Consider the following 65,304-nt stretch of genomic DNA (forward strand, 5'->3'; position numbering starts at 1 on the left):
CTAGTTTGCTATGATTTGGTTAAATGGGTTTCTTTGCTATTCTCTAGGTATGTTCATTGTAGAGTTGGTATCAGGTAGGAAAGGGGTCAATCTTTGGATGCAGAGCTTGGTGTCTTCCTTCTCCACCCTCCAAATGATAAAACAATCAAAGGTTAGCTCAAACCTGATCATAGCCCCTAGATGAACAATATTTAACAGAGCAGATATAATTCTAGCCTGGTATCTCCTCTCTCTGAGAGCAGAGTGGCCCCTGGTCCCAACTTCCTGTTTTCCCTCTTGGGAGGAATAAAAGTCTCCCTCGGAGAAGAGTAGCAGGGAAGGCAGCTTAAGATGTCTATTCTGCCTCCCTCAGAGCCACACAAGACAGCCCCTCATCATAGTTGGCTCCATCTGCACATGGGGCTGTCTGTCTCCTTACATGGACATTACTCTCAAGAACTGATTTATTCATTTCTAGTTGACATTTGCAAATTCAATGAGCACTTTACTATGCCAATACAAAACCAACATCTAGTGGTGGAAGAAGGTGAGTTTGAGTTATCCAGTAACTACATGTGAGAAGAAATCTTCCCCTTCTACTGACCACCTTAAAGAGTGGAGTTAGCTACCCTACTACTCTACGATTCATGATACCCTTTTGTGACTTCTTTTCCCATTTAAGGATGCACATTTAATGTTTTCCTTAGTCTGATTTCACTTGTTTCAAAACACTAGAGTCAGGGAGCATATGATGTGATTTTCTCTAGCCTCTGCACCCCTTCAAGTGGGGCTCCAGAAAGGGTACCTCAATCAGCAATCCTCTAGCTTCTCTCCCGTGAAAAATGCTTTATTATGTTGTTTAGAAAACTTATTATACTGTTTAAATCTAACTGGCCATTGTTTGAACCCAGAATGTCACCCTGACCTCTGTAACTCTCCAGGAATGCTGGAGAAAGCTACAAGGAATTTTGGGTAGAATAACCCAAAACATTCTTGTTTTGGGTCTTCACACCCAGGTCTTATTTTGGGTCTACCCAAGCTTGCGTTTTGGGTTCCCCTTTTGTTTCAGCTTCGACCACATTTTATTGAATGTTTATATTTACTCATATCCTTCTCAATCTACCATGCTATCAAGTTTCCCTCTCAGCAGAGTTGCTTAATTGTGTATATGTGATTTGTGTGTAGGTATCCTTGTCTAAGGGCAGCTAGGCAGCTCAATGTTTAGAATACTAGGCCGGGAGTCAGGAAGAGTCATCTTCCTGCATTCATATCTGACCTCAGATGCTTACTAGCTGTGTGACCCTTGGCAAGTCAATGCTGTTTGCCTCAGTTTCCTGATCTGTAAAATGAGCTGGAGAAAGAAATGTTAAACCACTCTACAGGGTGTCCCTAAAGTCTGGACACATAGGAAAAATGCACTTTTTGAAATATTTGGAATATTAACTGACCTTAGTCCCCTTGACTTCTTTTTCTGGGATATGCTAAAGGAGAAATTGTACTCAATGAAAATCACAGATGCAACACACTTGACTGAATGCATAAACACATAAAGTATGAATGTGCTAAAACTGATGACAATGTGGAGTTATTACATCGAGTTGACATGAATCTGGCAAAGCACATCAACCTTTATATCACAAATGATGGAAATCATATTGAAGATGTTATTTGTTAATATTCCAATTAAATAAAATGTTGAAATTTTCATTCATTTCATTTCTCGAGAATATGCATTTTTGCCTATGTGTCCAGACTTTAGGAACACCCTGTAGTCTTTGCTAAGAAAATCCAAAATGGGGTCATAAAGAGTCAGACACAATTGAAATGACTGAACAACAACAACACCTTTGTCTAAATCCTGTATAATGTAGACTTTCCAAAGCCTGGAGGAGAGAGAACCACACCTCCCTTACAGCTTGCTATCCTCTACCAAATGAATTGATAAATATCTTTCTAAAACTGTTTTAGATTTTGGCGCTTGTTCCACACAAGGGACTATGGGAGCTGAGCTTAGACAACCTTCTTATCACACATCATGTGCAACTAATTTCCCTACTTCAAAAGAGGAATTTGAATCCTTCCCCCCTACACCTACCTGTGTAGGAACACTGAATTTTAGAGAAAGAAAGGATATTAGAAATTATTTTGTTACAACTCTTAGGTACCACATCTCTCCTGTCAGACTGGCTAAAATGACAAAACAAGGAAATGATAAATGCTGGAGAGGATGTGGGAAAAGTGGTACATTGTTACATTGCTGGTGGAGTTGTGAACTGATCCAGTCATTCTGGAGAGCAATTTGGAACTATACCCAAAGGGCTATAAAAATGTTCATACCCTTTGACCCAGCAATACCACTTCTAGGGTTGTATCCCAAAGAGATCACACAAGTGGGAAAAGGACCCATATGTACAAAAATATTTATAGCGGCTCTTTTTGTAGTAGCTAAGAATTGGAAATCAAGGGGATGCCCATCAATTGGGGAATGGCTGAACAAGCTGTGGTATATGAAGGCAATGGAATACTATTGTGCTATAACAAATGGGGATGATACAGACTTCATAACAACCTGGAAAAACCTACATGATATAATGCTGAGTGAATGGAGCAGAGCCAGGAGAACATTATACACAACCACAGATATATGGTTTCTGTGAGGACTAACCCTGACAGACTTTGCTCTTCTCAGCAAAACAATGTGCAAAGACAACTCCAAAGAACTCACAATGGAGAGTGCTATCTACATCCAGAGAAAGAACTATGAAGTATGAATGCAGATTGAGGCACACTTTACGCTCGCCTTTTTTTTTTTCCATTTTGTTTTTTCTTTCTTTTGTTTTTGTTTTTGGGTTGTTTTTTTTAATTGGTTCTGTTTCTTCTTCCTCATGATTCATTCCATTGGTCATAATTCTTCTCCACAACTTGACTAGTGTGTAAATAAGTTCGATGCAAAGTTATACGTAGAAGATATATTGGATTCCATGCCATCTTGGGGAGGGAGGGGGGGAAGAAGGGAAGAAAATCTGGAACTCAAAATTATATAGAACCGAGTGTTGTAAACTAAAAATAAAAAAATTTAAAAAAAGAAATTATTTTGTTTAACCTCTTTCTTTATGCCTGTAGTCATACAATTATTTAGTGCAGAACTACAATAAAAATCCATATCTTTGGGCTTCAAGTTCAGTGCTTTACATGATTGGTTGATTGGTTGTTGTCCTTCATTCTCAGAGAGGACCAAAATGACATCACTATGTTGGAGTCAAGGCACAGTGTGTCTGACTGTGGCTGGTCCAACCAATGCAAGCTCAGAAGGCTCTAGCACAGGTTGGGCACAAACAGTCCATATGAACACTTGGAAAGGAGATAGCTCTAAATGTGTACATCTCACATTTCTTTTGAGCTACTGCCATGGCAAGCAGGCCAGGGTTGGGTGAAGCAGATGATTTTTAGGGAACTTTTGTAGCCCCTTCCTCATGTCAGGAGGTGAGCAGTGAAGTCCTTAAAAAAGGCTGCTTAGACACCCAAGGGGCTCCCAAATCCCACCACTGCTTCAGTGCAATGGGAAGATGACTCAAAAACCCAGGCTGCCTATGTGCAGAGTTGTGACTACAGCTCCCAGTGTAGCCACACCTATTACTTTGTCACTCGCCTCCTGACAAAAGATTTTGAGGTAGGTAAAAATGGCAAAATGGTATGGGTGATGTCTTTTGATTTGCTCATAAATTGGATAGAAGTAAGGCAGAGTTGCACAAAGTCATCAGCCTCACTCTCTCCTCCAGAGTCATCAAAGTCCAGTGGCAAGACAAAAGTCAAGATGAGTGGTGATGGCCTGGGATGCAGTGGATCACCTTGGTGTCCTTGATGTTTGATCAAGCTCTAAGTGCTCCACAGCATCTGCTTCAACCACCTTCATGTCCATTAGAACAAATTGTTCTCTTCTGCCCATTCCCCTGGAGGGCAGTCTTCACATGCTTGGGGTAGACACCCCCCATCTCAACAAAGGATTTGAGACCCCTCAGTTACCCTCAACCTAGTTTAGCCTGTCTGTGAAAACAGTTTGCTGGGGTGGGGCTGTTGGGCATGCTACTACTTCTTAGAGTCACAGGTGAGAGTTGGGTGATTGAGATGGACACCAAAGGTGAAAAGCAGACCTCACACCAAAGGTGCTAGTCTTCCCTGAACACACCCTCTAACTCTATATGCTAGACCACCTCATCTCCTCCAATTTAGTGAAGGTTAAGGATCTTTATCCTTGTTCTTCAGATTGAAGCAAATCTTCCCCTTTCTGCTACTTTCCTTCTCTTATGGAGACTGCACAGACAAAATAGAAACACTGAAGCATTTATTCTTCCCTTTGTCCTTTTCTTCTTCCTTCTTCTTTCTTTGTTCTTTACTTCCATGATCTTGACCCAACTCTTCAGTCATCCATCATTCCTCATCGGTGCTTTTAGTTACAACAGACAATAAACACTATCCACAAAGTGGAGGCAGGTCTAGGGTACTATAGGATCATGAGGTGTTTTTAGAAAGAATAATCTAAGGGCAGCTAGGTGGTTCAGTGAATAGAGCACTGGCTCTGGAGTCAGGAGGACCTGAGTTCAAATCTGACCTCAGACACTTGACATTTACTATCTGTGTGACCTTAGGCAAATCACTTAACCCAAATTGCTTTGCCTTCCTCCCCTCCAAAAGAAAAAAAAAGGATAATCTATGAGAATTCATGTAAACATATCACATACTAAATATGTTGTCAACAATGGAGTATAGAAGACAGTTTTTATCAATGAAGTAAAGTTAAAGAAAGTTGCCTGAGCTCATCCAAAAGCAAAGTTAGTTTTGCAGATTGTCATTAAAGACTCCAAAGAGGTCTGTAGCTGTTCAATTGTTTTAGTTATAAGTGATTCTTTATGAACTCATTTGGAGTTTTCTTGGCAAAGTTTGCCATTTCCTTCTCCAGCTCATTTTACAGATGAGGAAACTGAGGCAAGCAAGGTTAAGTGGCTTGCCCTGGGTCACACAGCTAATAAGTGTCTGAAGCCAGATTTGAACTCAAGAAGATCAGCCTCATTGACTCCAGGCCTGGCACACTATCCACTGTACCATCTAGCTTCCCTGAAAGAAGTCTATTGTCAAATACTATTCTTGTTGCCACCCGCAGAAATATCAGGTTGCTCCCAGAATAGGCAAAAGGACTGAATATGATGTAAATGGAGTCTGCTTCTAGGGGAGAAGTGCTCATACTTAGAGATCTTTTCCCAAAGTAGTTTCTGATGTTTGGTGTGGCTTAGACATAGAACATGAAGTTGATTTCAATATGTATTCATGTGGTGGTGGTAGCAAGTTTCCTAGTTCTAAAGACTTTTTTTTTTAAGTTGGAAGAGGGAGTTATTAGATCTGTGGCTTCATAAGTGTAGGTAACTCCCAATATAGAAAATCTTTCCACTGATGCAGATCTACAACCATATTCTCTCTCCACTTCTCTAATCAGTTGTCAGATCTTACCAATTCTACCTTCACAGTATCGTTTGCTTCTGATTCCTCCTCTCGACTCACAGATCATCACTTCTTAATTAGATTGTTACAACACCCTTCTACTATTTACGATTATGGGTATTCATCTGAAACTATTCTCTTCAAAGTTACTAATGAGCTGGAAAGTGGAGGGGGGGGGGGGGGAGTGAGGAGTGGGGAGAGGCAACTAAGTTGCCCCTTTCTTAATGTATTAATGTATAGATATAATTTGTAGCAACTAACTACAAATTTAATTTGAATTTAGAGCATTCGGGGGAACTATTAATATGTCATGCTAGTTAACGTATTTACATTACATGCTAGTTAAAATGTATTTACAAAAGGAAGAGTTGGCAAAATGTAATATGGAAGACTAAGAGATGGGGGCAGGGCACATACCTGAAATTGTGATAACCTGAGTATTTGTTTTATGTGATTTTTAAATTCATTTTTGAAATATGCAACTAAAGATCACCTCTTGGTTGGTAAGTAAACATTTGTAGCTTGTATATGTGGCAAAATCATAGAACCAGTGGACATTTTATGGATGAGGAAGGTGAGGCTCAGAAGTTAAAGAATTTCCCCAAGGTCGCACAGGTAGTGAGTGGTAGAGTCAGGATCAAATTTAGTGATGTGAACTGTTTTAAAATAAATGTATTTTGAAACAATTATCTTAATTAGAAATTCTTATATTGTCATCCAGTACTATTTCGAATCTGCCATTTTGGACAAGGAAGCATAAATACTTAGAAATTGAATGAATATTTAAATTAGGATTTAAACCAAGGATTTCTAGTGGGATAGTATGTATATTATTATGCTTATTATATTGTCAACTTCAATGTTATACTTTCTATTTTTCCTCTATTAGGACTAATGCAAAAGATATCATTATGAGTTCAGTTTAACATCTTGACTTTTGTAGGCAATAACTTAGAAGTCTCTAATGTGGAAAAAAAAAGAGAGAGACTGAAACATGATAAATGAATTATTTCTGCTATTAAGGATTTTAAAGAATCTTATTTCTTCATTATTCTTCCCTCAGAAGATGCCAAAATATGTAGTACATGCAATATACATGCTTTTTTCTCTCTCTGACTTTACATCAAATATTCGTGTTTGGTATTTGCCACACTTTAAAAAATCATATTTCCATTTCCTTCCTTTTTCCTCCTAAGTTAGTATCCCATCTTTGGCTTACCAGTATCCAGTATCCCTTATAATTAGCATGTTCTTTTGAATTTTCCTTCAAAATAGCTCATGAACATCCCTTCTACATTCATACTGCCATAACCTTAGTCAAGGCCCTAGTCACATAAGGCACGGATTCATTTGAATAAAATATTAAACACTTTTCTATACGTAGGACAATATGCTAGTTACAAAGGGAGATATAAAACTCCAAGAGATCTTAGATATTGCCTTCATGCCTGACATTTAAAATTTAGAATAAGTATGCAACATAATTTTTAAGAACTATAATGTTAGACATGAGAGATATAGATTGTGCTAAACAAAATTAATGCAGCAGCTTTATAGTTATCTCCATGGTTATATATGCTTTCCTGTTTCTTCTCAATTTTTAGTTGCTTTTGAATTTATTGAGTTTTAGATATTTAGAAACATTTTCTATACATAATTATATATACATCATGTATATATAATTATATATTATGTATATATAAAATATGTGATATATTATATAATACAATATATACCATATGATAATATATTTTATATATTATTATACATTTTTACATATTTTACACATATAATATATAATGTATATAATTATGTATTGTATATAGAATATAATATATTCTATATAATATAATATATATGATATGTGATATATTTTATATAATAACTATACATATATAATTTTCCCAGTTGCAATGATTTGTGGGGAGGGTGTCACTATGCAGAGGAGAGAGAAAGGGACTCTTAATTTGAAGCAGGCAAAATAAGTCATCACACATCTTTTTGCTTTGACTCAAATATTATCTTGCCAGGTAAGTAAAAATGGTCAACTACCTCAAAAAGTAAGTAAACAATTATATTAAGCACTAATTAGATAATAGATGGCTTAGGACATCTTTCTGACCACTAATGTTGGTCATATAATTGTTTGGCAGTGCCAGGCATGAAAGCAAAATCTCTATCTCCCCCAGTACCTGTATAATGACTGAGGCAAAAGATGTTATGAGTTTAGCTTAATCTCTGACTCTTATTGGTAATAACTAGGAAAGAACTCTCTGTTAAAAAATAACAACTTAGACTGAGATATAATTGAGTATATATTAATGTATACATCACAAGTCTCTCTAATAACTCATGTACAATTTAAGCTAGCAAGTTATTAAGCCATTTCTCTCACTTCCATTAAATCCTTTCTGGGACTCCTATCTTTTACAGATTTATTTTGCGCTTTTTGATTTGAATCTCCAAAACATACATGATTTCCATGATTTGAGTCCTTTCTTCACTGCCTGGTACAGATTACATTCTAAGTCTTAAGATGAGCATCATGAATTGCTTTCCATATTGAGCTGGATATCTGCCCCCTAGGTCACATATCTGAAGCCTTTCTGGCTTGGTAGGGCCAACCATCACTTGTGTGCCATTGGCATAGCCCTCCAGAATCAAGGGTCCCCTTGAAACCAAATTGAAACATCTAGGTTAATAGAACTTGAGTGTAGACTTTCCTAGAGCATGAGGGAAAATCCATGGGAATAATACACTAATAATTAAAAATAATAGACACTTTAAAGTTTCCAGAGTGCTTTACCATAGATAGGCAAGGCTCATAACAATCCTATCAGTTAGGCCTTAGAGAAAGGATTATTCCTGTTTTGCAAATGCAATGCAGTTCAGAAAAGTTAAATGATTTGCTCGAGGTCGCATATTCAGTCTGATGGTCAAAACCAGTTGTAAAGGATGCCAGACGGGGAATTGATCTGAGGGGTAGAGAGAGTTTCTTTTTCTCTCCTCCCCTTCCCTACTTATAAACTTGGAAAGGGAGCAATGCCCTTTTGACCCTGGAAAGGTAGCAATGCCCTTTTGACCTTGGAAAGGTAGCTCTGTGCCAGGAAAATCATTGGCTGATGACAGTGTCTGTATCAGAAGCTGAAGCTCACATTAAGGACCAACTAGACACACTGCTAAGGGGCAGCTCAGAGCATAGAGTGCTGGGCCTGGAGTTAGGAAGATCTGAGTTCAAATTCAGCTTCACACACTTGGTAGCTGTGTGACCCTAGGCAAGTGACTTAACCTCTGTTTGCTTTAATCCACTGAAGAAGGAAATGGAAAAGCACTCCACTATCTTTGCCAAGAAAACCCCTTGGATAGTATTGGTGTCCTATTGTACACAGGGTCACAAAGAATCAGCATGACTGAATGACTCAACAACAACAGACACTCTGAGGAAAGTCACACTTCAGGAAACATCACCCCTTAGGGGGGTGAAGAAGTTAGTTAACCTTTGTTTTGGAAGAGGATCCAAATGACATCAGTATGTTAGAGCTAAGATACAATGTGTCTGACTATAGCTGATCAGACTAATGCAAGCTCAGGATGCTCTACCACAGGCTGGGCACTTACAATCCATACGGACATTTTGGGTGGGTTCTCCAAATTTGCACATCTTGCATTACTTTTGAGCTACTTCAAATCTTCTTTGCTCACAGAGCACAGCACCTTCTCTGAAGTGGGCACACCATGCTGAGCGGTCCTGTGCCAGTGTCTCGCATGTCACACAATCAATACCAAAGTTCTTAAGAAAGACTTTGAGAGTGGCCTTGTATCACTTTTTCTGACCACTGTGCGAGTGCCTGCCCTGTGTGAGTCCTCCAGAAAACTGTCTTTCTGGCAAGTGTATGTTTTGCATTTGAACAATATTACCAGCCCATCAGGGTTGTGCTTTCTGAAGCGGAGTTTGAATGCTTAGCAGTTTAGTTCAAGTAAGGACCTCAGCGTCTGGTACCTTATCCTGTCAGGTGGTCTTCAGAATCTTCCTAAGACAATTCAAATGGAAGCAATTCAGTTTCCTAGCATGGCACTGGTAGACTGTCCAGGTTTCACAGGCATACAACAATGAGGTCAGTACAATGGCCCTCTAAGAGGGCTAAACGTGAGCGAAACTTCATGAAGACTCTATGAAGAGTTAACAAGATCCAGGTTACCATTTTGTGTGTGTGTGGTTTTTTTTGAGGCACATTTAGGGTTAAGTGACTTAGCCACAGTCACACAGCTAGTAAGTATCTGAGGCAGGATTAGAACTCAGGTCTTCCTGGTGCTCTATCCACTTTGCCACATAGCTGCCCCTTGGGTTATCTCTTTACAGGGACATGGGGGAGGCAGCTCAAACAAGTTCATGAAAAGCAATTGTTAAATTTTCAATGTGAGCTGGAAATTCGCAAACCCTAAAAATCAAGGCTTGAATTATCAAGTCATGAAGAAAATGTCAATAATGAAGATTAAACTTAAAAGTATGTTATTCATATATATATATGTATATATATATATATGTGTGTGTGTGTGTACACATACGTATATGTATACATACATGTATATGTATATAAATGAATATGTATGAATATATATATATACACATATACACACACTTCCCCCAGATAGCCAGTTATTAAACACTTAGTAACACACCTCTACCCCATTGCCATCGCACTTTAAGGTTTCCAAAACACTTTACCAATATTATTTCAATTTATCCTCATAATAATTCTGGAAGAAAAGTTTTATTATTATCATCTCTATTTTGTAGATGTGGAAACTGAGGCAGATAGAGGTTAAGTGATTTGCCCAGGGTCACACAGTTCCTAAGATTTATGGCAGGGTTTGGAATCAGGTCTTCTCAATTCTGGGCCCAGCGCTCTATTCACTTTGCCACATTGCATATGTGCCTTACTACTTTTGAGTTTGAACCCATCTCCTGCAGAGACCTTGCCTGTGCAAAGGTAGAGTGTTCTCCCAGGTCGTCAGAGGAGGAATTGTTTTTGCAACTGTTCTTGCTATACCTACTTAATAAATACCCTTTATAAAAACTAATTAATTCTGCTGATAATCAACAGGAAGCACAGGAAAAACTCATGAATGCCAGTACTAGAAAAACTCAGAATCTCAGGGTTACTCCTGTCAGTGGCAGAAGTCAGACGTCCTGAGGACCTGACCTGCGAATACAAGTGAGAGTCAGGCAAGTAGCCCCTGAGATTAAATTGGATCATGGGGTGGTGGGGTGGGGCGGGGGGATGGTGCTGAATTTGATATCAGTTCCAAATTTGCTACTAAATCCACCATACCAGGCTGCTCGGTAAAAACCAATCCAGGACCTTTCAGTTTATAGAATGTGCAGAAAGGATTTTGGAAACAATTGTCATTAAAGCGTTTATTAGCATATCTAAATCAATTTTACAAACTAGGTAAAATGAGATTGCTATAATATATGTGCCCTGCACATACTTTCATTTTCTGTTGGTCTGTTCGTTTTAATCTGGTGATGCCGATCATTTTCCTTCCTCTTCTTCCTCCTCATTTAATGCTGGGAAACAAATGCAAGTGACATAGTTTAATTTTAAATAGGTTCAAATTCTTAAATTACTTAGCAAGATTTTAGTGGTCATAACCATGAAATAGCATATATTGTTTTAAAGGAGAGAAGAGGAATATGTGTGTATATATACACACACACATGCACATACATTAATTATGTTCTCTAGTCATCTAGTAAGGACAGTTTGAATTTCAAGTCAATTCAAGAAATATTGCACTGCCAAGCACTAGGTACTGGTGATATAAAAACAAAAATGAACAATTCCTACCCATTAAATTAAGGAATTCAGATTTGCCAAAAGGAAAAGTTCAAGGCAGTTAAAATCATCTATGTTTCCAAAATGTGCATCCCTGTGGTAGCAGCAATAATTGCAAAGATACCTACCATGTAAACTAAGCTGATTTTTTTTTTCCCTAAGAGGCAGGGAAATTGTCCCTGAGAATTCCTCGTTGGTCCAAGGGACTGGGACACAAGCCATTGATATAGCCCTCCAATTGCCTGGGGTAGGGCCAAATCAAGATGGTGGAGTGGGAGCATTTTTTGCCTTAGCTCCTCCACAACTTCCTCCACTATGACCTAGAAAACATGCCAACCCAAATTCTGATAGGGAAAGCCAAGAAAAGGTCACAGTGAGTCATTTTTCCTACCCAAGGCAGCTTAAAAAGACAGAAGATCTACAGACATTGGGGTAAGGACTGGTTAGGAGCGCAACCCAGGTCTGTCACCTATTCCACAGTTCCAGGGCAGAAAAGATCAGTTGCAGTCTTGGTCACAAAGAACTGTGTAAGAAACAGGGAATAAGTTCAAAGAGCTTAGCTATGTGGCTCTGAGCCCAAGGGGTGGGGAGTGGGGTCAGTTTTAACTTTTCATCCTACACAGAAGCCTACAGTAGAATAAGCCAGGGTAGGAAACCAAACCAAGAGAGAGCCTGCAGTTCAGTCACTATAAACCTGCAGAACTTCCCAGCAGGCTAACTGTGACTGAGTCCAGCAGCAGTTTATTGAAATTCAATCACACACAAGCCAACAGATCCAAACTGGTTCAAGAACTTGAAGATCACAGATCAAGAAGGAAGTGAACAGACTTCTTCCCAGGTCACACCACTTTGGAAATACCAAGAACTTACAGACTCCCAGACTGAGCTGTGAAAGCAGCAGAAAGATATAAAATACAGACACTCAGAACATAAAAAAACTAATTAGAGTATCAAGGAAAATTTATCTTATAGATCTATGGATAGGGGAAGAGTTCATGACCAAACAAGGGATAGAGAGGATCATAGAAGGCAAAATAGATAATTTGGATTATCTAAAATCAAAAATTTGTGCACAAATAAAATCAATGAAGCTAAATTTAGAAAAGAAGCAGGTAGAGAGAGGCTTCTGGGAAGATGGCAGAATAAGACAGGAAACACCAGGTTCTCCAAAATTCTCCCACAAACACAATAAAAATATTGCCACAAAAAGAATTTTTGAGTTACAGAAACAATTAAAAGTCAAAGTAAAACATTTGTCCTCCTAAAACACCTGGGAAGGACCTTAAGGCCCACCCTCCAGGGACAGAAGTTTGGCCTGATTGAAGTGCAAAAATCTCCAAGCAAGACTGATGAATCAACAAACAATGAGCCCAGGGGCAGAGGGCAGGCAACAGCCTCCTCAGCCAGCAAAATCTTTTACTGCAGGGAGAGTGTCAGGGTCAGACAGCTGAGGAGGGGAAGATTGAAGGATCCTCTCCAGTCACTTTACAGCAGGCCCAGATACACTGACCAGATGCAGTCTGGGCTGTGGCTGTGTACAAGGAGTGAGCAGACATTTATTGAGTGCAGTAGCAGAATCACTGGGACCCTGCTGGCTGTGGGCACTTGCAGAAGGGCCAAGTCCCTGGTTTTGTTTTCCATTCCAAGGTAGAGGGATAAGCTGAAATTTGCAGCCTTAAGAAGGACCACAGCGAACAATGTGCAGTGACTGTGTGGCTGAGGGCCTAGCCATGGCTCGAGGGTGGATATGTGCACCCGAGGTTGGGCTCGCAGACAGAGCTTAGAAAACAACAGAACATAAAATCAGGCTTCAGCCTGAGGCATCAACCCCCACCTTGGGACTAGAACCAGACTAGAATAAGCTACTGATAATTATAATCATAACAACAACAAGCAAAGGAGAAAGGAGCCCACCATAGATCACTGCTATAGGGAAAGAGAAGATCTGGGTCCATACTTAGAAGACAGTGAAACTTAAAAAAAAAAAATCCTACTTCAAAGAAAAATATCAAACAGTCACAAGCCCAAAAAGAGTTCTTAAAAGAGCTTTAAAAAGACTTTAAAAATCAAATAAGGAGGTTGAGGAGTAATTAGGAAAAAATAAGAGCAATTCAAGAAAATCAAGAAAATTGTGAAAAGAAAGTCAACCAATTAGAGAGATCCAAAAATTTAAAGAAGAAAATAACTCCTTAAAAAACTAGAATTGTATAAGGACAAGCTAATGATGCTATAAGACACCAAGAAATAATAAAACAAAACCAAAAGAATGAAATAATAGAAGAGAATATGAAACATCTCATTAGAAAAACAAGTGATCTGGAGAACACATCAAGGAGAAACAATATAAGAGTTGTTGTATTACCTGAAAGATATGTTTTTTCAATGGGTTTCTTTTCTTTTTGGGGGGGTGAGGGAGGAAGGCAGGGCAATTGGGGTTAAGTGACTTGCCCAAGGTCACACAGCTAGTAAGTGTATCAAGTGTCTGAAGTCAAATTTGAATTCAGGTCCTTCTGACATTGGGGCAGATGTTCTACTCACTGTGCCACCTAGCTGCCCCTGATTTCTTTTTCAAAGTCAAGATTCAGGGGCGGAGCCAAGGTGGAGGCTGGAGAACAAGGACTCGCTTAAGCTCTCCCCCAAATCCCTCCAAACACCTGTATAAAATGGCTCCAAACAAATTCTAGAGCTACAGAACCCACAAAATGACAGAGGGAAGCAGGTCTCCAGCCCAGAACAGCCTGTATGGTCACTGGGAAGGGTCATTCGCACTGGGGAGTGGAGTGCAGTGGAGCCCAGCATGGTCAAACCAAGACAGATCAGGGTGGAGGAGATCTGGTGAACAAGACTTAGGACCAGGAATCACTGAACTATAACAGTTACGAGACTTCTCAACCCACAAATGCCAAAGACCACCAAGCAGGTCAGTGGGAAAACTTCTGGATCTGGGTGAAAGAAGCATGATCCGGCCCGAGCTCCAGGGGCGCTGGGGCAGCAGCAACAGGAAGCTCCGGTGGCTGCTTCCAGAGTCCCTGGCCCACCTGGTGGGAGGAATCAAGCAGCAGATCAGAGCGGGAGTGCAGGGAGCGGTTTGTGGGCACAAAGGCAGGGTTCTCTTGCTTTGCCCTGCTTGGATCTGGGTCGCTGTCCTGGTTGGTGGTTCTTGGGGGAGGAGGAGCACTGGTATGGCAGAGCTTGTGGTGGCTTAGAAGTAGCTCTGAAAACTGCAGTGCAAAGCCCCTGAAGCTTGGGACAAAGCATTCTCCACTCTGGAGGCAGTCTAGCAGCTTCTACATTAAGGGATCGAAGAGCTTGGAATATGATATTCCGGAGGTCAAAGGAGCTAGGACTAAAACCAAGAATCACCTACCCAGAAAAACTGAGTATAACACTCCAGGGCAAAATATGGATTTTCAATAAATAAAGGATTTTCAAGCTTTCTCAATGAAAAGACCAGAGCTGAATAGAAAATATGACTTTCAAACACAAGAATCAAGACAAGCATGAAAAGGTAAACAAGGAAGAGAAATCATAAGAGACTTACTAAAGTTGAACTGTTTTGTTTATATTCCTACAAGGAAAGATGATATTTGTAACTCATGAAACCTTTCTCAGTATTAGGGTACTTGAAGGGAATACACATATGTATAGACAAAGGGCACAGGGTGAGTTGAATATAAAGGGATGATATCTAAAAAATAAAATAAAATTAAGAGGGGAGAGAGGGAGAAAGGGAGAGCTAGAATGGAGTAAACTATCACACAAAGAAGTAGCAAGAAAAAGCAGTTCTGTTGGAAGGGAAGAGGGGGCAGGTGAGGGGGAACGAATGAATCTTGCTCTCATCAGATATGACTTGAGGAGTGAATAACACATACACTCAATTGGGTATCTTACCCCACAGGAAAGTAGGGGGAAGGAGATAAAAGAGGGGGGATGATAGAAGGGAGGGCAGACTTGGGGAGGAGATAGTCAAAAGCAAACACTTCTGAAAAGGGACAGGGTCAAGGGAGAAAATTGAATAAAGGGGGACATGAGAGGATGGACGGAAATATAGTTAGTCTTTCACAACATGACTATTGTGGAAGTGTTTTGCATATTGATACATGTGTGGCCTATGTTGAATTGCTTGCCTTCTTAGGGAGGGTGGGTAGGGAAGGAAGAGGAGAGAGAATTTGGAACTCAGAGTTCTAAAAGCAGATGCTCAAGAAAAAAGTTGTTTATTGCATGCAACTGGGAAATAGGATATAGAAGCAATGGGGCATAGAGATACACCTTGCCCTATAAGAAAGTAAGGGTAAGGGGAATGGGCAGGGAGGTGGGTGACAGAAGGGAGGGCTGACTAGGGAACAAGGCAATCAGAATACATGCCATCTTGGAGTGGGGGGAGGGTAGAAATAGGGAGAAAATTTGTAACTCAAAATCTTGTGGAAATCAATGTTGAAAACTAAAAATTTTAAATAAATTATTTTTAAAAGAAAAAGAAAAAGCTTTTGACGAAATGCAGCACCCATTACTATTAAAAACACTAGAGAACATAAGAATAAATCAAACTTTCCTTAAAATGATAAGTAATATCTTTCTAAAACCATCAGCAAGAATTACCTGTAATGAGGATAAGTTAAATCAGGGGTATAGCAAGGATACCCATTATCACCACTATTATTCAATATTATACTAAAAATGTTAGCAAAAGCTGTGAGGAAGAGCTGGAGAAAAGAGACCCTTGGGGTTGGGGTTATGCTAACTCAAGTGGCTATAATGATTCCTGAGGCCAAGAGGAAAGAGAAGATCATAGCATGCACTATGAACTGGGAAATATCTTCAGTGCTCCTTAAGTATGAGCTAAGATAAGAGAACATGACACCTTTTCTTCCCTTCTCTCCCACCCACCTCCCCACCCCCTAGAAGCAAAATACATTGCTCGATATCTGCTAACTTCAAAGTCCTCACTTTTCTTTCAAACCTGACAGTGTTAGAAAGACAGAAAGGGACTTTACTTCTAAGACTTAAAATGTGATAAAAACTTTTGGCCAAGAAAAAGCCAAATAGTTCATTGTATTTTACTTAATGCTCAGGTATGTAGATGAGAGTAAGGGAATTCTTCTTTCTCAGATGGGAAATTTGGTTTGGTTGAACTGAAGCTGATATCTGGAGCCAGTATCCTGAGCAAAATGGAGGGTCTGGGACTAAAGTAAAGAAGGTAGGGCACCAGAAACAGCCCCTAGGGGGAAATAAAAATTCCCACCCACAGGGCAGCTAGGTGGCACACTAGAGAGAGCACCAGCCCTGGAGTCAGGAAGACCTGAGTTCAGATTTGGCTTAGGCACTTGACACTTGCTAGCCGTGTGAACCTGGGCAAGTCACTTACCTCCAACCGCCTCATCAAAAACAAACAAATCCCCACCCACTTTAGTAACAGTGACTCAGGGTTGTCCTATACCTATTCAAAACTTCAGCTCTGAAGAGGTAGGAAAGAAAAGTAAAAGCTACAAGCCCTCACCAAGCTGGAGTGCTACAATTGTACATGCCTAACTTGCTTTGCTAGGACATGATAGGACCTCTGCAATACCACCAATGCTTAATATCACTCAAAAGCTCCAGCTAGTGGTCAGAGGTGTATCCCTCGGTATAATGTAGGGTCATTGAGCACAAGGACTATTTCTCATGTTGTCTTTTTATTCCTAGGGCATAGCTGAGTGCCTAGCACATAGCAGAGTTTAATTAGTACTTGTTGATTGATAGATTAGTGGAATGTTTGATGCCACTGCTCCCTATTATTAATATAGATAATTGAGACTTGTAGATCAACTAGTTAACTATAATAATAGATTTTGTTACTTACAATTGATAAGTACACATTTTCTTTAAAAGGTCAATTATTTTACATTATGTTGACAAAAAAAAATTCTGCATGGTTGTGAATGATATATGTTCAAATTATCTCTCAATATACCTTTTCCACTAATAAAAAGCAAGATAGGGGAATGGGGCAACCAGAATATACTCCATCTTGGAGTGGGCGGGAGGGTAGAAATGGGGAGAAAATTTGTAATTCAAACTCTTGTGAAAATCAATGCTGAAAACTAAATATATTAAATAAATTAAAAAAAAAAGAAAATTGAAAAAAAAAGCAAGATAAAAAGCCAAAAGAAAAAAAAACCAAGATAAAAAGGTGGCCATTCATTTAAGAGTCTCACTTTTTTTTCTCCAATTTTGTCCAGTTGAAAAAAAAATTGAATTTCTTTTCATAAAGATCAATTGTGATCTAAAAAATGCATTGTACTATCTGTCAAGGATAGTATGCTTACTTTAAGTTCATAATATTAAGGTATCTGTAGTGATAATTACTAGCATTTAATAACTAGTGATAACTAATTTTGCTCTTTCTTTCTAGGGTCTATAGCAGGGGTGAGGAACTTGTGGCCTTGAGACCACATGTGGCATTCTAAGTCCTTGGGTACAGCCTTTTGACTAAGGCAGAGTTTTACAGAACAAATCCTTTTATTAAGGGAATTTGGTCTGTGAAGTTTGGATTCAGTCAAAGGGCCACACTCAAGGACCCTAAAGACTCGAGGACTAGGGAAATTGGTCTATAGTTTTCTTTCTCTGGCTTTGCTCTTTCTGGTTTGGGTATCATATTTGTGTCATGAAAGGAATTTGGTCCTATTGGGCCTCAGGTTCCCTATCCCTGTTCCAGATTCTTCAGTGTGGCCTTATGTAAAATTTGGATTCATTCAAAAGGCTGCACTTAAGGATCTAGAAGGCCATGTGTGGCCTCAAAGTCATAGGTACCCCACCCCTGGTCTATAGGAATTATCTCCTCCCCCGATTCATATTGTAATTTCTTATTTCAACTCTACCTTCCTCTCTGCTTTCAGCTTTTGTTTCTTCAATTTCTTCACCCTGTTTCATTAGTGTTTCAATGTCTTCTATTTCTGAATAATCAGTAAGAGGTTGAATATCCTCAGTCACTTCACCGACTGAAATATAATGACAGAAAAAATAAGAGATATAAAACCCGATCATGCTCCTCTTTATAGCAGACTAGAGGATTTTAATGTATTCCTGAGACATTTGAAAACTGTTTCTCCAACTTGAATAATCCAAGCACGCTACTTACTTTCTGAGGGAGCTTGTGGCTCTTCTGACTCTGGTGGCACATCAGGCTGAGGTGATTCTTCAACAGGACTTGGTTTCCAGAGTTCTAATGGGGTAATTTTTTGAGCTTTCCACTTTGGAATAATAGTTGAAGCTTCTTCTTCCTCTTCCTCTTCTACTCTTTCCTATTTTAAATGAAAATATATGAATTATTTTATCTACAAAAGTATAAGATTTGGGGAAAAGATAATAATTCTCTCTCCTCCCCAAGGCCTACAAAAGTAATACCAACAAGGCCTTATTGAAAAACAGGAAAATAAAATAAAAATAAATATTGTCTTAGAAAGGAAACAAAAATGGTTAACTTTTAGGTGATTTATCTCATAGGATTTTATGACATTACTGAGGTATGAGACCACAGAGTTTAGATAATTCTAAGGAAAAGAGTGGAGGAAAGGGAAGGAAGATTATAAGAGAAACTTTTTTTATAAATTTATTTTTATTTTTAGTTTACAACGTTCAGCTCCACAAGTTTTTGGGTTCCAAATTTTCTCTCCCTCCCTCTCCTTCCTCCTCCCCCCAAGACAGCATGTAATTCAATGTGGGTTCTATATATACCTTTGAACTTATCTGCATAATAGTCTAGTTGTAAATAAGAATTATAACCAATGGAATGAATCATGAGAAAGGAGAAATGAAGCCAAAAAAGAAGGAAAAAAAAAAGAGAGCAAAAAGTTTGCCTCAATCTGCATTCAGACTCCATAATTCTTTCTCTGGATGTGCATAGCTTTTACCGTCATGAGTCTTTTAGAGCTGTCTTTGACCCTTGCATTGATGAGAGGAGTCAAGTCTATCAAAGTTAGTCCTTACAGATACCGTGTTCTATAATTGTGTATAATGATCTTCTGGTTCTGCTCCCCTCACTCAGCATCAGTTCATATAAGTCATTCCAGGTTATAATGAAGTCCTCCTGCTCCTTATTTCTTATAGCACAATAGTATTCCATTACATTCATATACCACAATTCGTTTAGCCATTCCTCAATTGATGGGCATCCCCTTGATTTCAAATTCTTTGCCACCACAAATATTTTTGTGCATATGGGTTTCTTTCCCACTTGTGTGATCTCTTTGGGTTATAGCCCTAGAAGTGGCATTGCTGGGTCAAAGGGTATGCACATTTTTATAGCCCTTTGGGCATAGTTCCAAATTGCTCTCCAGAATGGCTGGATCACTTCACAACTCCACCAACAATGAAACAATGTCCCAATTTTCCCACATCCTCTCTAGCATTTATCATTTTCTTCTTTTGTCATGTTAGCCAATCTGACAGGAGAGATGTGTACCTAAGAGTTGTTTTGATTTGCATTTCTCTAATCAATAGTGATCTGGAGCATTTTTTCATATGCCTATAGATATCTTTAATTTCTTCCTCTGAAAACTGCCTGTTCATATCCTTTAACCATTTCTCATTTGGGGAATGACTTGTATTCCTATAAATTTGGCTCAGTTCCCTGTATATTTTAGAGAAGAAGGCCATTATCAGAGACACTGGTTATAAAAATTTTCTCCCAATTTTCTGCTTCCCTCCTAATCTTTGTTGCATTGGCTTTGTTTATATAAAAACTTTTCAATTTAACATAATCAAAATTATCCATTTTGCATTTTGTAATGCTCTCTATTTCTTGTTGGGTCATGAATTCTTCCCTTTCCCATAAATCTGACAGGTAAACTATTCCTTGCTCTCCCAAATTGCTTATAGTATCAGCCTTTATTCCTAAATCGTGAACCCATTTTGACTTTATTTTGGTATATGGTGTAAGATATTGGTCTATGTCCAGTTTCTGCCATACCATTTTCCAATTCTCCCAGCAGTTTTTGTGAAATAGTGAATTCTTAGCCCAGAATCTGGATTCTTTGGGTTTATCAAAGAGTAGATTGCTATAGTCATTGACTACTGCGTCTTGTGTAACCATCCTATTCCACTGATCCACCACTCTGTTTCTTAGACAGTACCAAGTAGTTTTGATGACTTCTGCTTTATAATACAGTTTAATATCTGGTATGGTTAGCATTTCTTTTCATTAATTCCTATAAGGGAAACTTTTAAAAATTATTACTTTTTATAAATGCTTGTATTTTTAATTCTAGAAAATTCTACTTAACCATGGCAGAAAAATATTTATGAAAGTGAAGTTGTATATGCTACAGCAAAAGCTCATTATTTTTTCATTTCTTTGTTTTCACAATTCTTTAAGGTTATACCTCAACTCATCAGATCAGCAAAGACAAGAAAGGAAAGTAGAAATTGTTGGAGGGGATGTGCTAATGCACATTTGGTGGAGCTATGAAATAGTGCATTCATTCTGAAAGCAATCTGGAATGATACTCAAAAAATCATATATTGGGCATCTCCTTTGATTTAGCTATATTTGCCAACTTCATACCTCCCAAAAATCAAAGATGGAAGGAAAGGACCCAGATGCACAAAAATATTCATAGAAGCACTTTTTTTAAATAATCAGGACCTGAAAAATAAGGAGATAGCTGTTAATTGGAGAACTATTAAATAAATTATGTTAAGATAAATGTAGAGGAATGTTACAGTAAGAAATGTCAAAAGGGATGGAACCCAGGGAAACCGAAAGACTAGTATAAACTGATTCAGAGTGAAACGAATAGAACTAGGAGAACATAACTACATACTACATCACTACAATGGTATAAAGAAAAATAGCTTCGAAAGATTTAAGAACCATGATCAATGCTAACTACAACTCCAGAGGACAAAACATGTTACCTACCTCCTAACAAAAATGGTAATGGACACGATATGTTAAACGAGAGATAACTTTTTTGAACATGGTTAATGTAAGGATTTATATTACTTGGTGGGAATTATTTGACAGTAGGGAAGGTTTTTTTTTTTAATTCAGAAAAGGATCTTGCTTATTCATATCTTTTGACCATTTTTTAATTCTAGAATAATAACAACAAATCTTTAGCATTAATATAGTACTTTAAAGTTTCCAAAGAACTTCATGAATATTAACTTTATCTTCACAATAATCATAGGTAGGTGTTATTATTATCTGCACTTAACAGATAAGGAAACTGTGGCAGACAAAGGCTAAATGACTTGCCCAGGGTCACAAAGCTAATATGCATCTGGGGTTGGATTTCAACTTAGGTTTTCCTGACTCCAGAATGGCTTTTATAAATTTGAATGAATCCATTCCTTATGTTTCTTGGAAATGAGACCTTTATTAGAGAAATTTCCTGCAAAGATTGTTTCCCAGTTAACTGTTTTCCTTTTCATTTTAGTTGAATTGGTTTTATTTGGGGGAAACATATTAATTTTATGTAATTAATATTATCCATTTTATGTCCTGTGATTTTCTCTATGCCTTTTTTGTCATGAAATCTTCCAAGTCCTAGAGAGGAAAAGTCATTTTTTTTTCCTTTGCTCACCTAATTTTTTTTTTTACGAAGTCTTGATTACATATGTACTTATAGTTTAACTTGGCATACAGAAGTAGCTGTGTATAGTAGCTGACCTAATTTCTGTCAGACCAGTTTTCCCAGTAATTTTTGTCAAATGAATACCTACTGCAGTAGCTGAGGTATTTGGGATTATCAAACACTATGATACTATGTTAGTTTGCTTCTATATGTTTTATGCCTTATCTGTTTCTCATATTAGTTTCACTATTTTTTAAACAGGGATCACATCATTTTGATGATTACCACTTTGTAGTACTATTTGAGGCCTGGTACTGCTCAGTTCCCTTCCTACAATTTTTTTGTCATTATTTTCCTTGAGATACTTTATCTTTTGTTTCTAAAAATGACTTTTATTACTTTTCATAATTTCAAAGTAATCCTTTGGTAGTTTGATATGACATAAGCAAATTAATTTAGGTAATATTATAATGATTATTATATTCACTTTGCCCATAAGCAGTTAATAATTCTTCAATTATTTAGGTCTGTCTTTATTTGTGTGAAGAGTATACTGTAGTTGTATTTACAATGTTCCTGTGTATTAGCTGGTATTTTATACATTCTGAAATTATTTTAAATGGAACTGCTCTTTGTATTTCTTCATGCTGGGTTTTGTGGACAATATACAGAAATGCTAATGATTTAAAGATTTGTTTTGTATGCTGACATTGTTTCAGTCAATTTTAGTTGACTCTCTAGGGTTCTCTAAGTAAACTATCATCTGAAAAAAGCAATAACTGTTTTCTCTTTAGTTGTTTAATCAAATAGTCATGCCTGACTCTTCATGACCCTGTCTGGGGTTTTCTTGGCAAAGATACTGGAGTGGTTTGCCATTTCCTTCTCCAGCTCATTTTACAGACAAGAAAAACTGACGCAAACAGGGTTAAGTGTCTTGCCCAGGATCACACAGCTAGTAAATGTCTGAGGCCAGATTTGAACTCAGGTTCTCCTGACTCCACGGCTGGCACTCTATACACTGAGTCATCTTGCTGCCTATTTTCTTTCTGCCTATATTTATTCCTTCAATTTCTCTTCTACCTTATTGTTATTTGCAGCATTTCTAGCTACATATATCAACAGCAGTAGTGTGATAGAACTAATATTTCCCCACGATAAAAGTCCAAGCTCTTCCCCCTTTGCTGTATCGACAGATATTCACTTTCCCTAAAAGATGACAAAGTTGCTGCAGGGATCTGATTGGCCAGGCTTCCCTGATAAAGTTTCCTAGTTACCTAAGAGCATAAAAGACTAATTATACCTTAGCCCTCTTACATTTGGTGGGTGCCCAGGGTCATGGAAGTCACTATGCCTTACTCTCCAAGACATATTTCTATAAAGAGGTAAGAGAGGCCAAGTATACCAAATTGCTCCTGTATTTTTGTTTTATATCCATATTGTGTAATGACAAAGTAAATTTCCATTTCAATTACTGCTCATTTTGTCAAAATCTAGCCAAAACTATGAGCAATTACTGGCATTAGATCTGCCTCTAAAAATGTGTCAGTAATAGACATCTTTGCTTATCCCTCATCTTACTGCAAGGACTTCTAACTTATCTCCACTGTAAATACCACTTTCCCTTGTTGTATTGTACAAGGAGGTATTGACTAAATAATCAATTTAGTGGCACTAGTTAAAAGAAAAAATTTAAAAGGCAGAAAAAATTATCAATATAGTCCCAAGATATGGTAGATATGAATTACATAGACATGAACTATATTAAATATAGTATGTATGTAACACATACGCCAGGCAAATTTAATTCTGAAAAACATAATCTTAGCTGGCTAATTTTAATTATTGGATGCATCAGTCTGGCTAGTCCTTACTAGTATAAAAACAAAAGAATGTTTTGATATATCATCACTCAAACTCTCGAAATGATTAGTAGCAATTTGCAGAGCAATAGTGTTGTAATAGACAATGTCGCAAAATTCATTTGAATCTTCAAAGACTTAACACCCAAATGTTTCCTGATAAATATTAACTGTTCAATTTTGGCATGCAAGACAGATTAGACTTTAACAATAAGCAATAGGCATGACACATTTTAATTTGCTAACATCATCAATATTTTAACTTTCTGTTTCTCAACACAAATAAAACTAAAAAGTAGACTATTTCCCAAAGATGTCTTCAGTTTTTTAATCATACCGCTTCTGACTTTATAGCAGCAATGTAACTAGACATTCCATGTTACCTACAAATGTATTAATTAATTACATCCTACTATGTAACTTACCATATCTGCAAGTTTATATTCACCATGCTGTTCACATCCAATATCAAAAATATACCTTCCAGGACCCATTGGCTATGCAAAAAAGAAACCTCAAATTATGATGGTTCAGTTTACAATACAATAGATCATGCTTTACAACATTTTTTTTTGCCCAGACCTGTGATTTCTTTAGTGTAGAAACTCCCTACGTCAATATAGACCAATATTTTGTCCGTAACTTACAGTGTTAGAGAGTTGCCAGGGGCAGCAACAGATTAAGTGACTTAGCCATGTTTGTGCAGTCAGTTTGTGCAAGAGGAGCCCTGGATATCCTAATTACATTATATCACACTGTCTCTCCTAGAGCATACCATAGCACAACTTTACCAGTCTGGGACAATTAGGGGAGGGACAATCTAAATTATCAGTTACTTTAAGAATTAATGATTGTTGCAAAGCAGAGCTCCTTATTAAGTGAATGGATAAAACTAATTTACATTCATTTTAAGAGGATTTCAACACATAGCTTTATCGAGTAAGTAAGATGTTTCCTAAGTAATCTTGACACCATTGATTTTCTTAGCAAATTCTTTCTGTAACTAACTGATTGTAAAGTTCAGGTTTATCCCCTGATCAAATGACCATGATTTCCAGACCAAGAGGTTCAGAATTAATAAGGCTTTCTGCGTTTTATATTAAAGTTTAAAATCTAAAGGAAAAGGAAAAAATTGTACAAAATGCCAAATGCCAAGTGTATTTTCAGACACTTGAAGGACAATACTACAATAAATGATACAATATAAGTATCCTTTATTAAACATTATACAGACAATAATAGCATCTGTCTCCCAAGGCCTTTGTGAGTATATAATGAAATATTTATTAAATGCTTTGCAAATCTTAAAGTTTTATATAAATGCTGACTTTCATTGTCATCATTATATTATAACTGCTCAATAGACGTAATCTTTCCATACTTATTTTGTAAGTCAGGAAAGAAATTTGACTTAAATTATCTGTAAAGAATTTTATCTGAATTTTCATGAGATCCAAATCAGACAGATCACCCCAAGAGCATGTAAACATGAAACTAGAGAGAGAAAAATAGACAAAAAGGCATAAAAGATTTGTCAATATGTCATCAACATTTTCTTTATCAATAACAACAGAGACATATATAACTTTTAAACTCTAACATCACAGCTCAATGCAATCAAATGAGATAATGTGTAGAAAGCGCACTGAACACCTTAAAGCACCATATAAATATTTGCTATTATTAATATTATATGAAACAGCATCAATGGCACTCACAAAAACAAAAATAAAACTAGTAGCTAAACCAGACCAAGTACACGGGGGAAGTCTGTGTTTAAGGTGACTAAATGCTAAGGCAGTTGAGGGGGAAAGACAGGAAAATAGCAAATGAGAGTTAAGGGGATCACAGATGATTTTGAGATTTATAAAAATATGATAAAAAAAGAAATCAGTTATTGATTCATACCATTCTCACCTCTAAAAATATTGATAAGAATGGTCTGCTCATGTAGGTGTGTATGTACATATGCTTTTGTATTATATACACAGACACAGACATACATATACTTCATGATAGATAACATAAGAAGAAAACAGGCAGGCTTTCACAATGAAATTCTATTGTGTATTTTTAGATTATATTTTTAGGGTCTTACAAATCATGATAAGATACATAGAACATAAGATCAAGTTGTATTCATTGCCTGTTGAGTATTAAAAAGTATTTGATTCAGTGTTTGTTTGAAACAAAATGCTCACTTAAAAACTCTCCGACAGGATGCTTCCCAATTAAATGTCAGGATCATAGATTCAATGACAAAAGTGACTTTGTTTAGTATCATGTGGGGCACAAAACAGGAAGAAGGTCCTTGTGATGGAGGAGAGACCCCAATGAAAGAGGGATAAATAATGAGGCACTCTAGATAATCTGTTAATGGATAACTTTGACTTGATTAAATTGAGACCCAGAAAATTATAATACTTTCTAACTGGAAGTTGACAACTATACAACCTACCCAGAAGAAATGGACTGGATGCCAAATGACCAGATTATGCTACACAAGTGGATGGATCTATCCATTAAGTTGATCTATTTGTACATCATGTATATCTTAGACAGAAGGTAGCCAGGACCAAAATTTAATAGAAGGAAAAGAGTAATCTCAATTTCAATGACTCCACACTTCTCTATAAACAAAATTCCAATTTTTTTACACCAATGTTCTAGATGCTATTTCACGGAATAATACAGCCTTTAACTAATCAAAACTACAATGCCCAAAGTACAATGGAAAGATGTTTTAATTGCTCACAGTTGAACTGGGCCAGTATAATAAAAATTATCCTACCAAAATTGATATACCCATTTTCCCTTTGCATTTTGGAATAGTGTATCATAATATTTTCTTTAATTTCATAAACAAAGAGAAATTCTGGGCTCTTCCAATTGATTTCCCTGACAACTGAAGTTCTGTGTCTTGGCTTTCTGAAATCTTTATTGAATGACATTGAAATTCTAACATTTAACTAATACAATCCTTGTAGATGCAAATTTGAGTTTTCCTCTTTTAGTGAACTACAGATTCTATTGATTTTTACTTCTCCCCTGTTTCTAATATTTTGGAGTAATCTTCTATTATTTCCTGCAGTGTGATATTTAGGATATTCATTGTATTTTTCCAGGTGATCTATGATCCTTAAGTTACTTCTATACATTCTACCTTTAAAGTGAGTTTTTCTGGCTAGTTAAGGAGATCACATTTTTCCCTAATATCTTTTGATTCTGTTCAAACTTTCTTCCATTCCTGGATTTTTGAATTTCAAATCTGCTATTCTCTTTTGAAGAGATTCTCTTTAGTGTGTTTCAAATATTCTACTTTCTTGTTTACTTACTGGTTTCCTTTTTTTGACAGCTTTGTTTTCTGCATTTATTTCGTCATTATTTCTTCTTTGAAATCTTTTTTTTCCTATCTTGAACCAATATGGGGTTTCTTGTTATTGTTCCATTATTTCAGGGTGTTCCACAAAGTATTATGTTCTTGCCTTTTTCTCCATTGAAGGTTTCCATTAAAGGTTTTCATCTTTCATATTGATTGCATCATAAACTCTTCCTGATTGCTTCCTTATTTTTCCCTTTTTGGGAATTTCATTAGTGGTTTAGCTGCATGTGGCTAGGTTTATTATCTACCCTTCCTCTGGTTTATTTATGCCTCTTCCATTTCATGCACCACTGATTCTTGCCCTTTTGTTTGTTCCAGATCCAGTACCATTCATTTTCTCCTGTCCATAGTATAGAGGGTAGACTTCTTCAGTGACCTCATTAAGAAGTAGGTACAGGTTCTAAATGCATCCATGCTACAGGGAAACATCAAGTGAGGAGAGGTGATCACATCTCGGTGGGATACCTTCCCTTCTTCTACTGTTCAGTCTTTTCTCCAACCTAGTTGGTTTCTTTCTCCATCTCAAAGCTGGGCAAGTTCACTGTACTTCCTCCATTAAGGAGTAGGCATGAAAGGATCAGGCTAGGTCACTGTCAAGAGGGAACAAGATGGAAGACACCCTCAGCCAAAGCTAAAAGGAAGAATCAGATGCACTGGGTGCAAGAAGGGGAGTGAGATCACCATCAAGTCCTCTGCTGCAATTTCAGAAGACTTTGTATGGAGGTGTTTCCTGTAATTTCTTTTTATTTGACTATTTTATTTGATGAATTTCTTATTGTTTTGAGGTGGAAGTGGTGGTGGTGGGGGTGATTATTTTGATGTTGTCACTCAGTCTGTCACACAATCGGAAATATCCCTGAGAGATGCTGACTTTCAAAGAATGTAAGGGAGGTCAGAAAGTTTACTTATAATTACATGATATATGTGTAAGAGTCTTTTATGAAGAACAAACATTTGACTTCCCAATTGTTGAGAAATAAATATTTATTTAAAAAGGAATTAAAAAGCTTCACTAATATTTTTGGAGAGGTACAATGAAATAAGAAAAGGGATGTGAGAAAAAATGTTATTGGGATACTCATAGAAAGTCTTACTCCATCCACATCTTGCTCCTCTGTTGACAATAAAGGTAGAAGTGGCAAGATAATGATTCACAGAGTGAGACAGAAAATCTTAATGTTCTCATATCTCATACCAAACTGTAATTTCACAGGGTGCCTCCATATTTTAAAAAATATTTACAATTTTTAGTATTTTCATTTTATAATTTTTACATATTGAAAGATACTTAATGGAAGTATTTTAATGCACTTTTAAAATTACTTACAATTTTATTTATGAACTTGCCCTGGTATCTATGGTTGAGGTGAACAAATTCTCCTGATCCTTCCTGTTGTCCATTTATCCAAGTACCAATATACTTAGAGCCAGTCTCAGCATAGAGATATGTGCCTTGCCCCTGCCTGTTTAAGATTGAAAAGATTTTAATTTTGTATAGGTTAAAATTTAAAGAATTTTTAAAAAATTAATTGGGAAATAAAGTTTTACAGATTATAAAGAAAAAAGCCAAGAAGAAGCCAAGTTCCAAGGTGTAGAGAAAAAGAGCAAAGTATTAGGAATCAAATGATTTGGGAGTAATTTCCTGGCTCTATTATTTATTGCGTGGCCTTGGGCGAATCACTTTAGATTTAAAGCTCAAAGGGACCTTGTTGATCGCCTGGTCCAACCTCTTCATTTTGCATCTATGTTATATATGAGCAGTAGGCTGTGGGCCTCAATTTCCTAATCTACACAGTAAGTGGGTTAGACTAGATCAAAGATGTCAAACTCTGGCCACATAAGACCAGAAGAACTCCAGTGTGGGGTAGGAATCAGATTCAAATGTAATTGGGAAATGTTTAACAAAAAAATCAATAAAAATATAACTCAGCAGAGATAATGGTAATTGGTTGTTTTCAAGGTCAGTATGGGACCTGCAGGGATCCATTTCTGTTTGAGTTTTATACCACTGAACCACGTAATATCTAAAAGTCCCTTGTAATTCTAAATAAAAACAAAACTATGGAATAGCTGGTAACCTTTTGTTGGAGGCTTAGAAATGTCCTTGAATCTCAGAGTTGGAAAGAACTCTAAGATGCCATCTAAACCAAGAGCTGGTCAAGAAAATCTTCTACGAAATATCCACTACACCCCAAAGTGGCCTGGTTCCCTTTAGACAGCTCTAATTATTAGGAAGCCTTTCTTTGTATCAAGATTTGGATCTGCCTTTGAAATATCCACTTCCTAGTCAGAGTTGTGCCTTCTGGGACCAAGAGGACAAGCCTAATCTCTCTTGCAAATATTTTACAAATATTTGAAGACAATTACTAACAGTTCAGAGTCCTATGCTCTGCAGCATGAATATCCCTCATTTCTGTCAATGTTCCTCATAGAGCATGATTTCAAGGCACTGTGGCCACACTGCTTTGATCATTTCTCCAGCTTATTGACATCCTTCCTAAAATGAGGGAACCCAGAATTAATGCTTATTAATCCAGAATTAATCCAAATGTGGTCTCACCAAGGAAGAATACAACAAGACTATCTCTTCCCTAACGTTAGCTAGGTACTGTGACTCTCTTAAAATAGCCTCACACTGAATTAGCTTGTTTGTCACACTCAATACTATCTAATGTCTATTCTAGCTTTAAATCCAAGTAAAACTATAAATAGCTTGATGGCCTTCCTGGTGTAATGACAATTTCGATTTGAAGATCTTTCCCACTCATTAATAGGTCATGTGACCTGCTTATGTCAGAGGAAGCCTAAGTCACATGTGGTGGGAGGAGCTTGCTGAAAGGAAAAGGAAAGTATGTCACAGGAAATGCTGAGAGAGCCATTAGAGCTGAGGCAAAGAGCAGACGTGTGGTATGCTGTGAGCATACTTGTGGGAAGGCCCCAGCAGGAGGGCAGATGGTTTTGGGATGGCATGGCTCCATGCTGTGATATTGTGTATTGAATTCTTTGCTGCTGCGATGGATTGGGCTTATTGGTTATGGGAGCTGGTTCTCTGGTGTCTGAATAAATGTTTTACTTCTTCTACCTTCTATGTGGAGAGTTTCTTATATTTTGCGATATGGAACCACATAGGTATTTTGACAATTATCATCTACATTGTGATTATTGCCTTGCTGACACAAATAAATATTGATAAACTTAGTAAAACCCTTACTGAACTTGTAGTTCATTAAAATTGTCAGATGTTTTTCAGATGAATTATTTATCTAGTCATGTTTCCCTCATCTTGTACTTGTGAAGTTAGTTTTTGAAACAAACTGTAAGATGTGATTCAACTCTATTTTTAAATTTCATCTTATGAGAAATAGCATTGTAATGGATAACATCCTAGACCTTGTGTCTGGAAGACATGGGATTAAATTCTGTCACATTTACTAGTTGGATGAAAATAGAAAAGTCTCTTAACCTCTCAGCGTCAGAAAATTTAAAAAAAAATGATCAATTATAGACACGTTGTAGTCTGTATCAGTAAATAAAATTCTACACTAAAGAAATTATAGGTCCTTGACATAGGTTTCATTTTATCAAACTGGGTCCAACATTCTAGCCTTTCAAGTTTATCTTAGATTTTTCTGCATTAGTTGGTTAACTTTTACTCCTAGTTTTATGGTACCTGAAAATTTAACATGATGCTATTTATTCCTCTATTTAAGTCATTGATAAAAATATTAAACAAATTATGCCCCCTAGTTTCCTTCAAATCCCAACTAAAATTTCATCTTCTACAGGAAGTCTTTCCTGATCCCTCTTAATTTTAGCACTATTTTTCAACTGATTATCTCCAATTTATTCTGCATTATCTTCATTGGACATAGTTGTTTGCATGCTCTGTCCATCATTAGTCTGTGAGTTCCTTCAGAGCAGGGACAGTCTTTTTCATTTCTTCATATTCCTAGGACATAGCACAGTTCTTGGCACAAAGTAAGTGCTTAATAAATAACAAGGACAAGGACAGATTCCTAGAGTATTGTAATAGAGCCATTCATCCAACTTGACATTAACTTTTGTTTTATTGTTTCTTGATGTCTCATGGAATCATTAGCTTCCACTTGACCAGTTCCAATTTATAAGGAGTTATTTTCTTCAGTGAGGTTTTGTAGCTCTTTTACCAAGCTATTAATTCTCTTTTCGTAATTTTCTTTATTGCTCTCATTTCTTTTCCCAAGTTCCCCCTATCATTCTGATTTGATCTTTAAAATAATTTTTTGCTCTTTTTAAAAACCTCTTCCTTTAGCTTTTCTAGGGATTTTTGTTGGGCTTGTGTTCAATCTGCATTTTTCTTGAGGCTTTGCTTGTAGATGTTTTCAAGTCATTGTTTGTGTCTTGAGCTTGCTGTCACTATAGAAGATTTTTATGGTCAGATTCTTTTTTTGTTGTTTTCTCTTTTGTCCAGCCTATTTCTTGACTTTATGTTAGAGTTGAGCTCTGCTCACCTGTGAGATGGATAGTTGGCCTGAGTTTCTGCAGGGGAGCCTATAGGTTTTCAGTGGCTCCAAGGTGGTGTGATGCATGGAGAGATCTGGTCACTGCCCTCCTGCTCTGCACTTTGGTCCTTAACCAGGTAGGGATCCTGCTCCCTCGTGAATGTGGCCATTCCTCTCTGCCCCAGAATTGCTACCCATGACTGGGTAAGAGGCTACATATCTACCATATGGTGCAAGGTCTTATGCCCAGGGCTAGCACAGGAGTCTCCTGGAATCTCTTTCTGACCAGCTTTTCAGTCACCTTACCATTCCTGTGCATTGGGCATGCCCAGTATTCCTGTGGTTGATGCTACAGCTTCCACCTTCAAGGCCCTCAGCTAGTGCCACTTCTATACCCACTCTAGTATCTGCAGACCTCTCTATATCAGCTGCCCTGGGCCAGAACAGTGATTTATTCTAACTTTTTGTTGGTTTTTTTGCTCAGAATTTGATTTGACATTTTCTGTGCTCATCTCATAGGAGAGTTTCTGGAAGAAGTGTGGCAGTTATGACCCTTCAATCTATCATCTTGACTCTACCCTCAATTTGACATTAACTTTTAAAAATTAATCTTTGATTATAGTCATCCAAGTCATTCCAAATCCAGTAAATAAATTAATTTCTAGCCTAAATCCACAAGAACAATACAGGAGGCTTTGTCAAATATTTTGCTAAAATACAGATAATCTACAACATATCTACAAAAATTCCAGATATACCAGTCTAGATTACAATTTTTTTTGATCCAGAAAGAGTAGAATTGGAAAGACTCCTGCCAATCCTAAGTAAAAATCTCTACTCTTTCTGCTTTTGTTTTAGTATGCCTTTTTCAAGGAGTCATTGATTTCTGTTTGGACCATTCTAACTTCTGAGGAAGCTGTGACTTTGGCAAGGTTTTGCACCTCCTATACCAAGCCATTTATTATCTTTCTATTCTTTCCTCTAAAGCTTTCATTACATTTTAAATTCCTTTCCCTAGAGCATTCATGTAATTTGTAATGTTATTTTTAAACTCTTGCATTGTTTCTTCCAGGGATTTCGCTAAAGCTTGTGGCAAAGCACTCTTTTTATTTGAGACTTTGCTTATAGATGTTGTGAATTTTTTCCTGAATTTTTATTTCATACGTTCCTGGATGACCTTTTTATGGTCAGTGCCTTCTTCTGTTTACTAATTTTTCTAGCCTTACTTCCTTAATGAGGACTTTGTGTCAGGGCAACTGTGAATTCCTCTGGAAGGAATACTGGGGCTTTGTTTGGTCCCAATCTATGCTATCTGGGGTCTTGCAACTGCTTCCTCTGGGTGTGGAGTGCAGTGTTCTTCAGGGACCTCAGTTAGTGCAAGCCAGCAAAATAAAGACATTCAGTTCCTTAAGTGATCTTATCTGGGGCATGGTCTGATTGCTGTCCTCCTGGTATGAGCTGTGCCAGACAAGGATCAGATAGTTGAAGGCTCTAGGTATCCCTGATCCAAACTCTAATTACAATGCTACTAAGCACACAACTTTAAGATCTATGCTCTACATGCTGGAAGGCTTCTCTGTCCATTGCTTGTAGGCTAGGCTTCTATGACTGAAGCGTTTTGCTACTGTTTTTAAATTTCTGGTTCAATATCTCTCTCTCTCTCTCTCTCTCTCTCTCTCTCTCTCTCTCTCTCTCTCTCTTTCTCTCTCTTCCTCCCTCCTTCCCTCCCAGGAACAAGCCCAGGAAGTCCAATTGTTTGATTCATCTGTACCCTGTAAGAAGCATGGCCAACTAAGCAACCTATCACAAAAGGAGGAATCTTCTAGGACTCATCTCGAAAAGGTTTGAACTCCACGATATAGATTCTGTGAGTTGATCATTGGATACATCCCACATTCCACTTTTGCAACAAAAACACCTTCTTCTTTCTATTAAGATCATTGTGCAACTGGTCTTGCATTTTTTGTGCAACAGAGAGCCACCAAAACTAAATTTCTCTGGATGTTTCCCTATTGTATATCTCTAAAATTCCATGTGTCTATATATCATCAATTTCCCAAGGCCCCCATGGCCCTGTTAGCAATCACAGAGACTTATCAAGAATTTGAGAACACTTTCCATTTTCTGGTGATTTACAGATTCTTCACATCTCTCTCAAAGTATTGATAGCTTATCATCAGATGCTGTCAGTATCCTTGTCTCTGTGGTACTGCTTACATTAGGAGTCTTCTGTGTGGCTCTAGGTGCTTTGATAGACATTAATACTTTAGGCGTACATATGCATATTATAAATATCAACCACCATACTTGTAATGGATTCAAGAATACAACTCACAGCTAAAACCTTCCATGTGTTGTCTCCCCAATTAAAATGTTAGTTCCTTCAGATCAGAGACTATCTGTATCCCCAGGACCTAGCACAATGCTTTGCATGTATTAAGTATTTAATAAATGCTTCAGTCATTTGGGTATCAGTACTGGCAAACAAAATCTCAACAGAACTGTTCAGACATGAAAAAGAAACACACCAGAAAATACACTGTTCAATACCAGTCTAAACAAAAGAGAAAAATTTCTAATTTTTTATAGTGGATCCCTACAAAAGTATGTTATTCAAATAGGAGAGCTACAGATAGAAAATCTCTCCAGGGGACCTGCAAATGTGAAGGACATCTAAATATATTTCAGATGAAACACACAGTAAAAATCCTCTTCTATCACTCCCTCAACTTGGTTTGGCATGATGTGGGTCCAGAGAGAGATGGCTGCTACTTTGGGTTCCAGGACTAAACTTGTGGATGGCTACTCCAAGTATAATAGCTTCTGAGCTCTCACAATGATCTTCCCATTTGCAATCAGAAAGTACACAATTAACTTTTACCAAGGGGATTTACTAAGACAGCATATTAAGAAAATTTGATGTAAAAAAAAAAACACATTCCCACATAAGTCTGAAGTATACTCTCCCACAAATGTACACAGTATCATGGGAAGAGTAAGTTCAGACTTAGTGTAAAATGGTAGGCAGGAACACACATAAGATTCATATATGACAAAGAGTAATTCTAACTCTTGTTATTTCATGAACCTGAAGTCCTTGGTTTCTAGAGTCTTCATGCAGTCACATTTCAGTGCAGTGTTTCTGCCTGGTAGGTCGCTCCATGTGTTGCTCACAGGACGTGGCATCTGTGATGGACAGGTCTATCTGCTGGGCTTGCTCCTCATGGACCACTGTAACTTTCAATACCTCCAGCTTCAGGATCAGCAGCAACCCTTGCTGATCCTTGGCTCCCTCTGCTGCTTGCCATCTCCCAGGAAGAACTTGAGAAAATAGAGGTTCAGTCTTTCCTTTTACAACTCTGTGGTTCAAGCTGGGTCCCCTTAGTGAAAAACTTCACCCTAACTTATGACCACAATTTTATAAATCTTCAGCTATAACCAAAAAATTAATGGTCATTTACCCAATAATAACCAAATGGCTCTAGTGTTTCTCCAATCAGCCTATGCAAATGAGTGGCTTATGAAAAGATGGTGAGGCAATCTATGAAATTTCGTTATCTCTGCTGGCCTTTTCCTATACCAGTGCACTACTGAAAATCTCAGATTCATTAAAAGATGTAGACTCGCACCCTTACATCTCATTGTTTCTGTCCTTACCCCTTATGGCCTTTATCTGAGGTCTGAAAGAGGTATACTCTCATGGAGGCAATTTCCACAACACTGTTTCTTGAGGAATAAGAGCACATGCCCATATCAATGGGTGATGCTACAAAAAAAAGGAGCCTAAAGACCAACAAAGAGAAGGTGCCCACCCCAGGGCCATTTTCTCTGCCCACAGTGATGTGGGTACACACGAAGGATGTGAGAATTTAAAAGTAGAGGACCTGATCCTGCTAACAAAGGAACTTCAAAGTCAGTAAAGAGAGCTATCTATACAGACTAAACCAATTCTTGGGTATGTTTAAGAAATCATTCTTTACCCTTTCACTTGTGCCTCTCAGAGAGTTACAACTAGAGGGTGAGATTTTTCTCTCTTTTCTCCCTCCCCATGATGGCAATGAATGAATGAATTACAAGGCATTTTTAAAGCTCTGTGCTAAGGGCTGGGGATGGAAATGCAAAAGCAAAAAAACAGTGCCTGACCTCAGAGAACTTACATTCTAAGAGGATACAGTACATAAAGGAAAGCGATGGCCCTGAAGAGATATTTTCGTTTTGAAGAGTACAGGACTAGTGAGCAGAGCCTTAGGAGAGTAGAATGCTACATGTTTTTCCAGATAAATAAAAGAATTGATTTAATAATAGATTCAGAATTAGGAGTGGCACAAAGGGCACAACTGAAAAGTGAAGACATACACAGAATAAAAGCAAAAACAAAACTTTACAACATAGAAAATCATAAACAAGGAAACCACATTTTGCTGAAAGGAGCCATAAACCAAACCAATATTAATAGTAAACTCATACTGCTCCAAATGCTTTAGGATCTAAATTTAGGATCAAATCAAAATAGTTACCAATGAGAGAGGCACCAACATCTGGGTTGTAGAAGCCAGGGGCTCCAGCAGCTACCCAGAGTCTCATCTGGTCAAATCACAGTGAGTGAGAGCCCCAAAACAAAACACCAACCTCAGAGCTCTTATACCCTGTTCAGGGACCTGAGGGCTCAGAGCCTACTTAGCAAAAAGGTGTGGGGCCTGGGGCCTGGGGCTTTCTTGTTTCTTAAGCAGGTCAAAGACTCTTGATTCAATCAAAGAAACAAAAGACAACAAAAAGTCCACTTTGCTTGCCATTACATTTGAAAGGCAAGACTCATCAAAGGTATTTGATTATCTTAGCATTCTAAAAGAGAAAACAAAAAATTCCCACCTTAATTACCATAACATGAGCACAGCAATATTACAAATAAATAGCATAATTTACAGCCCCTAACACAATAAAAACAGCAATCAGTTTAGAGTACAAATAAAAGATATAGACCCAAATGGAGACTTAAGAACAAAATCCTAAATAACAACTTGCCAAAGAACTAATCACTGAAACAATTTGTAATTTTCTGAAAGAAAATTATAAAGATGAAGCAACATGCTAAAATGTCTGGGATGCAGTTAAAGCAGTCCTCGAGGGAAAAAGTATATCACCAAAACATAAAAATGACAAAATGAAAAGAGAGAGGATTAACTGAACTACATACTTCTTAAATTTAGAAAAGCAGCAAACCCAAAATAAGCAGAGGAGATATTCAAAATTAGAGGGAAAAGAAAATAGAAAAACTGAAAACTAAAAATACTATAGAAATGACAAACAAAGCTAAAAGCTGGATCTTTGAAAAGACTAACAAAAATGATAAATATTTAGCCAGTCTCATTAAAAAGAAGGAAGAAAATCAAATCAACAAAATAGCAAAGGACCAAGTGAAATCACAACAAAGGCAGAACTGTGAGAATCTACGATGCAGTTATATGCTTTTCAAAAAAACTGAGTAAAAAAGAAATATAAGAATACTTTCAAAAATATGAAATATCCAAACTAACTGAATACCAAATAGAAATCTTAAATATTCCAATTTCAGAAAATGAAATAGAACTATCTGTACAGAAACTACCAAAGGGGAAAGGTTCAGGAGAGAAATTTGCTGGTCCTGATGGATTCACTAGAATTCTATCAAAATTTTAAAGAAAAATTAGGACCAATACTATCCAAATTATGCTCAAAAATTGAGGGGGTGAAAGGGTTCTAATAGACTCTTTTTGTGACACAAAAATAGTCCTGATACCTAAACTAGGGAAGCATAAAGCAGAGAAGGAAAACTAGAGACTGATATCATTAATGAATACTGATTCAAAAAATTTTAATAGATTCTTGTCAGACTACAATAATTCATCCATGAAATCATTCATTATGACAAAGTATGCAAGGGTGTTTCAACATTAGGAAAATAATCAATATAATTAATCACACTACAAACAAAAACATCTACATCCATGTATTATCTCAATAGATGTACAAAAAGCCTTTGAAAAAGTTTGTATACATACACATACACACACATATGTGTGTGTATACATATACATACATGCATGCATGCACATATATACATATACATACATATACACACATATATACATACACACACACATATACATATATATATATACACATCTGGGAAAAAATTTCTCAAATGAGTTCTTGCAACAAATAGAGGACACTTGAAATTTTTCCAATGCATGTGTGTGTATGCATATGTGTGTGTGTGTGTATACACACATATATACATATATATGTATATGTGTGTGTGTGTGTGTGTATGAGCTAAAACCCTTTAAAGTAAAGGCATAGAGAGACTTTTCTAATATCATAAAAGGTATCATATAAAACCAAAATCAAGCATTCTATGTAATGGAAATGCATTAACTTTCCCAATAAATATAGGAGTAAAGTAATGATGTCCCATCTCTCTAACATTATTTGAGAGAGTTCTAGAAATGCTAATAATAGCAATAAGACAAGAGAAAAAAATTAAAAATCAAAAGATAGGTACAGAAGAGACAAAACTATCCCTATTTGCTGATGACATGGTGTTTTACTTGGAAAATCCTGGAGAATCAGCAAAAATACTAATAAAGGCAATTAACAGCTTCAAAAAACATTGTAGGCTACAAAATAAGCCCATAAAAATAAAGAGCATTTTAATGTAATAACAAAATCCAAGAGGCAATACTACAAAGGGAAAATCCATTGAAAATTACTAGAAAATGCATAAAATATTTGGGACTAAGTCTACCAAAGCATACAAAATACTTGCATAGATTCAATTATCAAGTATTTCTTGAAGAAATATGGAACATCTTAAATAGGCCAAGGAATATTTGGTGCTCATGGCTAGGCCATGCCAATATTATGAAATCATTAACATTAAAAGTTGATTTGCAGTTTTAATGCTATGCCAATCAAACAATCTGAGGGATATTTTGTAGAACTTGATAATTAACAACAAAATTCATTTGGAGAAACGAAAGATCTAAACTATCAAGGAATAATGAAAAATATATAGAGATGAAGGGAAAATAGCAATTTCAGACCTCAAACTATATCATAAAGTAGCAGTCATAAAAATTATTTGATTTTGATTAAAAGTAGATCAGTGGAACAGACTGTACAAGGAAGAATAAAAAATAATGGACTATCCTATGTATTGCCAGGATCTATTGGAAAAATTTCAAATGCCCTCTACTTGTTGCAGGGACTCACTGGAGAAATTTTTGCCCAGATGTCAATATTTTGCAAGGATCCACTGGCGAAAATTATGGGCTGTCTATTAGATAAAGAATTTTCATATAGGATGGTGTGATTCTCATTTAAGGATAAAAGGCCACCCTCAGTTACTTCTTAGTTCCCAATTCCTGTTGGAAGAGACCTGAGTGTTCTGGGAGCTCATCTGAGACCAGATGTACCTTCTGAGAGGGCAAGGTCATTTTTTTCCCTTTTTTGTTCTCTTTTACTTTTCTAATTTTCTTTAGGTTGGAATACAGTCTGTTTCCTGGAGTTGGGAGTTTCCTCAGCAGGAGCTCAGAAGACAGCAGACCCTGGAGCCTCATCTCAAGGTATGAGATCCAGTTTTTCCCAAAAGTCCATAGCAGTACCCTAGGAATTTGTCCTAGCAGCTGGAGGAATTTATGAACATAAGCAATCAGTAAAATGGCAGGCATCAGATCAGCAACTGGCTGCATCCAATACAGAAGTGTCTGACAGTAGCGGGGCCATCTCCAGTTGTCTTGATCTGTATCTTGCCACTGGACCCAGTTGACTCCTGAGGAGAGAGTGAGGCTTGTAACTTTGCACAGTCCTGTGCAATTCACTTAAACCCAATTCACTTGCAAGTCAAGACATCAGCTTCCTGATGTTATTGGTCCTTTTTAAGAACAAATGACAAACAATAATCTGTGGGTAGTAGTAGCTGCTCTACTGAGGACCCTACTGGCCAGGTCCAGTTGGGCAATGCAGCTCCCTCCTTCCCTCCTTCCCTTCCTTCCTTCCTACCTTCCTCCTCTCCCTCCCTCCTCTCCCTTTTCTCTTTCCTCTCCCTCCTCTCCCTGTAGTTCACCTGGGCTGTATGTGGTAGCCAAGCTTCCTAGTTTTCCTACTTGTTTTGTTACCCAGGTTCTAAGTTCAGTTTTTCCTACATTGCTGAATGTGTATAAGCGATGTGAGCACTCCCCAAATTCTGGCACCTGAAGCAAAGCACTGATCACACTGACCTAATTATATGTCCATTTAATCCAGACCTAGCATTCTATTCCTACACCATGCTGCACCTATATTCTTCTTTCCTCATACATCTCCTCATTTTCCATCCAGCTGCATTCATTTTGGATTTGATCTCTCTAACTGCATTCATTTTAGATTTCTTTTATTTCTCTACCATGCCCCCATGCCAGGTCCCGACCCTTCTACCTCTCCATTTCAGTTTTCTTTTGTGTATAATCCTTTTTCGCTAGACTGTAGGCTCCTTAAGCGCAGGGCCTTTCTTTTTCACATTTATATCCCAGCACTTAGCATAGTGCCTGGTACATTAGTAGGTGCTTAATAAATATTTATTAACTAACTGACTGAGTCTTCTGTGCCCAATGGATAATGAGAGTAGTATGTACATGCTACCTTCTCCAGTTGTATGATGAAAACTTCTCCCACATAAACCTGTGGAAAGATGCCTTAATAAGTTACCATGAACCTGGTTTTCTGATAGAGTTACCACAGATTTATACTGAAGTGAATATTTTCCACAATGCTTTATTTTTAATTCAAGTACAATTTGAAATTAGTTTTGTAAATTTTATTATTCTAAATTTTCTTTCTTAATAAGAGTAATCAATCTAAAGATGTATCAGGATCTTTTGTTTGTCTAAATAAAAATATAAGCCTAAAGAAACAGTGAAAAACAAACCTTTGGTGAGCAAACCATTCTCCAGTATATGTATCATTATTTACATAGTAATAAACTCCATGGCCATGTCTTTGGTCATCTGCCCAGTCTCCTAAAATTAAAAATTCAAAAACAATGCCAGCATAAGCAATCCAATTTAAACTGTCTTTGAATGCTTATAAATTACTATGGTATTTACACACACATACACACACACACACACGCACGCACACACACATACACACATGGAGGAAGTACCCTCAGAAAGTGAAATAAGGGTACTTTTAAAAAGTTTTATTGATGCTTTTTATTTTTACACCATGGTCTATTCTTAATAAAACTCCATCCAAAAAACCCTCTTTTGTAACAGAAATTCGACTCTGGCAAAAAAAAAAAAACAACAACCAAAAAAATACCTTGAAGGAAAGACCTGACCAATGCACAGATAGTGACCTTGACTCCTAAATCTAAGCCTCTTGCCTTTAAGAAAAAAAAAATGTATAGGGAGAAGATGTAAGAAATTAGAGATAGAAGAGTTTTACAAGGAAGAATGAAGAGATATGAGTGCAAACACAAGGAGAAGGACAGCTTCCAAGAGATATATAAGCCATAATTTAAAAGACCTGGACTGACTCTGCACTGTAGCATGATGGCACCAGGAATTCTCAACTCCTGGGCAACAAGAGCCAACCAAGGGATAGGGCAGATATAGTGACCTCAGTCACATAGTGAATTCTCTTTTCCAAATAACTGGGTGTGTAGGCTTGCTTGTGTCTTGTATGCCTTTTAATAGATTTTTGTTTGATATTTTGTTTCTACATCACCTAGATTTACTCCTATATCCCATCTTCTCCCCCCTTGCAGAAAGCAATCCTTTATGGAAGGAAGGTAAGAAGGAAGGAAGGGAGGAAGGAACAGAGAAAGGAAGGAAGGAAAGGAGGGAGGGAGGGAGGAAGGAAAGAAGGAAACTTTTTTTAAATTAATTTATTTATTTTTAGTTTACCACACACTGTTCTACATAATTTTGAGTTCCAGATTTTCTCCCCTCCCTCCCCTCTCCCTTCCCAAAACGGCATGGAATCTTATATAACTACCATGTATAACTTTGCATTGAATTAATTTATACACTAGTCAAGTTGTGGAGAAGAATTATGACCAATGGAATGAATCATGAGAAAGAAGAAACAGAACCAAAAAAAAAAAAAACAACCCAAAAACAAAAGAGAAGCAAAAAAGGCGAGCATGTAGTGCGCCTCAATCTGTATTCAAACTTCACAGTTCTTTCTCTGGATGAAGAGAGCATTCTCCATCGCGAGTCCCCTGGAGCTGTCCTTGCACCTTGTGTTGCTGAGAAGAGCGAAGTATGTCAGGGTTGGTCCTCACAGAATCTATATATCTGTGGCTGTGCACAGCGTTCTCCTGGCTCTGCTCCGCTCACTCAGCATTATGTCGTGTAGGTTTTTCCAGGTTGTTACGAAGTCTGCATCATCCCCATTTCTTATGGCACAATAGTATTCCATCACCTTCATATACCACAGCTTGTTCAACCATTCCCCAATTGATGGGCATCCCTTTGATTTCCAATTCTTGGCTACCACAAAAAGAGCCGCTATAAATATCCTCGTACATATGGGTCCTTTTCCCGCTTGTGTGATTTCTTTGGGATACAACCCTAGAAGTGGTGTTGCTGGGTCAAAGGATATGAACATTTTTATAGCCCTTTGGGCATAGTTCCAAATTGCTCTCCAAAATGGCTGGATCAGCTCACAACTCCACCAGCAATGTAACAATGTTCCAATTTTACCACATCCTTTCCAGCATTTATCATTTTCCTGTTTTGTTATTTTAGCCAATCTGACAGGAGAGATGTGGTATCTAAGAGTTGTTTTGATTTGCATTTCTCTAATCAGTAGTGATCCAGAGCATTTTTTCATATGCCTATAGATAGCTTTAATTTCTTCCTCCGTAAACTGCCTGTTCATATCCTTTGACCATTTCTCAGTTGGGGAATGGCTTATATTCCTATATATTTGGCTCAGTTCCCTGTATATTTTAGAAATGAGGCCTTTATCAGAGATACTAGTTGCAAAGATTTTCTCCCAATTTTCTGCTTCCCTCCTAATTTTTTGTTGCATTGGCTTTTTTTGTACAAAAACATTTCAATTTGACATAATCAAAATTATCCATTTTGCATTTTATAATGCTCTCTATCTCTTGTTGGGTCATGAATTCTTTACTTTTCCATAAATGTGATAAGTAAACTATTCCTTGCTTTCCCAAATTACTTATAGTATCAGCTTTTACTCCTAAATCATGAACCCATTTTGACTTTATTTTGGTATATGGTGTGAGATATTGGTCTATGCCCAGTTTTTGCCCTAGGAAGGAAACTTTTAAAGGAAAAAAGAGGAACAGGAGAAAATAGTCCACAATAACCAATAACTATATTAGAAAATCTGGCATTACATGCAATGTTCCGCACCTGTGGGAACACACCTACCCTTGCAAAGAGGTGGAGGGCAAGGGGATAGGAGGAGATACTTTCTTATATCTCTTCTTTGGGGCCAGGATAGTAATTTAAAATTGTGCAACAGTTATTTTTTGCTTCTTCATGTTTATTTTTTTTTCCATTTACCTTGTTGTAGTAACTGTGTGCATTTCTTTCCTGGCTCTGCTTACTTCACTTTGCATCAGTTCATGCACATTTTTCTGTGCTCCTCTGTATTAACCATATTCTTTATTTTTTATAGCAGAGTACTATTTCATTACATTTATACAATACAATTTATTTAATCATTCATTAATCAATAGGATTCTATCTTTTTTCAAATTCTTCACTACCACTATTACTACATGTATTACTATAAACACTTTGGCATATATGGAGTTTTCCTTCTTGTCAATAATCCCCATACCTATTAGTGGAATCTCTAGGTCACAGAGTATGGACACTTCAGTGGCTTTATTTACATACTCTAATTCCTAATTGTTTTCTAGAATAGTTGTACTGATTTATAGCTCTAGCACCAATGCATTAGTATGCTTGTCTTTCCCCAACTCCTCCATCATTGACTAGTCCCATCTCCTCAGTGTGAGATAAAACTTCAAGGTTGCTTTAATTTACATTTCTCTTATTAGTAATTTGGGGCAGCTTTTCATATGGTGGTTAAGAGTTTTCAGTTCTTCTTTTGATAACTGTTCATTTCCTTGGACCACCTATCTATTCAGGAATGGCTTTTGATACATGTTTCTGTTATATAATGTTAAGTAGTGAGTGGATTTTATTTAATAACAACAAATAGAGAGAGGCTAAGAAAGAGTGCAGCTTTTATCCTATCCTTGTTTGGTTTGGACTGAACTTGGAGGAAAATTTAGAACAATTCAGCAAAGGGGACAGACCAATATGAGACAGTAAAAGCCTGACAATGAATTCAGAATTCAGATACCTCTGTAAATGCAACTTTAAACTGGCACACACAAAAAAGTAAGCTTTGAAAGGGGTAAAGTGCAAGAATTTGTCTTTTCACTTTCCATGAACTTGGTGGTGGCCATTTGTAGGGGGGCGGGGGCATGAAGCCAAGATGGCAGCTAGAAAGCAGGGACTTGCCTAAAGTTCTCCCCATGTCCCTCCAAACACCTATAAAAATGGCTCTGAACAAATTCTAAAACTGCAGAACCCACAAAACAGCAGAGGGAAGCAGGGCTCCAGCCCAGGACAGCCTGGATGGTCTCTGGGTGAGGTCTATAGCACGGAACTGGGACCAGAGTGGAGCAGAGCCTAGAGTGGGCTGCGCCCAGACAAGCCAGAACAGGAGCCGGGTAGAACAGGCCGTAGCGCCCTGAATCAGTGAGCTATGGCAGATACCAGACTTCTAACCCACAAACACCTAAGACAACAGAGCAGGTTAGTGGGAAAAAACTGCTGGGACAGAATGAAAGGAGTTCACAGTTCGGCCACAGCCCTGGTAGCAGCAGAGGAGGTGCAGCTCTGAGGCTGCTTCCAGAACTACAGCTACAGTTGCTTCCAGCCCCAGGCCCACTTGGTGGGAGGAATTAAGTGGCAGATCAGAGCAGGAGTGCAGAGCCTGCTTGGATCTCAGTCATGGTCCAGGTTGGCAGTTCTTAGGGGAGGAGGAGTGCTACTGTGGCAGGGCTTGCTGTGTAGAAATAACTCTGAAAACAGCAGCACAGCCCCTCAAGCTTGGTACAAAGTACTCTTTGCTCTACAAGCAGTCATACCCCAACAAAAAGCTCAAGGGTCAAGTAAGTTGGCTGGGAACATGAACAGGCAGCGAAAACAGGCTCAGATTCAGATCTAGACTTTGGATTCTTTCTTTGGTGACAAAGAAGACCAAAACATAGAGCCAGAAGAAGTCAACAAAGTCAAAGAGCCTACATCAAAAGCCTCCAAGAAAAACATGAACTGGTCTCAGGCCATGGAAGAGCTCAAAAAGAATTTGGAAAAGCAAGTTAGAGAAGCAGAGGAAAAATTGGGAAGAGAAATAAGAATGATGTGAGAAAACCATGAAAAACAAGTCAATGACTTGCTAAAGGAGACCCAAAAAAATACTGAAGAAAATAACATCTTAAAAAATAGACTAACTCAAATGGTAAAAGAGCTCCAAAAAGTCAATGAGGAGAAGAATGCCTTGAAAGGCAGAATTAGCCAAATGGAAAAGGAGGTCCAAAAGACCACTGAAGAAAATACTACCTTGAAAATTAGATTGGAGCAAGTAGAAGCTAGTGACTTGATGAGAAATCAAGATATTATAAAACAGAACTAAAGGAATGAAAAAGTGGAAGACAATGTAAAATATCTCATTGGAAAAACCACTGACCTGGAAAATAGATCCAGGAGAGATAATTTAAAAATTCTTGGACTACCTGAAAGCCGTGATCAAAAAAAGAGCCTAGATATCATCTTTCAAGAAATTATCAAGGAGAACTGCCCTGATATTCTAGACCCAGAGGGTAAAATGGAAATTGAAAGAATCCACAGATCGCATCCTGAAAAAGATCCCAAAAAGAAAACTCCTAGGAATATTGTCACCAAATTCCAGAGCTCCCAGATAAAGGAGAAAATACTACAAGCAGCCAGAAAGAAACAATTTGAGTATTGTGGAAACACAATCAGAATAATCCAAGATCTAGCAGCTTCTACACTAAGGGATGGAAGGGCTTGGAATATGATATTCTGGAGGTCAGTGGAGCTAGGATTAAAGCCAAGAATCACCTACCCAGCAAAACTGAGCATCATGCTCCAAGGCAAAATAAGGATTTTCAATAAAATAGAGGACTTTCCAGCTTCCTCAGTGAAAAGACGAGAGCTGAATAGAAAATTTGACTTTCAAACACAAGAATCAAGAGAAGCATGAAAAGGTAAACAAGAAAGAGAAATCCTAAGGGACTTACTAAAGTTGAACTGTTTTGTTTACATTCCGACCTGGAAAGATGATGTGTATAGTTCATGAGACCTTTCTCAGTATTAGGGCAGTTGAATGGAATGTACATATATATATATATATATATATATATATATAGACAGAGGGCACAGGGTGAGTTGAATATGAAGGGATGATATCTAAAAAAATAAAATAAATTTAAGGGATGAGAGAGGAATATATTGAGAGAGGGAGAAAGGGAGAGATAGAATGAGGTAAATTATCTCACATAAAAGTGGCAAGAAAAAGTAGTTCTGTTGGAAGGGAAGAGGGGGCAGGTGAGGGGGAATGAGTGGATCTTGCTCTCATCGGATTTGACTTGAGGAACGAATAACATACACACTCAATTGGGTGTCTTACTCCACAGGAAAGTAAAGGGAAGGGGATAAAAAAGGGGGGATGATAGAAGGGAAGGCAGATGGGGGAGGAGGTAACCAAAAGCAAACACTTTTGAAAAGGGACAGGGTCAAGGAAGAAAATTGAATAATGGGGGACAGGATAGGATGGAAGGAAATATAGTTAGCCTTTCACAACATGAATATTGTGGAAGTGTTTTACATAGTGATACATGTGTGACCTATGTTGACCTTCCTAGGGAAGGTGGGTGGGAAGGGAAGAGAGGAGAGAATTTAGAACTCAAAGTTTTAAAAGCAGATGCTCAAAAAAAAAAGTTGTTTTTGCATGCAACTGGGAAACAAGATATATAGGGAATGGGGCATAGAAATCTATCCTGCCCTACAAGAACGTAAGGGGAAAGGGGAGGGGGGTAGGGGGAGTGGGGTGACAGAAGGGAGGGCTGACTGGGGAAAGAGGCAATCAGAATATATGCCATCTTGGATTGGGGGGAGGGCAGAAATGGGGATAAAATGTGTAACTCAAAATCTTGTGGAAATCAATGTTGAAAACTAAAATATTAAATAAAAATGATAAAATTCAAAAAACATAAATGCTTGTAACTTGAAAAATAAAAATAATATGCAAAAAGAAAGAAATGAGGGTGGTATAAAAATGAAAGATACCAATAAAAAATTTAAAGGGAAAAACATGTACTTATATAAGTATATATTATTCACACAAATGCACAAAGTGAATACAAGGCAGAGGTGGGAGGCATTAGCATGTTAGGGGTGGGGGTGGGGAGGGAGTCCCAAGAAAGGTCTTGTGTATGAGGCAGAGCTTGAGCTGAATTTCGAAGACAAGCCTTGGATTCCAGAACATGGAGATGAACAGGGCATACCTCCGAGGTATAGAAGGGGCACAGAGAGGGTAGGATGGAACAGTCTTTGTAAGAAACAGCCAGAAGACCACTTTGAAGGGGAGTGTCACATAATGAGGCTTGTGAACAGCTTTAAATACAAAATATGAGGCTTTGTATTTGATCCTGGGAGGAATGGAAAACCTGCAGCTTCTTGAGCAAGGGACAGACATGGTCACACCTATGCTTTGGAAACATTACCCTGGGGGACTGTGTTTAATTGAGAAGGATGCATTGAAAAGGAGGAAGACTTGAATAAAGGAGACCAATCAAGGGGGTACTGTAATAGTTTAGGCAAGTGAACAAAAGGGGATGGATAAGAAATTAGGAAGCAGGATCCACAAGATACAGTGATATGTGTGAGGAAGGAGATTGAGTTGTAAAGTTATTAGTTGTTGGGGCAGCTAGGTGGCCCAGCAAGTAGAGCTTCGGCCCTGGAGTCAGGAGGACCTGAGTTCAAATACAGCTTCAGACACTTGACACACTTACTAGCTGTGTGACCTTGGGCAAGTCACTTAACCCCAATTGCCTTGCCTTTCCCCCCTCAAAAAAAATTTTTTTGATTGTTAACATCAAGAAATGTTGAGAATTTCTCTAAGGCTGCAAACCTGCAGGACTGGGGGGAAAATGCCACCCTCAATAAAACAAGAGAATTAGGAAGAGGGGCAGGGTCGAGGGTCAAGAGAGTGAGCTATATTTTGGACATGTTGAGTTTAAAAATAGCATAGCTTTTTCCTTTCATGATTCTTGACATTCCCTCACCAACTAGTTCTTCGTGGGTCAAAATTACATTTAGAAAGTAATTTCCCTCATACTTTCTCTACCTTCTAAAATAAAGATGAAATTATCAGGAAGATAAAGAATTTACCAGATGCTTTTCTTACGGGAGAAAGAGAACTCCAGCATCAACAGCCTGTAGGATTCTCACACAGACTCTCTTTAAATCTATATCCTGCCTCAGTATCAGCTTTTGACACATTAGAAGCTCATCTTTCACTTCCTCCACACTGGCTTAGGATCAGCCTAAAATTCTTCCTACATTATGTCAATCACCTGATCAAAATCCTTCATTGGTTCCTCACTACCTACTAGATGAAGTCCCAAATTCCTTAGCTTGGCATTCAAGGGCCCAATCTAGCCCTATCTTTCTACCCTTTTCTCTGATTATTTCATAACATAATCACTCTGCTACAGCCAGACTGCTCTCCAAATATAATTTTAATATCTCCAACTAACCCTTTGCTCATGTCATTTCCCTCACTTGGTACTTGGTCCTTCTCTTTACCATTCTGAACACACAAACCCAAAATGAATTTTTAAAGCAATTATTATTTTTTGGTATTTATTAAATGTTATTTTATCTTGCCAGCTCTCCTTTTACATTTAAAGGTCCTGTCTCACTGGCTAGATCACGAAGTCCTTGAAGGAAGGAATTAAATTTTTATCCACTATCTCCCACAGTGGATATTGTTCATACTAACTATTCAATAAATTACTTTTGACTGACTGAACTGAAGAATTTGGAACTTCCCATGTATTTCAATGGTCACAGATAATCTCAGTCACCAGAAGAAAAACTGAACTGATTGTCTTATGTCAAAACAGTAATATATAAAAATACCATTTTACCTTCATATTTTGATCCATCTGGATAGATAAACAAGCCTTGACCATGTTTTTTATTTTGTTGGTATTCTCCAATGTATCGAGCACCACTCTTAAATCTGTAGGTCCCCTGAAATATATTGTTCTTGTCATTTCTAAGTCTAATTCAAAGAACACTTAAAAAAGTTAGATAACACATTCATTCCTACCTGACCATGTCTTTTACCAAATTCATAATGTCCATCATATATATCCCCATTAGGCAATATTGCTTTTCCTTTTCCATGTCGTTCACCTGCCTCATTGCGGTCTCCTTCATATTCCTTAAGAAAAGAGATAAGCAAAGTGAATTGATTTATGAAATGGATGAATTAGTAAAGAGTAAGCTATTAAAAAAGTATTTTAAAAATAGTGACTGTATAAAATATTAATAAGACTGGTAGAAGGAGCTTATGATGTATAATATCAGGGAGCTTCAGAAGCTTCTCTTATTCCCCAAACTATCTTTTTCATGTGCTAACTGATCTGAAATTTCTTTTAATTAATACAGGCTTTTTTATTCCACAATCAAAAATAAAGACTAAAGTGCACCCAGAGGTAACAATGCATTGCACTCACACTTAAGTATAGGTAACTCATATCAGATCCTTTCCTGAGAATAAGTGCACATGTGAATGAAGCGTAGTAATATAAGATTTTTGTTATATATATCATTTACTAAATGCATTTAACTGGTTTTCTTTTTTAATGTTTATTTTTTTCTCAATTACATGTAAACAAAAACATTTTAACATTTGTTTTTTAAAATTTTGAGTTCCAAATTCTCTCTCTCCCTTCCCTTCCCCCTCTTTCAGAAAGCAAACAATTAAATATAGATTATACATGTGCAATCATGCAAAACATTTCCACATTTAACTGGTTTTCTAAAAGCATTTAACTCGGTAGAACAAAAGACAGACTTGAAGATTTTACTCAGACAAGGGATCTCTCACACATATAAAACTTATATGACTCCATGCATAAAATGTATAGAAATTATAAATACACAACCACAGAGATAACTTTACTCAATCACCTACTTAGTTTCAGTGTTAAATAAGATACAAAACAAAAAGATCTATGGTTATCTAAGGTGTTGACCAATGTCATGGAAAATGAGAGGTGTAAGAGAGAAAAATACTTTGAATGTGGAGTCACAGAACTTGGATTTCACTCCCAGATCTGCTACTTATTCTATGACAAAAAAAAAAGATAAAATCACTCACTTTAAAAGATAAAATTGCACCAATCAAAGTAATACCTGGAGCACCATAAAACATGTTCTATGAAATCCACTGGAATGTGAAAGGGAATAGGCCGCCATCAACATATAGGAACAATGAGGAACCCCAAAGAACAGCGTTAAAAAAGTTAATATAACATAATGCATTATGTGCTGAACTTGGTGTCAGGAAGATCTAAGTTCAAGTCCCTCCTTTGACACCTACTAGTTGTTAAGTTGCATGCGGTGTTTGAGGACACCTCTGGTGTGAGTTTGGCTTGCTCATCCACCTTTAGTGTCTCACCTAAAAGAAGCTGTAGCAGGTGCTGCAGCCACACCCCAGTAAGCCATCTTGACAGACAGGTTAAGCCAGGTTGAGGGTAACTGACCCTGAAACCCTTCATTCAGTTAGGGTAGTACCTACCCCAAGCATGTGAATGAGTAGATGAGAACAACTTGTTCCAAAGGCCATGAAGGTGGCTGAAGCAGGTGCTATGGAGTGCTTAAAGCTTGGTCAGACATTGAAGACACCAATCATAAGGGGGTGGAGCCAAGATGGTGGCTTGAAAACAGGGACTCATTTGAGCTCTCCCAAATCCCTCCATACACCTGTAAAAATGACTCTAAACAAATTCTAGAGCTACAGAACCCACGAAATGACAGAGTGAAATAAGTCTTCAGCCTAAGACCCTGGGAAGGGTCTATCACACCGTGGTGGGAGCAGAGTGCAGCCCAGTTTGGGCCACACAGGAAGAGACCAGGCCAGAGTAGATGGAGTGGAGCAGGCCTCAAGGCCCCGAATCACTGAGCTCTGGCAGTTTCCAGACTTCTCAACCCACAAACACCAAAGACAACTGTTGGACCTGGGTGAGAGAAGTACGCAGTCCGGCCCCAGCCCTGAGGCAGTGGAGGTGGCTGCAGCTGCAGCTGTGGTGGGCACTTCCAGAGCTCCAGGCCCACAGACGGTGAGGGGAATCAGGTGGCTGATCAGAGTGGGAATGCAGGGATCTCTTTGCTGGCACTAAGGCAGCTTTTTCTTGCTTTGCCCTGCTTGGATCTGGGTCACAGTCCTAGCTGGCAGTTCTTGGAGGAGGAGGAGCACTGGTGTGATAGAGCTTGCAGTGACTGTGGAGAGGGAGTCCTCCTGGTAGTTACATGGCAGAAAGGAGTGCTTGCATTCACAGACCAGAGCACAGGCCAGGAGAGGAACATCATACAACCTCAGAATAGAAGTAGCTCTGAAAACAGAAGCATAAAACCCCTGAAACTTGAGACAAAGCACTCTTCACTCTGGAAGCAGTCGTACCCTGACAAAGAACTCAAAAGTCAATTAATGGGCTGGGAAAATGAGCAAGCAGTGTGAAAGGACTAGACTATAGAATCTTTCTTTGGTGACAAAGAAGATCAAAATATACAGCCAGAAGAAGTCAACAAAGTCAAAGAGCCTACGTCAAAAGCCTCCAAGAAAAACTTGAACTGCTCTCAAGCCATGGAAGAGCTCAAAAAGCATTGGGAAAATCAAGTAAGAGAAGTAGAGCAAAAACTGGGAAGAGAAATGAGAGTAATATAAGAAAATGATGAAAAAAGAATCAACAGCTTGCTAAAGCAGACCCAAAAAATTACTGAAGAAAATAACACCTTAAAAAATAGACTAACCCAAATGTTAAAAGAGCTCCAAAAAGCCAATGAGGAGAATGCCTTAAAAGGCAGAATTAGCCAAATGGAAAAGGAGGTCCAAAAGACCACTGAAGAAAATACCACCTTAAAAATTAGATTGGAGCAAGTGGAAGCTAGTGACTCTATGAGAAATCAAGATATTATAAAAAAGAACCAAAGGGATGAAAAAATGGAAGACAATGTGAAATATCTCATTGGAAAAACCACAGACCTGCAACATAGATCCAGAAGAAACAACTTAAAAATTATTAGACTACCTGAAAGCCATGATCAAAAAAAGAGCATAGACATCATCTTTCAAGAAATTATCAAGGAAAACTGCCCTGATATTCTAGAATCAGAGGGTAAAATAGAAATTGAAAGATTCCACCAATCTCCTCTTGAAAAAGGTCCCAAAAAGAAAACTCCTAGGAATATTGCAGCCAAATGTCAGAGTTCCCAGGTCAAGGAGAAAATATTGCAAGCAGCCAGAAAGAAACAATTTGAGTATTGTGGAAATACAATCAGGATAACACAAGATCTAGCAGCTTCTACATTAAGGGATTGAAGGGCTTGGAATATTCTGGAGGTCAGTGGAGCTAGGATTAAAACCAAGAATCACCTACCAGCAAAACTGAGTATAATACTTCAGGGCAAAATATGGATTTTCAATGAATTACAGGACTTTCAAGCATTCTTGATGAAAAAAACAAAGTTAAATAGAAAATTTGACTTTCAAATACAAGAATCAAGAGAAGCATGAAAAGGTCAACAGTAAAGAGAAATCATAAGGGACTTACTAAATTGAACTGTTTTGTTTACATTCCGACATGGAAAGATGATATTTGTAACTCATGAGACCTTTCTCAGCACTAGGATAGTTGAAGGGAATATACATATATATAGACAGAGGGCACAGGGTGAGTTGAATATGAAAGTATGATATCTAAAAAAATAAAATTAAGGGGTGAGAGAGGAAGATATTGGGAGAAGGAGAAAGGGAGAGATAGAATGAGGTAAATTATCTCACATAGAAGTGGCAAGAAAAAACTGTTATAATGGAAGGGAAGAGAGGGTAGGTGAAAGAGAATGAGTGAATCTTGCTCTTATCGGATTTGGCTTAGGGAGGAAATAACAGACACAATTGGGTATCTTACCCTATAGGAAAGTAGGAGGAAAGGGGGATGGGGAAAGGGGAATGATAGAAAGGGGGCAGACTTGGGGAGGAGATAGTCAAAAGCAAACACTTTTGAAAAGGGACAGGGTCAAAGGAGAAAATTGAATAAAGGGAGAAAGGATAGGATGGAGGGAAATATAGTCTTTCACAACATGACTATTTGGAAGTGTTTTGCATAACAATACATGTATAACCTATATTGAATTTATTGAATTGCTTGCCTTCTCAAGGAGCGGAGGTGTTGAGGGGAAAAGGGAGAGAATTTGAAACTCAAAGTTCTAAAAACAAATGTTAAAAAAAATTGTTTTACATGCAACTGGGAAATCAGATATACAGGCAATGGGGTATAGAAATCTATCTTGCCCTACAAGAAAATAAGAGGAAAAGGGATGGGGGTGGGGCAGGTGGAGTGGGTTGATAAAAGGGAGGGCAGACTGGAGAAAGGGGCAATCAGAAAACATGACATCTTGGGGTGGGTGGGGTAGAGATGGAGAGAAAATTTGTAACTCAAAATCTTGTGGAAATGAATGTTGAAAACTAAAAATAAATTTAAAAAGAAAGAATAGAAGACACCAATCATCCACAGCATCCCGGGCCAACACCCACTGTCTTGACTTTTGTCCTGCTGCTGGACTGTGATGACTCTGGAAGAAAGAGTGAGGTTGATGACTTTGTGCAACTCTGCCTTACTTAAATCCAATTCACACACAAGTCAAGACATCACCCCATAACGTGACTGGTCTGCTTCAAAAATGAAGGGCAAACAACAACAACCTAGTTGTTAAGTATTTGAGTCTCTGAGAATCTGAAATTTTTTTCATGTCTCAATAAAAATGAACATTTATATAAAAAGCATCAGAACCAAATCCTTAAGTTGTAATTGTGCCCTCTCCCAATGGTCTGTCTTGTCCAAAAGTCTTCCAAACTATTAGATAGAAGTATAGGTCATCTTCTACCTTCCTTCTAGGGTTAGATCAAAAACAGATAGAAATATTGTCTCCCAGCTGAAAAGTCCCTGGAACTTCCAACCGTGGCCTCTAGATTACAAAAATAAAACAAAAAAAACTGGTAAAGGACCACCTCTTCTTTACAACAATCTGAACTTACTTTCAACTTAAAAATTCTGATGCTTTAGAAAATATAAATAAAAATTAAGGACATATGAGGAGAGAAACATGGAAGCCTGGGTTTATAAGGATACACATTTTTTTAGTAAATGCACACTTTGCTTATACTTGAAGAACGAAAAGCTCCTAGATACTTGAACCTGTCAACAGCTAGTTTAGCACCTTTTGAATGTTATGAACATCTCTATCTAAAGATTATTCTATATCCATGGCTTAGTATCCATGATCCCACCATTCTCTGGAGGTGAGTCCTATCTCTATTCACCCTGCTACCAATCCAGGGAGTTGTGATGTTAGAGGCAGTTTCCAAATTGATGAGATCCCACATACATTTAAGGAGGGAACACCAACTGGGAGAGCTCCCAGGGCGCAGCTAACAACTTGGATTCTCTTTGAAGATGATCATCCGTAGAGACAAAGTGCCACTGGTCCCACCACCCATTAAGCATGAGAATTTCTATAATGTACTTTTAAAGGAGAAGCATGGAAAACAATGCTTAGTTTTTCTCCCCTCCAATCCAACCTACATATAGCTGAAAGATCACTAAAATACATCAATGTAGATGTTTCTTCCCATGATACAGAGCACAGCGTATTCATTCCTGCCCCTTTTTTGTGACCCATGTATGTGTCTTGCCATACAGGTGCCAAATGAGATTTGCCCAACGTGCTGAGGCCCTTCACAACCTTCTCTTGATGTTGAAAGCACTTCAATGGAGCACAAAAGTTGTCCATCCTTCAGTGTCACCAAGAGACTGAGCCATCTTTTTCTACCAGTAATGATTCCATTCTTTACTCTAGTTCTTCAGAATTCCTTGTGATGTGATGTAATTTACCACACCCACCATGCATATCTCTATTGCCCTTTGAATGATTTTCTTTGGAGATAAAAGAATGGCTGTACAGCCAGTGGAATATGGGTATTTTTTTTGGCAGGGCAAATTGGGGTTAAGTGACTTGCCCAAGGTCACACAGCTAGTATATATGTCAAGCGTCTGAGGCTGCATTTGAACTCAGGTCCTTCTGACTCCAGGGCCAGTGATCTACTCACTGCGCCACCTAGCTGCCCTAAATATGGGTATTTTTTAAATGGACTCTTCTTTCAAGGTTAAGTCAGGAGTCATTAAAAGTGCTTTGTTAGGCAAAGTAGCAGGAAGAATTACAGTGAGCCCCAAGCCTCCCCCCTCACACCCCCACTCCCGCAACTAACAAAACTCCTCCAAATAGATCTAGAATATGCACCAGACTGAATCTTGTTGGAGAAATCTAAGAAAAAGTCAGAATGAATATTATTTTTTATCCCAAGTCAAAATAGGAAGACAGAGGAGTTTGTGTACACTGGAAATAGGGTCTGACTAGGACCTCAAAGCATTCCAATAGGAAAGGCTGAATACTGGGAATGGGTACCATCTGGCTACTTTGTCACTCACTACTCAGTTCTGGATCACAGATTCGGGACAGACTGAGGAAAGAATCTTACCCAGGGTGGTTTTCAGAGGTAAGGAGCTGTAAGCAGGTCCTAGCCTGTGTACCAAGAGAGGAGAAGGTTCAGAAGCAAATGCCAGCAATGTGGCTTAGATCCCTGGAGTCAAGGAGGGTCTCAGTTTCAACTTCTAGCCCAATCTGAAGACTGCAGAGAGATAATCAGGGAAGGAAATCCCAGACCACAAGTTCCATCATGCTGAACCAACTGATTGACAGGGGCTGAGTCTAACAGAAGTCTACTGACCCAAACCCAGGTCAAGGACTTGCAAATACCAGACCAGGAAGGAAGCCATCAGACCTGCCCTGGATCAGACCATTTTGGGAACACTGAGAGTATGCAGGTCATCCAAGTGAGCTGGCCCTGAGATCCTGGAGTAACACAATACTCAGTACCACAATAAAGCAGTTACAAGCCAGACCTTCCCTCCAGAAATGTTCAGAACTTAGTCCTAATACCCAACAACAAAGTTGCGGGGGGGGGGGGGGGGGGAATCCTATGATAAAGAGCTATTATAGCGACAGGGACACCCAAGACATAAACCTGGGGAAATAGAATAATTCTCAAAATTCTTCAAACAAAGCCTCCAAGAACAACACAAATTTGACTAGAATTCCTGGAAGAAATGAAGCAAGAGTCTAAAGAGAATCAGTTTAAAAATTTTTTATAAATGAAATGAGAGTGCTAGAGGGGAGCAATGAAAATGAGAGATGTGAAAGAAAAAATTGGAAAGGGAATTAACAGCATGGCACAAGAGATACAAAACGTTGACCAAGCAACAAATTCCCTGAAAATTAGAATGGGCCAAATAAAAGCCAATGACTCAAGGAGACAACAAAAAAATTAAAGCAAAGTCAAAAGACTTAAAAAAAAGAAAAAAGCAAAAACAGCTGGCTTGGAAAACAAATCAAGGAGAAAAAAATTTAAGAATCATTGTACTACGTGAATGCTATTACCTAGATATCATATTTCAAGAAATCTTAAAAGAAGCTGCCCGGATTTCTTAAAACCAAAGAACAAAGTAGAAATTGAAAGAATCCACCAGTTACCTCCTGAGAGAAACCCCAAAAAGAAAACCCTCAGGAACATTTCAGACAAAATCCACAGTTGAAATCACACATGATTTAGCAGTCACCACTATGAAGGAATGGAGAGTTGGAAATACAACATTCCAGAAGGTAAAGCATATATTGGCTTAGCAACAAGAATAACTTACCAAACAAAACTGAATATAATTCTTCAGGGAAAAAAAAATGGATTTTTAATTAAATAGATGACTTCCAAAGTATTTCTGATGAAAAGATCAGAGCTTTGGAGAAACCTTAAAGTTTGAACACAGATGAGAAATACATAAAGGTAAACACAGATGGACAATGGTAAAGGACAAAACAAGGATAAATTGCTTACATTCTAATATGTGGAGATGATATCTGTGTCTCTTATGTACTCTATCATCATCAGGGGTCAGAGAGAGAGTCTAAGTAGATAGAAGGCTTGGGAGTGGTTTGGTTAGTTTGAGTTAAAATCTCACCTTCTATGAGAAACCTTCTGTAGAGTTCCTTAATGCTAGTGCCTTCCCTCTGTAGATCATCTCCAATTTATCCTGTATATATTTTGTTTGTTTGTAGTTATTTGCTTGTTGTCTCCCTCATGGGACTGTGAGGGCAGGTAATCTTTGGCCTTTCTTTTTATTCCCAAATGTTTAGCACTATGCCAGGAACATAGTAGGCACCTAAAAATGCTTGTTGACCAACTATATTAAATCCTCCTACATGGTCCCTGCCTTGCAGTAAAGGACAGTAAAGACATGCACAAATAACTCTAGTACAAAATAACAGTTTATATTTACATAGTGCTTTAATTTTTGAGGTAAATGGTAAGAAAATCATTCCCATTTTACAAATGAGGAAAATGAGTCTGGGATTAACCTTGTCTTCTATGTCCATGTCCAATATTCTTTCAACTTTATAATCCTTCACAACAGGAAGATTACATTGGACCTGGGTCTTGAAGGATAGATAAGCTTAAGTTATAGGCATGTTCTAAAGAACATTCTAAATTGAGGGAATGTTGTGAACAAAGGCATGGAGGTAATGGGAAATATTCTTGGAGCAGAGTAATCGAATTTGTTCAAGCATAAAGTTGGAGAAGGGGAGTAGCTTGCAACAGTGATCTTAACTTGAGATTCAGGAAATGTGGGTGCAAGTTCCAGCTCTAACAAGTCTTGGCTTTGGGAATTCAAGTCATCAACCATTTATTAAGCACCTAAATGTGCCAGGCAGTATGAACCATCTTTGCATCCCTGGTATAAATGCAACTTGATCATAGTAAATGATTTTTTGGAGAAATAGCTGTAGTCTTTTTGCCAAGACTTTATTTAAAGTTCTTAAATGACTATTGACAATATTACTGTAAAATTCTTTCTTTCCTTTATCCCTTTGTGCTTTAGGTATTGGTTAGATACATGTCATTTTTGCTGGAGGGGATGTGGGAAAATTGAGACACTAATGTACTGTTGGTGGAGTTGTGAATTGATCCAATCATTATGGAGAGCAATTTGGAACTATGCCCAAAGGGCTATAAAACCATGCATAGCCTTTGACCTAGCAATGCCACTACTAGGTCTGCTTTATAAAGACATTTTTTAAAAAACTAGAAAGGAAAAGGACCTACGTGTACAAAAATATATACAGTTGCTCTTTTAGTGGTGGCAAAGCATTGGAAATTGAGAGGATGCCCATCAGTTGGGGAATGGCTGAACAAGTTGTATGTAATTGTGATGGAATATTATTGTGCTATAAGAAATGACAAGCAAGATGCTCTCAGAAAAACCTGGAAAGACTAACATAAAGTGATACAAAATGAAATAAGCAGAACTAGGAGAATGTTGTATACAGTGACAGCAATGTTGTATGATGAACAACTGGGAATAACTTAGCTATTCTCGGCAAGATCCAAGACAATTCTGAAGGCTTAATGATGAAAAATGATATCCATCTCCAGAGAAAGAAGTGATGGAATCTGAATGCAGGTTGAAGCATGCTTTTCCTTTAAAGAGTTTCTTTATTTTTCTTGGGATATTTTTTGTCTGTGTTTTCTCTCACAACATGACTTACATGGAAATACGTTTTGCATGACTGCATATGTATAACCTGTATCAAATTTCTTGCCTTCTCAATGGGGGGGGAGGGGCGGGGGGAGGAGAGTAGGAAGGGGGAGAATTTGGAATTCAAAATTTGGGGAGAAAAGAATGTTAAAATTGTTTTACATGTAATTTAGGGGAAAAGAAAATGCTAATTTAAGTGTATTTTATAAGTTTTAAAGCATTAAGCAAATAGAAAGTATTACTAGAAACACATGACGAAAAACTGAATTCAATTTAAAAGTTTTGCCTAAAATAGGTATTGCTTAGGAAGAAAAGGGCAGAGGGATTGGGAGACAGTAGGGAGAGGCTAAGAAAAAGAAATCAAAAGTCAAAGGGGGCTCCATAGGTTGAATATCATACATCCCGCCACCCTCTATCACTAATGATTAAAGGAAGCTTCCAAAGGGTGGGTCTTATACACCCTCACAGAGAGGACAGAGAAGTAAAAGGGCAAGCTCAAAATACTCTCCCAAGTGGCGGATAAAAAATCAAGCCTCCATCCTCCAAGCTTAGGGGGAAAATTCAGTACTATTTCCTTTGCCACACCGAAAATTGAACCCAATGGAGTTGAGATCGTTGAGGAAAGGGAGACAAAAAGATACATAGCGAGATCCTTTGGGCACGCTCGCACAAGAGTGCGGCCAAGAGCTGATGTTGCAGAAAAGGGGCGGGGGGGGGGGGGAGCGAAGCGGGGCGCGGTGTAAGAAAGGCAGGGGGCAAACTGGGGCTGAACGCCTAACAGTGTTATTAACGCTGCTACAAAAGCCCAGGGAGTGTCCAAAAGAAAGAGGCGGCGGTATCATCCAAAGCTGAACTAGCACAAATACCCCCACCTTCCTTCCCCTCCCCAGCATCTTCCCTCACCCTGAAGCCATAATCCTCATCCTCACCCCGAGATAATTCTCCCTCTCCTCCTCTATCTCCTCAGAGCCCAGATCCGACATGACTCCACCACCACCACCACAGTCCTGCTTCGTGCAGGTTTAGTCCCTGCCGACCGACACTTTTCTGTTAACAGTCACCTCGCCGTGAGGATGAGGAGGCTCGCGCCTTCACCCCTGTACTGGTCACCACCATCCCAACCTCTGGATCTTCTTTCCTGTGGAAGGGAAGAGAGTGTTTGTAGTGTGAGGGAAGAAGAGGCGTGGCCAAAACCGAGGGACTGAAAGAGAACAATGGATACAAAAAGAGGAAAAAGAAAGGGGGAATGGTTGGCTGGGAGAAGGAGGAGGCAGTGATGGAAACACAGCGGTTGCCACAGCAGCGGAGACAGGTCTTGTTTTCCTGACTGCCCCAAAGGAAGCTAAATGGGAGGGAAGTAGAGAGAGCAGAGAAAGAATCAAAAGCCTATGCAGACTCAGAAATAGAACAGATTCTTGGAGACGAATATCTAGGCTCTCCTTGACCACCTCCCCCAAAACCCTTGTAAACTCTCTCCTTAGAGCAACAGATTTGGGGCAGCTCTAGTTATTAGAAAATTGTTCTTACATGGAGCCTAAATCTGCCTCTGTAACTTCCATCCAGGATTACAGGTTCTGCTCTCCAGAGTCAAGCAAAACATATCTAACCCATCTTCCACATAAGACCACCCTTCAGAATACTTAAAGACAGTTATCATGGAGCCTCTAAATATTCTATTATCTGGACTAAATAGTCCCAGTCCCTAAATCCCCAGCGCAGCTCATATAACATAGTCTCCAATTCTATCACCTGGGTGCTCTACCTTTTGTATGTTCCATTTGTCAATGTCCATCCTAACACTTGGAACCTAGAAAAAAGACAACAATCTACATGTGGTCTGACCTGGGCAGAATACAGAATAATCACTTTTCTGGTTCTGAACACTATTTTTTTCATGTAAACAGTATTTTACTTTAATTATTAATAATTAAATTATTGTTATTAATTGTAAAGACAATTTTCAACATTCACTTTTTATAAGATTTTAAGTTCCAAATTTTTTGCCCTCCCTCCCCTGCTGCCTCTCCAAGACAGCAAGCAATCTGATATAGGTTATACATGTGCAGTCACACAAAATATATTTTCACATTAGTTATGCTGTGAAAGAAGAAACGGAACAAAAGAGGGGAAAAACCACGGGCAAAAAAAAAAGTAAAAACAGTATGTGGTCGATCTTGTCGACCTGAAAGTTTGATTAAAGGAGGCAAACAAGCTAGGTGATCTGTAAATTCACATAGTTTATTCCCTTGAAGCTAGCAGAGTTAGCTTACTTGTACATACAAGGAACCAGAACATAAGTTCTGACTGTCTGAACAAAAGAATGAGAAGGTTTAAATACATTTTAGTCCCAACTCGGCATGCCTGTGTTACTCAATTTTATGATCCCCATGTATGTTTAACCATGATACAAGAAAAGGATTTTCCTTAATTGAATAGGTTGTAAATACAATAAGATGAGAGTTGACAAAATGTCAATTGAAATTACAACCCAGGTTCTCTATGTTTAATTTACCATTAACATGCCATAACATAGTATATGCCCATAAAATATTAAGATAAGAAAAAGTCACATTATTCAAGATAGTTTCTCAGGTTAAGGGTCTCATCCTTAATGGTCACAGACAGAGGAAAGCATGCTCTTAAGTCAGCCCAATCTGGCCTTGTTGACACAGGAAGAAGTATTCTCTGAGTAAACTCAGAGAACAAAGAGGCTTAGGTCCAGGCTCTTCTTCTGGTTGATTATTAGTTGAGGCTCTGGCCCTTATTGAAGTTACTAAACTGATATTAAACGATTATCAGTCTGTGTTCACATTCCATCAGTGCTTTCTCTAGGTGTAGATAGCATTTTCCTTCCTGAGTTTTTGGAATTGTCTCCAACCACTGTATTGCTAAGTCAATCATAGTTGATCAACGAAAAATGTTGTTTACCTTGTTTAATGCTGAAGAATTTATGTCTACTAGTTATGATGCATATGAAATCTCCAAGCTCAAAATACTCTGTGGGTCCATATCCACTCAGAACAGTAGCTTATAATTCCCCATGAAGGTAGTTACTTTTTTCCTCACCTAGAAAACTGAAATTTTTTCAGAGCAAAAATACTTAATGAATTTGACTAGTAAAAATATCTGCAATAGAACAATCCCCTCATAAAGTGAGGGCACACAAATATTCACAGCATCAGTAAGGAAAGTAAGCATCTATTCAGATTATTGTACACATGGGACATATATGTGGAGGGCAACTCATACCTCCTACACTGTAGGATCCCTTATGCCTTCTAATGGTGTCATTACACTGCTGTTACTAGGGTCAACTCCTTGCTAGGCATGCCACCTCTAGGCCTGTTCCTGTTCCTTCTGGACAAAGCATCTCTTCTCTGATGGGTCAGGACACAGTTTTTAGCTTATAATCTTTACTGCTCCCACTGTCCCCTGGGCTAGTCTCCTAAGGGTCAGCCAAGCCAACTCAGCATTAGTCAGCTGGAATGAGGTCCCTAAGGAATGTCTGCCTAAGAACCAGCTGATGGGGCAGGGGGGCAGAGCCAAGATGGCAGCTGGAAAGCAGGGACTTGCATGAGCTCCCCACCAGGTCCCTCCAAAAACCTATAAAAAATGGCTCTGAACAAATTCTAGAACTGCAGAACCCACAAAATAGCAGAGCAAAGCAGGGATCCAGCCCAGGGCAGCCTGGATGGTCTCTGGGTGAAGTCTATTGCTCACGGAGTGGAGGGGAGCAGCATGGGTGGCAGCAGGACCAACCGGACCAGGAGCCGGGTGGCACAGCCCCTAGTGCCCTGAATCAGTGAGCTACAGCAGTTACCAGACTTCTCAACCCACAAACACCAAAGACAACAGAGAAGGTTAGTGGGAAAACCTGCGCGGGACAGAGTGAAAAGAGTTCTCGGTTCTGCCATAGCCCCACGGGCAACGGAGGTGGGGCAGCTACAGAACTACATCTGCATCCCACCTGGTGGGAGGAATTAAGTGGAAGAGCAGAGCAGGAGTGCAGAGCCTGCTGAAGATTTGCATCAGGTCCAGGTTGGTGGTTCTTGGGGAAGGAGGAGTGCTGGTGTGGCAGAGCTGGCTGTATAGAAATAGCTCTGAAATCAATGGCACAGACCCTCAAGCTTGGAACATAGTACTCTTTGCTCTACAAGCAGTCATGCCCCCAGGAAAAACTCAAGGATCAAGTAAGTTGGCTGGGAACATAGCCAGGCAGTGAAAACGCACTCAGATTCAGTCTCAGACTTTGGAATCTTTCTGTGGTGACAAAAAAGACCAAAACATAGAGCCAGAAGAAGTCAACAAAGTCAAAGAGCCTACATCAAAAGCCTCCAAGAAAAACATGAACTGGTCTCAGGCCATGGAAGAGCTCAAAAAGGATTTGGAAAAGCAAGTTAGAGAAGTAGATGAAAAATCGGGAAGAGAAATGAGAAGGATACTAGAAAACCATGAAAAACAAGTCAATGACTTGCTAAAGGAGACCCAAAAAAATACTGAAAAATATACTGAAGAAAACAACACCTTAAAAAATAGACTAACTCAAATGGTAAAAGAGCTCCAAAAAGCCAATGAGAAGGATGCCTTGAAAGGCAGAATTAGCCAAATGGAAAAAGAGGTCCAAAAGACCATTGAAGAAAATACTACCTTAAAATTTAGATTGGAGCAAGTAGAAGCTAGTGACTTGATGAGAAATCAAGATATTATAAAACAGAACCAAAGAAATGAAAAAGTGGAAGACAATGTGAAGTATATCATTGGAAAAATCACGGATCTGGAAAATAGATCCAGGAGAGATAATGTAAAAATTATTGGACTACCTGAAAGCCATGATCAAAAAAAGAGCCTACATGTCATCTTTAAAGAAATTATCAAGGAGAACTGCCCTGATATTCTAGAGCCAGAGGGTAAAATGGAAATTGAAAGAATCCACAGATCGCCTCCTCAAAAAGACCCCAAAAAGAAAACTCCTAGGAATATTGTCACCAAATTCCAGAGCTCCAAGATCAAGGATAAAATAGTGCAAGCAGCCAGAAAGAAACAATTTGAGTATTGTGGAAAAACAATCAGGATAACACAGGATCTAGCAACTTCCACATTAAGGGACCAAAGGGCTTGTAATACAATATTCCAGAGGTCAATGGAGCTAGGATTAAAACCAAGAATCACTTACCCAGCAAAACTGAGCATCATGCTCCAAGGCAAAATAAGGATTTTCAATAAAATAGAGGACTTTCAAGCTTTCTCAATGAAAGACGAGAGCTGAATAGAAAATTTGACTTTCAAACACAAGAATCAAGGGAAGCAGGAAAAGGTAAACAAGAAAGAGAAATCATAAGGGACTTACTAAAGTTGAACTGTTTACATTCCTATATGGAAAGATAATGTATATGATTCATGAGACCTCAGTATCATAGTAGCTGAAAGGAATATGCATATATATATATATATATACACACACACACACACATATATATATATATATACATATATATATATGTGTGTGTATGTATATATATATATACATATGTGTGTGTCAATGTATGTATATATGTGGAAAGAAAGAGGAAGAAGATAAAAAAGGGGGGACGATAGAAGGGAGGGCAGACGGGGGGAGGAGGTAATCAAAAACAAACACTTTCGAAAAGGGACAGGGTCAAGGGAGAAAATTCAATAAAGGGGGATAGGTTAGGAAGGAGCAAAACATAGTTAATCTTTCACAACATGAGTACTGTGGAAGGGTTTTTCATAGTGATACCCATGTGGCCTATGTTGAATTGCTTGACTTCTTAGGGAGAGTGGGTGGGGAGGGAAGAGGGGAGAGAATTTGGAACTCAAAGGTTTAAAAACAGACGTTCAAAAACAACAACAAAAAAAAGTTTTTGCATTGTGGAACATTTTATACCATTTTATAGCATTTTTGTAATTTCAATAAGACTCAGAGCCTGAACTGATTAACCAGAAGAAAAGCCTGATCCTAACAGTCTCTTTGTTCTCTGAGTAAACTCAGAATACCCTTACCTCTGTCAACAAGGCCAGATCAGACTGACATAAGGATATTCTTTCCCCTATTAGCCATTAAAGGATAAGACCCTAACCCCAAGAGAGACTACCTCACTTAATATTAACTGACCTTTGTCAACATTCTTTACAATCCTATTCCATTAAGGAAAATCCTCTTCTTGTATCATGGTTAAACATACATGAGGATCATAAAAGCGAGGTAATACAGACATGCTGAGTCTGCTAAAATAACATATATAAGTTTTCTCATTCCTTTGTTTAGATAGCCAGAGCTTATGCTCTGACTCCTTGTAGGTACAAGTAAGAAAGCTTAACTATGCTTTAAGGGAAAATAATAAACAACATGGATTTTTCTATCACCTAGCTTGTTTGCCTCCTTCAACCAAACTTTCAGGTTTAACAGCATGCAAGTAGGAAATAAGATACACAGGCAACGGGGCGTAGAAATTTATCTTGCTCTACAAGAGAAGAAGGGAAAGGGGGATGGGAGGGGAGTGGGGTGACAGATGGGAGGTCTGACTGGGGAATGGGGCAACCAAAATATACACCATTTTGGAGTGGGTGGGAGGGTAAAAATGGTGAGAAAATTTGTAATTCAAACTCTTGTGAAAATCAATGCTGAAAACTAAATATATTAAATAAATTAAATTTAAAAA

General features: G+C 38.1%; 1 protein-coding gene across 1 annotated transcript; it reads right to left on the reverse strand.

Annotated features, from left to right (window-relative positions):
* Positions 1 to 10,878: 10,878 nt before the first annotated feature.
* RSPH1 (radial spoke head component 1) lies at positions 10,879 to 60,001 on the reverse strand. Its single transcript, XM_036747871.1, has 9 exons — positions 59,554 to 60,001; positions 49,024 to 49,137; positions 48,839 to 48,944; positions 40,535 to 40,625; positions 28,437 to 28,572; positions 24,153 to 24,224; positions 18,430 to 18,592; positions 18,170 to 18,289; positions 10,879 to 11,044 (listed from the first exon to the last, which is right to left on the reverse strand). Exons 1-9 carry the CDS (start codon positions 59,605 to 59,607, stop codon positions 11,010 to 11,012), a joined length of 891 nt encoding a protein of 296 aa, XP_036603766.1. The 5' UTR covers positions 59,608 to 60,001; the 3' UTR covers positions 10,879 to 11,009.
* Positions 60,002 to 65,304: the final 5,303 nt, after the last annotated feature.

The sequence above is a fragment of the Trichosurus vulpecula genome, chromosome 2, assembly GCF_011100635.1.
Source record: "Trichosurus vulpecula isolate mTriVul1 chromosome 2, mTriVul1.pri, whole genome shotgun sequence".
Classification (NCBI taxonomy): domain Eukaryota; kingdom Metazoa; phylum Chordata; class Mammalia; order Diprotodontia; family Phalangeridae; genus Trichosurus; species Trichosurus vulpecula.

Excerpts from the sequence above, each read along its gene's own strand:
- RSPH1 (XM_036747871.1), bottom strand. The coding sequence starts at position 59,607 with ATGTCGGATCTGGGCTCTGAGGAGATAGAGGAGGAGAGGGAGAATTAT. Across the intron at positions 24,225-28,436 it reads GCAAGTTCATAAATAAAATT|CCAATGGGTCCTGGAAGGTA; the intron begins GTAAGTAATTTT and ends TTTTTTGCATAG. Across the intron at positions 18,593-24,152 it reads AATATAAACTTGCAGATATG|GAAAGAGTAGAAGAGGAAGA; the intron begins GTAAGTTACATA and ends CATTTAAAATAG.